This window comes from Neofelis nebulosa, chromosome 3 (genome assembly GCF_028018385.1).
Source record: "Neofelis nebulosa isolate mNeoNeb1 chromosome 3, mNeoNeb1.pri, whole genome shotgun sequence".
In the NCBI taxonomy this organism is placed as follows: domain Eukaryota; kingdom Metazoa; phylum Chordata; class Mammalia; order Carnivora; family Felidae; genus Neofelis; species Neofelis nebulosa.
Genome location: NC_080784.1, coordinates 195,416,286 through 195,473,011, shown reverse-complemented (window position 1 = coordinate 195,473,011; position 56,726 = coordinate 195,416,286). Strand labels below are relative to the sequence as shown.

General features: G+C 42.8%; 1 long non-coding RNA gene and 1 pseudogene across 2 annotated transcripts; both read right to left on the bottom strand.

Annotated features, from left to right (window-relative positions):
* Positions 1 to 2,153: 2,153 nt before the first annotated feature.
* On the bottom strand, positions 2,154 to 7,626 carry LOC131508098 (hypoxanthine-guanine phosphoribosyltransferase-like; annotated as a pseudogene).
* Positions 7,627 to 33,794: 26,168 nt separating this feature from the next.
* On the bottom strand, positions 33,795 to 50,237 carry LOC131507793 (uncharacterized). Of its 2 annotated transcripts, XR_009259709.1 has the most exons (4): positions 49,518 to 50,237; positions 42,232 to 42,343; positions 35,021 to 35,087; positions 33,795 to 34,914 (listed from the first exon to the last, which is right to left on the bottom strand). It is a non-coding gene; the product is annotated as an uncharacterized LOC131507793 (long non-coding RNA). The 2 variants fall into 2 exon arrangements; XR_009259708.1 differs by lacking the exon at positions 35,021 to 35,087.
* Positions 50,238 to 56,726: the final 6,489 nt, after the last annotated feature.

Here is a 56,726-nt window from a genome sequence, read left to right as displayed (position 1 = left end):
CACCCTCCCCTGCCTCCCACCTCCCATCAACCCTCAGTTTGTTCTCAGTTTTTTATTTATTTATTTATTATTTTTTTTAATGAAATTTATAGTCAAATTGGTTTCCATACAACACCCAGTGCTCATCCCCCAAAATGCCCTCTTCCATACACATCACCCACCCTCCCTTCCCTCCCACCCCCCATCAACCTTCAGTTCTCAGTTTTTAAGAGTCTCTTATGCTTTGGCTCTCTCCCACTCTAACCTCTTTTTTTTTTTTCTTCCTTCCCCTCCCCCATGGGTTTCTGTTAAGTTTCTCAGGATCCACATAAGAGTGAAAACATATGGTAGCTTTCTCTGTATCACACTGTCTCTTGAGTAAGTTTTCAGAAAACTGCCATAAGGCACTTCTGATAACACCCCATTGGCCAGAACTTACTCATGTGACTTCACCCAGCAGGAGAGAAGGCCAGAAAATGAAGGCTTTATTCTGTCCAGTCATAAAAATGCTATTCCTTTAGAGGACGGTTGAAAGTGGGTTTTGGAGAGACAGCTGGTTGGCTCTGGCCCATTGCACCATTTACTCCTTAGCACATAGTAAATGTGCAACAGATGCCTGTTATCATGACTCTTATTGTCCATTTATGTACACTTTGCTCATCTGAGAACTCAGGAGAAAGACTCTCAGCTCAGTTCTAAGGTTTCTGGCACTCCACTATTCTGATCCCTGAAAGCCAGGCGCAGCCCTTGGGACTGTGAAGCCAGAAGTATTCTTCTGTGTGTCCCTCCAAAGGCTTCACCCACGGGTTTGAAACTATCAGAAGGAAATCAATATAACTGTGTTTTTTCTAGAAATTGGGAGATACATTCTTCAAACGTATTGAGGTAGACAGGCCTTCGGTCTTCATGGTTTAAAATAGAGTCTAATCTTAGAATTGTATTGAAATGTCAATATGTTTTTTTTTTTTAATTAAAAAAAATTTTTTTTTTTAACGTTTATTTTTGAGACAGAGAGAGACACAGCATGAACGGGGGAGGGGCAGAGAGAGAAGGAGACACAGAATTGGAAGCAAGCTCCAGGCTCTGAGCCATCAGACCAGAGCCTGACGTGGGGCTCAAACTTGCTGACCGCGAGATCGTGACCTGAGCTGAAGTCGGACGCTTAACCGACTGAGCCATCCGGGCGCCCCAAATGTCAATATGTTTTAAAAAATAGCTGATAGAGAGGAGCCTGGGTGGCTCACTTGGTTGAGCGGCTGACTTCAGCTCAGGTCACGATCTCGCAGTCCGTGGGTTCGAGCCCCGCGTCGGGCTCTGTGCTGTCAGCTCAGGGCCTGGAGCCTGCTTCGGATTCTGTGTCTCCCTCTCTGTCTGCCCCTCTCCCACTCATGCTCTGTTTCTCTTGTTATCAAAAATAAATAAACATAAAAAAATATTAAAAATAGCTGATAGAGATAGATTTTATCCAAGTCAATTATGTATGGAAGAAGACAAGTTGGTAGAATTAGATGGAAATGATAAAGTGTTTGAAAATGTAGATATCAAGATGGGGTGTTCCTCTTCAGTTGACACAAGTAAGACATTAAATTCATGCAATGTTACCAAATTGGGCATGCATACATATGTTTTCAGTCAGAAACTTAAAAATGAATAGGACACTTCAGAGCCAGGTCAAGCGTGTTATCCATGTCTGTTCTATTTGGCAGAGTCGGGACGAGGGTGAATTAAAATTAAAGTTAAAAAGAGCTACTCAGGGCACAAATTTTAGGGAGGTGTCACTCTTAGGGCCTTACAATTCCCTGGGTGTCATATTTATCTCACCTAGTTTTGTCCTTGCCATTCAACGTGTAGTTTTTCAATGGACAATGTTTAAAAAAAAAAAAAAAAAAAAGAGGCAGTCTTTAAAGATTCTGCACTGAAAATTTCAAAATATGTGAAGGTTTTTGGAATATACTAATTAATATGTAAAGGAACCATAGAAGAAGACTCACCGGAAATAATCTGAGCAAATGAGAAAATTTCAGTTAATATCACTGAAATGCTACTAAAATATTTTTGGGAAACATGATTTAGTTTCTAATAATACCTCTCAGACACTGTCAGATAAGAAAACTCAGGGCATCTTACTTTTTAAAGTATATAGTAATTAACAATGTTCAGTCACTTATGAATTCATGACTATAAAATTAACAGGGCAGTTAATAAAATAATATATCTTCTCTTTAAATGTCTCTTACAGAAGTATTTTGTTTTGTTGGTAAAAGTTTTCTTTCATAAGTGAAACAACAATTCATCCAAAGGGAACTGATAATAGCCTATCTGCTCAGAGCAAAAGAGTGAGTTCAGGATAGCAGCCACTTGTATTTCTGCCATACAAAACAGATAAAATTCTCAGAAGGTACATTCAAAAAGCTCTACTACGCAGATGGCCACAGAATATGACCATTTAACCATATTACTGGTGATGACAATGTGACTCCAGACGTTCCCAAACTCTACCACTCAACTTGAGCTCTCATTTTAGGCTTGATATTTTCCTTTCCCAGTTTTACTAAGGATACAAACATGATTTAAATCCGTGATGTATTAATTATAGTCAAAGTCACATCCTACAACACATGAATCCAGAATTTCATATCCATCCAACACAGTCTGATTTAAGGGAGCGCTTTCACCAGCAAACTTGCAACGCTGACCACCTTTGGATTAAGCTGCTTGACTAAGGAAAGCAAGATTTGTATTGTTTGGCCAATGCCAATTCTATCTATAGCGACCAAGACATTCTTTCCAGTTAAAGTTGCAAAATCATCTCCATAAATTTATTTTACAGCTCCAATTGAATGGTCATTACAATAGCTCTTCAGTCTCATAAAATCTGGAGTCAGGGGAAGGATCTATTACAATTTCTGTTCAGTGCTTTGTTATAATCCAGGAAGTCAGTAGAGAATTTACAGTCCCCGCCCCTCCCCTCCCCGCCCCCGGGGCCTGCAGCTACCCCAGCTGGGCTGCCCTGTGATAGCCTCTTATCTTCACAGATTTTTTTTTTTTTTAAGATTTCTTTCTTTCTTTCTTTCTTTCTTTCTTTCTTTCTTTCTTTCTTTTTTGTTTACTTATTTATTTTTGAGAGAAAGAGAGAGAGAGAGAAAACAGGGGAAAGGCAGAGAGAGAGGGAGACACAGAATCCAAAGCAGCCTCCAGGCCCTGAGCTGTCAGCACAGAGTTGGATGTGGGGCTTGAACCCACGAACTATGAGATCATGACCTGAGCCGAAGTTGGAGGCTTACCCGACTGAGCCACCCCAAGTGCCCTCACAGATTTTCAAGCGTAAGCCGTTTTGTTCTGTACATGATTAGTTCTTTAGGAATAGGTACCTTTTCTAAATCCTCAGTGTAATGATTAGATATACAAAATAAATCTAGGTCATAACCTGGTTTAGGATCACCAATCGTGATGCAGGGCTGTGGGCCACCTAACGGAACTAGCTGAGCATGGGGAGCACCCAAGACTGTTTTTAACTAGCCTTTTGAAATTGTTAACACAGGTTGGATGACCAGGCCACCTCAACAGCAGCCTCTTTTAGTAGAAAGAACACTGGACTTGGATAGAGGGTGACCAGTTTGTCTTGGTTTGCCCAGGACTGTCCCAATGCTGACACTGAAAGTCCCTCATCTTGGGAACCTCCTCAGTCCCGGGCAAATGGGACCCCTGGTCATCCTCACTTGGAGTCAGAGTCCCAACTCTGCTATTAACTAGTCATATGACTTCGAGCTCGCTGCTTCATTCCCTGAGTTTGTTTCCTCATGGATACAACAGAGGGAGAGGCACCTCTCCTTCAGGTCTATTGTGCAGTTCTTGGGTGAAAACAGTGCCTGAGCCTTGGATTCCAGTATCCAGGCACTGCTCATTCCCAGGGACTCAGCTGATTGTCTGCCACTCAGTGAGAAGGGGTCCTCTGAACCCATATAGACGTGGCTGACTTGTATATATAAGGTGTTTTTGACTCAGGTATTTGTAACCCAAGGACTCCTTTTCTGTATTTACTAGAAGAAAATTCTAAGCCTTGGTGGTTTGAGATATTACCCTATTGGAGGCCCAACATCTCATTATGCTGATAAATGTGTCTCGTGTTTGGTTACGGGGCCGTAGTTTATCTTTGGGTTTTTAATGTATTCAGTGTCACATCAGGGGGATTTATAAGAAACACTATTGATGTTTAAATGCATTTGTAGAAAACCATTTTTAGTTTTTGAATTACAACAAGGATGTCACCTGATTTTCAAGAAAGTCAGGAAAAGCAAGGCTGAGTTTCAAACTGGAGAAAGGGATCTGGGCTTTTCCATTTTCCTGAGTCCTTAAAGGCACCATCCTGGGGCTGGATACTGCATCTACCGCAACTATTGGGGCTGATTTGAAAGGCAGTGGTCAGGTTTTCTGAGTACGTTGTTTCTTAAATGTCTTTTCTTTGCTAAAGACTAACATATTTTTCAGCAAAGGCAGGAAAAGAAGAGGATAAGTGTTGGCTGAGTGTGTGACCCAAGTGGATTGAAGTTGGATATAAAAATATTCTGGAGGGGTGCCTGGTTGGCTCAGTTGGTTGAGTGTCTGACTCTTGATTTCAGCTCAGGTCAGGATTGATTTCAATCCCAGGGTCATGGGATTGAGCTCCACATTGGACTCTGTGCTGAACGTGGAACCTGCTTAAGATTCTCTCTCTCTGTCTCTCTGTCTCTCTCTCTCTCTTTCTCTCTCTCTCCCTTTACCCCTCTTCCTTGCATGCTCTTTCTCTCTTTCTAAAATTAAATTAGATTAAATTAAATTAAATTAAATTTAAAAAAGAATATTCTGGAAAGTTAAAAATGCCAAACAAAGGCAAGCTCTTACCGATTTCTTCAAATTCAAGAAGCTTATTCATTTCACATTTCAAAAGTTCAGAGTATCTTAAATTTGGTATCTTTTCTGAAAAGCTGTTATTTATTGATGACATATTTCACAATTATTGGCCACTTATAGTAGAGAAAATATGTTATTCCAAATTCTGATATCCTACTATTTCCCACTGTTATCCAAATCCAGAAAAGTTCAGTGGTGGTTAAAGTCCATCATTTCCATAAAAAAGAAAAAATAGAACTGAACAAAACAACTTAATGTAGCTTAGTAAACAACAATAACAACAAATACATATGTTTGTTGTTGTTGATGTATATTATATGTATATATACACATGCATATGCTGTTATATATAATATTATATGTATATATATGTTAGATATAATATTATATGTATGTATATGTGTATACATCAGGTAGTAGACAGATTTAGGAAAGATGAATATTGAAGCCAGAAATTGGTACCAGGCTTAGAGCTCACAAGAACAATTTTTCACTGGTCCTGCTCTGTCTCCTGGGCCCTTCTGTGTGGCACAGATCAAATCTGGTCACTTATCTGGAGCATAAATTCCCCCATTCAAAGGTGACTCTCCCAGATCTGGCAGCTCTTTGAGCAAGACTCTTGCTGACAGCACACTCCCCCAAAAGGCTTCTCTGGATGGCTTAGAAACCTCCTTAATGGCAAATGGAAATGTTAACTTTGAAAACTTAGCAGTTAACATAAGATTGCCTGTTCCTATATCCTGATGAATAATACAGTTAAGAGCACGGAGTAAAGAAATGACAGTGCATTCTCAGGAATCAGCTCCCTTCTCTTCTCCGTCCCTGTCCAGCCACCTCTCGAGGGATTGTGTCTTTTCATATCGTCCAACACAGTGCCTTGAAGCATAACCAAATCACGATGATTACAACCACAGCAGCAAGAACAGCCCAGTGCTGACTGCTCTCGATAGTCTTATCACCTCCCTTCATCTTTGCCACGATTCTGTGCAGTGGCTGCTATTATGATTCCTTCTAAAAAGGAAACAAGGGAGGAACAAGGCTGAGAAAGATTTAATAAAGTGCTCAAGGACACCAGTGTGAACTGGTGGAGCTTGGATGTGAATCCAGAAAGCAAGATTCCAGAGCCTAATACTTAATCATATTTGAGTCGATAAGGAAGGTCTCAATAAATGCTCATGGAAAAGGTCAACATGTAGTGTTTTACAATTGTCAATAGCTTTTCCATGCATTTGGTCCTCAGAAGCACTCTGTGACTCGAATGAGTATTCCTCTTTTATGGATGACAAACTAGAGGCCCAGAGAGGTAGAAAGACCTGTCCAAGGTCACACAGAGAGTCTAGATCTTAAACATGAGTCTTCTGATGCTTAGTCAAGGGAGATTTCCCAGCCAGAAATTCTTTGAGCTTCAGATTCCTTACCTGTAAAGTGAGGACAGAACCTACCCACATACCTGCTTACCTGACCGCTATGACACGTCTCAGAACACAAGGTAGGCACCAAAATTAAATCGTCCTATGAGTCAGCGCAAGGTCACATGTAATTAACATTTGAAGTTTTCTGAATTGAAGGCGAAATGGAAGGAGAAAGTGCAACACTCTCCTGAGAGGGGAAAAGACAGAGAAATGCCCTGAGTCATGCTCTACGTAGGACAAGATGGCTGTAGGCTTGGATGTCCAGACAGGAAGAGAAAGCCAGGGCAAGGGTGGGGTGTGGGAAGAAAACAGTGTGGACTCTGGAACTGGGTTCAAATCCCAGCTCTGGAATTTCGTGAATCACTCAGGCACCGTGGGCAAGTCAATTCCCGTCTACTCTTCAGAGAGTGGACATGCAAAATGGGGTTAGTAATGGAAGCCACTTCACAGAGAGGTGGAGGGTATTAAATGGCCTGGTGTACTTGTTACAGTTGATGCTCTGCCTGGTGTGGCTTTAGAAGGCAATAAATAGTCCCTATCACAAGGGAGATTAGGGAAACATTACATAAGACTGAAAGCACTGTTATGGTGGGTGTCTGTCTATGGTTTTCAAATTATCCAAGGTTTCCTGTCATATGAGGCACATTTTCCAGTGACAAGAAGACCGGATTCATGGAAAAACATTCTACCTCAATCCCAGAGAAGAAAGTCCCACCTTTTTGAGCCTCAGTATCTTCTTGTGTAAAATGGACATCTTACCTACCTCATGGAGAGGATATGAGATCTCGTGAGATAATGCAGGAGAAAATGTGGGGAAAAGCCGGACACGAAAGCGGATTGCTGGTGTGGCGGTGATAATGACGATGGTGACATTATGGTTTTCCAATTATCTTGAAGTTTAAGGCAACAATAGAGTCTTTATAAACCCGACTCTAAGATGCCCTTAGATGCAGGGGCACCCGACTCTTGATTTTGGCTCAGGTCATGATCGCACGCTGGTCATGAGTTAGAACCCCTTATCCGTTTCCGTGCTGACAGTGAGGAGCCTGCCTGGGGCTCTCTCTCTCTCTCTCTCTCTCTCTCTCTCTCTCTCTCAAAATAAATAAATAAATAAAGCTTAAAAAAAAAAAAAACCAAACCCAAATATATAAATGAAAGCTATGGCAACTGTTCAAGGTAAATGTGTATCAGAATATCCACCCAACAGCCAGTGTGTAAACCGAAATACAAGGATGGCCAGCAGAGGGAGGCAGACATGCACGCTGGGGTAGCAGCCCATCTTCCCAGTACTCAGGGTGAACTTGACAGTGGCCCTGTGTGCGGACTGAACTGGACCGTAGGGCATCCGCGTGCTTGCTCTGGCTCCTGTTCCGTATGCTCTGGGATTCAAGGGATTAAACGTTTGGACAAGAACTATGGCTCGAGGGGGCTGATGTTTAAATGGGACGGTCCTCTCCGAGGCCACATTTCCACAGCTCTTCTTTACTAATTCCTGCCCTGGGGCCTTCCTCACCGTCTGCTTCTCCAGTCCTCTCCCAGAACTCCCTCATGCTTTCGTAGTGCCCGGTACTCCCCCTGTATTACCCTCCCTCACTCTTCTCTCGGCCCCACATCCAGCCTACAGAGGATCCCATTAGCTCGACCTCCAAAATATACCCGGAACCTGACCACATCTCACCATCCTGCTCAAGCTCCTAGCTTCCTGGGGTTCTTGCAAAGGCCTCTTTGGTTTCCTGAGTCTGCTCCTTGGCAGTTATTCTCCCCAGAGCAGCCAGAATCATGCTTTTGAAACACAAAACAGATAGCATCACTCCCCAGGCTAACACTCCCCAAAGGCTTCTCGGTGCACTAGAGCAAAAGCCAAGATGGACGGAGTTTCAGGGGCTCCTCCGCTTCCCCCATCCATGCCTCTCTGTCCTCATCTTCTCCTTTCTCTCCCTTGTTCGTCTGCTCTTGCCACACTGGCCTCCTTGCTGCTTGCCATTCCCCATTTGGGGCCTTGTGCTGGCTACTTCCTCAGCCTGCAACACTTGCTAGCTATCTGCACGGCGAGTTCCCTTTGCTCTCCGTGTCTTGGCTTAAATGTCCTCCTGTGAAGTCTTCCTTGATCACACTGTACTCCTTCATGCAGCTTATAGCCCTCTGCCCCTTCTCTGTGCGCTGTTTTTTAAAAAGTTTATTTTGAGAGAGAGAGAGAGAGAGAGAGAGAGAGAGAGAGAGAGAGAATCCCAAGCAAACTCCTCACTGTCAGCACAGGGCGCGATGTGGGGCTTGAACCCACTACCCGTGAGATCATGACCTGAGCTGAAATCAAGAGTTGGATACTTAACTGGCTGAGCCACCCAGGTGCCCCTGCACACTTATTTAAAATTTCATAGTTCTTCCAGTGTGCTGGAGATTATCATTAGCACTTCCAAAATATCTTGCTTTCTTCTCAAAACATCCCCTACGATGTGAGCCTTATTACTACACGCACTTTATAGATGAGGAAAGTGAGGTACAAAGAAGTTATGTAGCTTGACCAAAGTCCCAGAGCTAGCGTAGGGTGGATCCAGGCTATACACTGTGCCCGGGCTCCCTTCCAGGTCACTTAGCACCATGTGACCTGGTATTTACATATGTACTCATTTATTTTCTCTCTCCTTTCACCAGGCTGTAAGTTCTAAAAGGGCAGGGACTTTTGTCAGTTTTATTCATTGCTGTATTCCTAGAAAAGGGCTAGCACATAGTAGGTGCTCAGTAGGCATTTGTTGAATGAATCACTAAACTTATCATAAGTAAAATACATAAAGAATAGTGCCCAAGGTCTTGTTTGTTTCTAACCCTCAGCGCCTGGAGAGCACTTGGCCTGGAGGAGGCACTTAATAGGTATTCTCAGATGGAACAGTGAAGAGGTTCCCGCTTCCTTATCAGTAAATGAGGTAGATGACCTTTAGGGTCCCTCCAGCTGGCAAACTGGCCTTGCCTTTCATTCAAGTTTTCTTTCCTTTAACATTGAGGAGGAGAATCACTGATGATTTACTATAGAAAAGTCACGTGATCTCCAAAGGACAGCGCCTGGCACGGCCGTTCTCCATAAACCATTACTGACTCAATCAATGATCAAAGGAATGTTTTTGGAAGAGCTTCCTGTGTGGTTATGTGGATTGTGCTGTGCATTGAAAGGAACACAAGCAGGGCAGGGAGGGGACCGATGACGGTGTTGCCACAAGATCCAAGTGAGAGGCGGTAAGGGCAGAAGGATGTGAGGCACAGGGCAGAAGCCACCAGCCAGCTGTGGGCACAGCTAGTGGGAGGTGCCACGTTCCATCCTGGGGTGGCCGAGGGAAGAGAGCTACCCCCTGGGAGGAGACAAAGGAGAGAGTGGTTTGGGGAGTGATGGGTGTGGACAACGTGAAACATGCATTCGGAGAGGTCCACTCAGGACCAGAGCTGGGGTGAGGAGTTTTACAGAAACCAGCAGAGATGAGATCATCAGAGAACAGAGCAAAGAGAGAAAAGGGCCAGAAACAGATTCTGGAGGGACTTCCCAGGTCCAGGAAATGGGGGTGAAGAAGGGCAGAAGAGGGACAGTCAGGGAGATAGGAGAACCAGAGAGCACAGTGCAGTGCAAATCAATGTGGAGATACGTCCACAAAGAGAAGGGGAGCAGCCCCAACACCTGCCCAGAGATCAGAACGAGCTGGGAAATTGCAAACCACTGAGCCTCTCAGCTGGGGAGGGCACTGGGGGTGCCCAGTGGTGAGGGGGTGGAGGGTGCATGCAGTGGCCAGCCCTGTCCTTTGCTGTCTGCTGGCTGTGGCTTTGGGCAGGTTACACATGTACCCTGGGCTTCAGCTTTTTCATCTATGAAACACCTCTAGCATCATGTACCTCCATCAGAGGGCTGTGAAAGTTAGACAAGACGAAGCAAATAAGGTTCTTAACGCCCAGTAAGTTTTCATCACATGTAAACTGCAATTAGTGGGAAGTACAATAAAAATCAATGGGGATAAGTTTGGAACTGAAGGGAATGGTTACCTTGGACTCTGAAGCATAGGTGGGTCAAGGAAAGTCTTCTGTGAAAGGTCACTGGGCTTTGCCCTTGGTCACTCCTGGCAGAGATTCTGCATAAGAAAGAATCAAAGAGGCCAGAGGTGGGTGGTTAGCCCAAAGTGTCCGAAGGGAGGCTGGGAGACTGGGAGGCTGGGAGGGTGTGTCCCAGGGAGGAGGAGGGATGCCCTAGACTGGAGCAAAGGGCAAGAACAGAATGCAGGGAAGCAAGTCATGAGTTTGAAAAATGCAGAAAAGGACAGCTACTCCAGCAATTGAAAAGTTTAGCATTCTTGGAGTTAATTTAGACCCAGCGTTCCACGCAGTATCCTTGGATGTTTGCTTTCCATTCTAAAAAGCATAGATGGGGTCCAGCTCTGGCCAAACCTGGGATACAAAGACGAATCAGGCTGAGTCTTCACCTTAAAGAGCTTACAATCTAGAGGGGACAAACACAACGACAAATTCATTCATTCATTCATTCACTTATTCATTCACTCATTCAGCAAGTTTTATTAAGCCCATTTTCTATGGCTCATGGCACTAAGACCCACCTCAACTCTCCATGCACACCTCCAAAACATGGCTTATAATAATGGTCTATTTACATGTCTGTTTCTCTGCGCTGGCTAAGCTTTTAGAAGGCATCTGTCTTTTTCATTACTCTATTTCTAATAACACAGTGCTATACAATAACATAGCTCAGCATATTGATTGAAACTGAAGTATAACATATTAAAAACCAAAATGAAATCATCAAGGGTGAAATAAAGCAGACCCTAAAATCAATACAGACAAGCAGCAAATTAACTCAACTGTATATCACATTGATAACCATCCAGACAATAAGAATTAATTCAAGACTTGTTTTATTTATTTATTTATTTATTTATTTATTTATTTATTTAGAGAGCTAGAGAGTGAGAGAGGGAGGGGCAGAGAGAGAGGGAGAGACAGAATCCCAAGCAGGCTCCTCACTGTCAGCACAGAGCCCAGTGTGGGGTTTGATCCCATGAAATGTGAGATCATGACCTGAGCTGAAATTAAGAGTTGGACGCTTAACTGACCGAGCCTCCCAGGCTCCCAGATTCAACACTTGTTTTGTTGGAACATCATACCTCGGTTGTGCATTATTAGTGTGGTCTATTCTAAGGGCAAAAAAAACCACAAATAAATCTTGAACTTTAATTAATAGGTTTGTATTGACATCATGTTTTGCAGGTTAGACCAAAAGAGTACTTGAATGGAGATGTAAAATGGGGGAAGTTGAAGATTTGAATTTGTGGGGTCATTGTGAATGCTTACATATTTGCAGATGCAAAATCATTTGGCTACATTGCTAATTTTGCCATATTTATTTTAATTCCTCTGAGGTCTTAATTCAACAACACTTGTAGAACATTTACTATATTCTGGACACCATACTGAGCACTTTACATGAATTATTTCATTTAATCCTCACCCACTACTCTGTGTGATATATATAACTCTTATTAGAAAGGTGAGAAACTTGCTCAAGTTGATGGCAAAGCTAAGTTTGGTCTGACCCCAGAACTGTGCTTATAATCCAGAGATAAATAAGACTATTTGTATTTTAGCTGCATTTTAAAGCACTGCATTCCTTTGTGACACTCAACTTGATGTTACTGCTGAAATAAGCAAGCCTTATGGGGGAATACGGGACTCTTTGGAATCACCTAATTTGTCAATGAAAGCATTTGTGCTCATTTTAAGGGGCCTGGGAGGCAAGAAGGTGGGGTTTTAGACCTGGCTCTGCCAACCTGGAGCAAGTACATTAGACCTCCTGAGTCTCTGCTTTCTCTTTTCTGAACTGAAGGAGCTGGAAGACACAAGGAGTCGCTGACTCAAATGTCCACAAGGTTTGACGCAAATGAATAAGATGGCCTGACGACCTGTGTCCTGTCTATGGTGTCAGTGACCTCTCACCTCCAGACGTGCACACCTGAGGTCACCAGATCTTCTTCCTCATGAAGAGGAGCCAGGAATGCAGACTTTTATGTGACATTTTTCAAATCTTAAGTTAAAAAAAAAATGCTTGCGTGGATAAAAAATAGACGCAAAAAAACACAACAACCCCAAAACAAAACCAACACTACCAGTATGTGGTCCTTAGGCCAACGCCGTGTGGTTTCTAGATCAGATGATCTCTGAAGTCCTTTCAAGGACACTTTGTAGAAAATGAAATGGTCCCTTCAGGCATGGAGCAGATGTTTTGGGCCTTAACTTGTGATGCTCGGAGCTGATTATCTCGTTCATCTTCTCAAACTCTTCAAGGTTACATTGGGAGAGTGGACATGTCTATGTACCTCTTTGGACTTCCATCTGCTTACCTGTGGAATGAAGACACTGAAGGTCTTTGGGAAAGGGGAATAAAACTAATATCCATTGAGAACATGCTGTATGTCAGCGACTGTTCAGGAATCATACCATTTGTATTAGTTGGGATTCTTCAGAGTCACAGAATCAAAATGATGTGTGTGTGTATACGTATATATATACACACACATATCTGTATGTGCATGTGCACACACACACACACACACACAGAGATTTATTTTAATCTTTTTTTTTTTTCAATAGGCTCCACACCCAACATGGGCTCAAACTCATGACCTTGAGATCAAGAGCCACTATTCCGCCAACTAAGCAAACAGAGTGCCCGGAGAGATTTATTTTAAGTAATTGGCTTTTGTGATTGTGAAGTCTGCACAGTGGGTTAGCAAGGTGGAGACTCAGGAGAGCTAATGGTGCAGTTCAAGATTGAAGGTTGTCTGCTGGCAGAATTTCTTCTTGTTCAGGGAAGGTCAGTTTTTGTTTTATGGCCTTCAACTGACTGGATGAGGCCCACCCACTGAAAAAATTATATCCTTTACTTAAAGTCCACTGATTTAAATGTTAATCTCATCTACAAAAAACACAAGCTCGGAAACATCCAGGGTAACATTTGACCAAATATCTAGGAACTGTAGCCCAGCCAGACTGACATAAAATTAACCATCATACTGTTTGATCATCACAATGATCCAACTAAGTAGATTACTGTTCCCATTTTACAGATGAGGAAAGTGAAGATCTGAGAAATGAAATGACTTATCAAAAAGACAATTAGGGGTGGAGCTGGCATTCAAACTTAAGTCTGTCTGACGCCAAAATTCATTTCTTTACCCACTTCTAACATGATACTAGTTATTAATACTACTATTTGACATTAATACTACATTAATATTAGACATTAATACTACTATTTGATAACATTTGATTTGGTTAGCTCCACGTTAGCGATAGATTCCAGGAGAGAACTGCAGGACCCAGATCTCCAATCTAGACATCCAGAGAGACCTCCACAAGAGGATATTGTCAGCCAAGTTGCCTTACATGGACTATATCATGGATGCTCCTTCCTTGGATCAGGCAATGAACCAGGGAATCATTTTCTTACACCTGGGCCTTTTTCAAGATCTGCTTTCCAACAAATATTTGCTGGGCATTTCCTGCATGCCAGGCATGCTTCTTGGAGGCTGTTGATACAGAGGTGCATGAGACACATCCTTGGCATCAAGTTGCTGTGGGTCTAGTTAGGGAGCAAGGCAAATACAGGCTTGTAAATGGAGCCCTGAAGGGAACCAGAGAAAGGAGATCTAGTCCTTTGTCCCTATGACTCTGGAGTCCAGGTCTGCCTGGATTTTGTATCCTTGGAGCCTAGCACTCTGTCTAGCACATAGTAGGTGTTCAATAAATGCCTGCTGAACATCTGCATGAGTGAAGGAGTCAAGGAAAATTATTTATTCACATGTCTATACCCTTTACTACATGGTTATCTCTTTGAGGGCAGGGGAAGGAGCTAAAACTGTGGGCTCATGACTTGGATCATCTGACTCTAAAGTCCAGCCACCCCTTACTGGCTGTGGAATATGATCACTCCATGGCTCAGTGTCTTTGTGAAATAGTGCTAATAGTAACACTTGTCATAGAGCCATCGTGAGGATCACAGGAGTCAATGAAGTGAAGAAGGTGCTCAGTGGAGCACCCAGCACAGAGCAAATGCTCTGTGACAAGAACTGTTTCATTGGCATGGTCACCATTAATTTCTATCTTTGGGCTATATCCAAACTCAGTAAATAATTGAGGGTCATCAACGGGTGACTGAACTAATTCATCTCGGGCTACTGGGGAAGGCAGGCAGGCAGACCCTTCCTTTCTTTTCCTCTCTGGTTTCTTCACTTCATCTCACTGCTCCATCTCCCTCAAAGCCCCACTAGCCCTATGACCTTGGGGATTGGGGCAGTCTAGTCCCTAAATTATTCACATCTCAAGTTGAGTTGCCTGTTCTCAAGTGGATGAAGAATTTGGGCCTTCTTCAAAGCGTGTAGGAAAGAAGAGCAGGGGGCCTTCCTCTCTCCTACATACACCTCACTAGATGTTCATTGGAAACACATTCCATTTGGACATCAGCCACATTAGCCCTCTTTGGAAAAGAGTAACTCTCTGCAACTGTTTCCCAGCCCTCCTGGTGAAGCCGTGAGGACTTTTCTGGGTCTCTGGCTTCCCTCACTTTTCCACATACTATCTCTTCAGTGGTAGGAATATTTTCAACCCTTAAGGAGCATGTGTCTGATGCTCTGGGCATCTCTGCATAGAGGCAGATAAGTGGAGATAGGCTTGAGGATTGAGTTAGCATGGAAACAACTTGCTTTGTGGCCTTGGGTGAGTCACTTCACTTCTTCAGGCTTCAATTTTCTCATGCATATAGTGAGAGAGAGAACTGGACGAGGTGATTGATAACATCATTCTTGCTCTAAAATTCTATGATCCTCAAACCATGGAGTCAATAAATTGCCTTCAGCACACATGTGTGAAAAAAAAAATGCTGTCTTAGGAAGATTTGTCTAACTGTAGCTTGTAGAATAGATTGGGGAACTAGTAGACCCTGCAAAAGAGGGGACCATGTAGATGCCCATTAGAATCCGGGAAGGTGACCACTCCTCGTGTTCACAATCAGAGCAACCAACGTACTCAGTGCCTCCCCTTTCCTACCACATGCCATCTGACACCCAACCAGATTCCAGTGATTCATAGCAATGACTGCCACCCTCCCTAATGAGGGCAGCCTAACATACGCAATTCTTTTAATGAATACTCTGCGATTTCCTTGAAAAGGATGAACATGACTAATTCCCAGAAATCCCTGCTATACTTTGGTTGTTCCAGACCAGAGTAGGGAACACTGTTTAAGGGGATCAACTCTCTTGGCTTCTCATTTCCCATCTCCTTAGTTACACCATGTTGTACTAGATCAGACAGTGCCACTATGGATGTGACTTGGCATCATGGCCAGAATTAAAATTTGGAGCACGTCAACTTATCTTACATCTCACCCTTTATCTTGGCTTGGCAGAAATTATTAGCAATGGGAAAAGATTACATAAAAATGTCCACATTTCAATTAACCTTCAGGTACCCTTGTTTGAATTCAGTCAAAAGTTTTTGCCACAGAGATGCAATAAAATATACTTATTTGAGCCAAGACAGGGGGTGTGGGGGTAGCAAAACAAATATATTTTGGAAGATGGAATAATATTCAAAAATATTTGCCTATGTTTTGTCCTTTTAGCTTTAGAGTGACAATATGTCCAATTCTCTCTCTGAATTGAAGACCAGTTGTAGTCATTTAAGAATATATTCTTGTTGTAAAAAGTTTATTTATTTTGAGAAAGAGAGAGAGAGAGAGAGAAGGAGAGGGAGAGGGGCAGATAGAGAAGGAGAGAGAGTGTATCACAAGCAGGCTCTGTGCTGTCAGCCCAAAGCCCAGTGTGGGGTTCCATCCCATGAATCATGAGATCATGAACTAAGTCAAAATGAAGAGTCAGACACTTAACCAACTGAACCACCCAGGTGTCCAAAAATATATTCTAGGGGCGCTTGGCTGGCTCAGTTGGTTGAGTGTCCGACTTTGGCTCAGGTCATGATCTCATGGTTCATGGGTTCAAGCCCTGTATCTGCCTCTGTGCTGACAGCTCAGAGCCTGGAGGCTGCTTCAGATTCTGTGTCTCCCGCTCTCTCTGCCCTTCCCCTGCTTGTGCTCTATCTCTCTCTGTCTCTCAAAAATAAAGTAAGTTAAAAATAAATAAATAAATAAATAAATAAATAAATAAATAAATAAGAATATATTCCAAATAGAAATGTGAGAAAGAAAAATTAATGGATATAATCTTTGGATGACAGATTCCAGATTGAACTGATAAATATCAGAGCATTTAGGGTTTGGCCCCAAACTTTCAAGTGTGGGTTCTGCCTTCCTTGTTGCCTATGATGTCTTTGTCAAAGACTCAATGCTGGGAAAACTTTATGATCCCTTTGTCATATAATATGTCTGAGGTCAATGGTAGTCTCTCTCTCTCTCTCTTTTTTCAACTTCAAAATACAAATGATTCAGAAAACACTCAGGCTATTTATTTCTGGACTAAAGAACTAATGACAACTCTACATATCCCAAATATTGATATTCAAAACTTGATCTTCAACTTCTGTTGAGTTGACACATCTTATTTTTTCTTATTTAAAATTTTTTTTAATGTTTATTTATTTTTATGTGAGAGAGACAGAACACGAGTGGGGGGAGAGGAAGAGACAGAGAAGGAGACACAGAATCTGAAACAGGCTTGACTTCACGAACCCCTCTTTCCTCCTCTCCAGAAGTAAACTTGTTCAGCTTTTTTTTGATGTATATTACAATGGGTGGTATCTTAGATATGATGAATTGAGGTATATATCAAGAAAGACTTAGAGTCAATACTCTTTACTCAGATGTTTACTGTAGTGTTATTTCTACCCCAAATTTGGAAACATAGCCATAGATCAAATACATAAACAGGGTATGATTCCCTCCAGTTGGAAAATTCATTGTGTGGCCATAAAAACAAGCTTCAGGAAGACTTCCAATGACTTAGAAAATTCCTATGTGGCCATGTTAAGAGGTATAAAGTGGGCTAGAGATATCTCATGAGAGATGATGGATGACACACAAGCATTTACTTTTTCTGACTTCCAAAATCACACCAAATGAGAATAAGTGAGACATATAAAGAAAAACAAATCTTTCAGGATAAAGACTTTAAAAGAGAAGTTAATGCTAACTAAAATTTGGAAAGTAGACAGCAGCTGCACTTGAGTGGACTTAACAAATCCAAAAGAGCTAAATCTAGCTGGCACGGGGGAAGCCAAAGTTATTCAATTTTATACTGCTTGTTATGGGTTGACTTATGTACCCCCCCCATCATACTTTGAACCCCTAATGTCTGGTACCTCCGAATGTGATTGTATTTGAGATAGGACCCTAAAGAGGTGATTATGTTAAAATAAGGTCATTAGGGTGCGCCTTAATCCAATTTGATTGGTGTCCTTATAAGAAAAAGAAATTAGGACACACACTTGCAGGAATGCAAACTGGTGCATCCACTCTGGAAAACAGTGTGGAGGTTCCTCAAAAAATTAAAAATAGACCTACCCTATGACCCAGCAGTAGCACTGCTAGGAATTTACCCAAGGGATACAGGAGTACTGATGCACAGGGGCACTTGTACCCCAATGTTTATAGCAGCACTCTCAACAATAGCCAAATTGTGGAAAGAGCCTAAATGTCCATCAACTGATGAATGGATAAAGAAATTGTGGTTTATATACACAATGGAGTACTAGGTGGCAATGAGAAAGAATGAAATATGGCCCTTTGTAGCAACGTGGATGGAACTGGAGAGTGTGATGCTAAGTGAAATAAGCCATACAGAGAAAGACAGATACCATATGGTTTCACTCTTATGTGGATCCTGAGAAACCCATGGGGGAGGGGAAGGAAAAAAAAAAAGAGGTTAGAATGGGAGAGAGCCAAACCATAAGAGACTCTTAAAAACTGAGAACAGGGGCGTCTGGGTGGCTCAGTCGGTTGAGCGTCCGACTTCGGCTCAGGTCACGATCTTGTGGTCCGTGAGTTGGAGCCCCGCGTCAGGCTCTGGGCTGATGGCCCAGAGCCTAGAGCCTGCTTCCGATTCTGTGTCTCCCTCTCTCTCTGCCCCTCCCCCGTTCATGCTCTGTCTCTCTCTGTCTCAAAAATAAATAAATGTTAAAAAAAAAAAATTAAAAAAAAAAAACCTGAGAACAAACTGAGGGTTGATTGGGGGTGGGAGGGAGGGGAGGGAAGGTGATGGGTATTGAAGAGGGCATCTTTTGGGATGAGCACTGGGTGTTGTATGGAAACCAATTTGACAATAAATTTCATATATTAAAAAAAAAAGAGAAATACACAAAATTTCGTAAAAAAAAAAAAAGGACACACACCTGCACAGAGAGACGACCTTGTGAAGATACAGGGAGAAGACACCATCTATAAGCCAAGGAAAGAGGCTTTGGAAGACACCAACCCTACTGACACCTTGATCTCAGCTTCTTATTCTCCAGAATTGTGAGAAGATGAATTTCTGTTGTTTAAGCCACTCGGACTGTGGCACTTTGTTGTGGGGGCCCGAGAAAACTATATACTGCTGATCCCTAAAAAGGAATTAGTAAAAACAGATACCTCTGGAAGGGAAGGGAGAGTGGTATGTCTGACCGGAGTATTCCTTAATGGTCTGTATGAGAAGTATTTGAAGTCCCTATATCACCCCCCCACCCCGAATTTATTCGTCTCCACCCTGGCTGATGATTGGAGGTTTATTTTCCAAAAAGGATAAAATAGATAGGATCTTAGACAGGTGGTCATGGTCACATGTGAGAGCAGGGGTAAATACAAAAACAAAATGAAGTATCAGGTAAAATTCTCAGTGCAGAGACTTTGCTCCTACTCTTCTTTTCCCACTCAGTCTTTACAAAATTGAAGGGTAGCTTTCCATTCAAAAGAGATTTGAATGGAAGAATCTGGCCCCTAGGTTCTGATGACACATCAGAATCTCCTCTAGTAAATTTGACCAGCCTATGACATTAGAGGTTTCCTTGATGAAACAGCCCAGTCAAAACACCCTATAGTAAAACCCACACTCTAAAAGCATCCCTGCTCCTGTCCCTTGTGCTCAGGATTTCCAATGACCTAAGTCATTATCTTCCCTGGGCACCCATGATGCCCTTCCTCCTGAATTCCCAATTCAGTTCTCTCAAAGGGAGTCCCCTTCACACATCCTCTCTTTAATCTCAACTCCTGATCTTTCTGTGCCCTGTACAAATCACCTTGTTGGCAGAAAACAGCTGGCACACTCATAGGGCAATGAAAGAGAGTTGGAAGAGGGCTCATCTTCCAAAGGTCTGGGCAGCGTTAATGGAACCGACAAAGAATGGGAAGCAGCCAGTGGGTAGTAACAGGGCAGAGTTGTTATCACTTCTAGGTATGAGTGTTACACAGAACCTGGGAAAAGCTGTAATCATTGGAGAGGGACCACCTGCCAAGAAGAGTAGCCACACCTGAGGAAAGAAGCTACTGCTACAATCTCAGACCAGAAAAGAGGAGTAGGAGTGACAGTCATCTGATTCTGGCTGGTGTGGGCCCTCGACTGGAGCCGTTACCTGACTCCACCATGTTGGCACCATGAATATGCCTCAGGAAACTTGTCTAAGCAATCTCTCTTTTTTCCTATTGCACCCCCATCTCCAGCCAGTGTCTTCCATTGTCTGAACCTAACCAGAAGCCAGAGGGCATGGGAGCCTGGGGCGAGCACACCATAGAGATCAATCCTCAATGTCTGTGAGGGGTTTACGACACTTCTTAGTCACCTGCCCTTTTGCAGATGCTCAGGACTGTGACATCTGACTCGCAACTCCTTTGGTATCTGAGATCTATTTTATCTGTATATCTCAATTGAAAGGTCCAATTTACCCTTTCGTGACAATTGCCAAATCAGTTATATCATTAAGTTCTAATCAGAAAAAAAAAAGAAAGAATTCTAGGTATTTACAACAAAAGAGACTTAATGCAAGGAATTTATTACATTGGTAATGAAAGAGGCCAAGAGCCAGATTGGGACTAGAGATGAGTAACTCCAAGAAGCCATCACCACCCCCTGGCTGGAAAACCAAATGGAGGAAAATGTGTCATCAGAACCTAGGGGCCAGGTGACTTGACTGGAGATGGGACCGTGACGGGTCTGAAGGGCAGAAGTGCTGGTGACAGACTTGCTGCTGGAAAGGCTGACTGAGGCCGAAAGAGTTCGAGAGTAGCACCCACTTTTCCCTTCCCCTTGTCTTCCAGGCTCCCATGAACTCTACCACTGACTGAACTCAGCAAGAAGCCAGAGGGCACAGGAGCCCCGAGTCAGCCTCCCTGGATTCAGAGTAGTGCAGGGCAGAATGATAAACCTGAGGGTGATAAGGCCCAATGTAGTCCCTCAAGAGCAGGAAGAAGGACTCTTATGGTGTCGACCTTCTCCTCTTCAATCCTCTGAGAACCTCAGCAGTCTTATCAGTGCAAGGGAAACAGTTTAGCTTTCAAATGTCCTAAGCACAGAGTCTGTTTCCCGGTCACGCTGTGCCACTGCAGAACATGGGTCTGACATCACCAGTAAAAATGGAGTAACTCTTCAAGGAGGTCTGACTCTTTGTCACACTTGGACAATGGGGCCCATGCTTGGGGCTCCCATGGTAGGAAACTTTGTGGAAATTCAAATGCTTAACAAGTCCCCAGAAGCATGATCATCAAGCCAGCATGGTGGGGTCAGGTGGGGATTCCATACAAGCCAGAATCACCCTTTCTATCATGGAAACTTGGTCTGGAGCCTGACTTTCCACTTCCTCATATGGAAATGCGCCCTGGAGGCATAACCTCAGGCAAGATCACTCCAACCACCAAAAACATTCTGCTAGCACTGAGCTGCAAAGAGAAAGTTTTCAAGTTTTTATCCCTGTTCTCTCAGGAAGCTCTCTGACCCCTAAGAAAATTTCCCACCTCTAATCCAGTAACCAAATGTATATCAAAGGAGGATTGGGAGAATCAATTTTGTCAAGCCAGAGGCATTCTACCAGCATTCCCCCAGGGCAATATATGTCCATCCAAGTTAGCTGAAGACCTTGTTAAAAAACAGATTGTTGGGGGCGCCTGGGTGGCTCCGTCCGTTAAGTGTCCGACTTCAGCTCAGGTCACGGTCTCTCAGTCCATGAGTTCGAGCCCCGCGTCGGGCTCTGTGCTGATGGCTCAGAGCCTGGAGCATTTTTGAGATTCTGTGTCTCCCTCTCTCTCTGCCCCTCCCCCGTTCATGCTCTGTCTCTGTGTCTCAAAAATAAATAAACGTTAAAAAAAAAAAAAAACCACCAGATTGTTGGGTTTCTGCTTCAGGAGGTCTGGGATGGGGCCTGGGAACCTGCTTTACTAACAAATTCCCAGGTGATGCTGATGCAGCTGGTTTGGGACCACACTTTCAAGGCACTCTTTTAGAATGTGTATGCTTAATATTAAAGAAACAATATCAAGCTGATGAACCCTTCTCTGTAAGACACAACATCACAAGCATGTTCCCCTGAAACACTGCAAACTCAGAATGTGGAACTCTTGCAGATTCTCTCTAAACTTTGGAGCTTAAGCTTGGGGGTTGATGCAGTCGGCTGACCTGAGCAGAGACTTTCATGTTTGGGTAGAAAGTGCCAAGGAGCTTTAATGGTTGAAGACAGTTGTACGTTTGTATTGTTTGTACATTTGTATGTCGGGAGAGTAAGTTGTGTTGCTTTCTGCCATCATCTGGTGTTCAATTATTTGTGTTGCTTACAAGGCTAGCATGAGCTGTTCAAAACCACTTGTTGCATCAGAGACAGGGAGCTGTATATAAATGCTTAGAGAAGAAGAAATCCATCCAGAACCCCGTCTTAAAATCTCATAGTTATAACAGGCTTTTTTTTCTTCCCCATCCTCACTTGATTCCCAAGTTCTAACTTAATACCTATGTTGATAGTATTTTTCTTCTCTCTTGTTTCCATCCCTCTCTGATTTTCTTATCCTTACATATTACCTCTGGCCTGAACTACGGCAATTGCTTCTTCCATCAGTTAAGAATGTGACCAGTTGTAACAGAAAATCCAACCTGTCATGGCTTAAATAAATGTGGGTTTATTTTTCTCGTGTAACTCAAGTCCAGAGATTGATGTTGGTTAGAGTTGATTCAGTGGCTCTGCGTTGTCAGTGGTTTTGCACTATGATTTTCTTGGTCTTTCTCTCATGCTTGCTACCTATTTGTTGCAAAATGACTGCTCTACTCCAAGATACCACATACGACTTGAAGGGGAAATAACAAGTAAGACTGGCCTCTCATGTCTTTATCTTTTGTCAAACAAAACAATGGATATTTTATTGGCTGGAAGTGTTTCATTGGCACATAAATAGTTCTAGCTGTAGTGGAGCTTCAGATAGTAATTTTCTGAGCTTCAGAAAGTAAAGCTGAGCTTTAGAAAGTAAGTTTTTTCTAGCCTCTAGAGTAAAAGTGGGACGGGAGACAGAGGTTGGGAATATCTATCGATTTGGTTAAAAAATAGTTTTCTTTTTGGTTTCCTCATATATCTTCCTCCCTCTAATATTTCCTTCTGAATCAGAGAAAATTATGTACATGGGGGCACCTGGGTGGCTCAGTCGGTTGAGTGTCTGACTTCGGCTCAGGTCATGATCTTGCAGTTCGTGAGTTTGAGTCCCACATTGGACTCTGTGCTGACAGCGCAGAGCCTGGAGCCTGCTTTGGATTCTGTGTCTCCTTCTTTCTCCGCCCCTCCCAGCTCATGCTCTGTCTCTCTATCAAAAATAAATAGGGGCGCCTGGGTGGCGCAGTCGGTTACGCGTCCGACTTCAGCCAGGTCACGATCTCGCGGTCCGTGAGTTCGAGCCCCGCGTCAGGCTCTGGGCTGATGGCTCGGAGCCTGGAGCCTGTTTCCGATTCTGTGTCTCCCTCTCTCTCTGCCCCTCCCCCGTTCATGCTCTGTCTCTCTCTGTCCCCAAAAAAAAAAAAAAATAAATAAATAAATAAATAAATAAACATTAAAAAAAAATTAAAAAAAGAAAAAAATGAGGTACATGGCATTAGGTCTCTTAAAGCCACCATGAAAAATTGCCATAAAACAATGAAAACAACAGAAATCTGTTCTCTTACAATTCTGGAGGCTAGAAGTCCAAAACAAAGGTATCACTGAGCATGGCCATGCTTCCTCTGAGACTCTGGGTAGAAACTTTCCTGGTCTCCTCCTAGCTTCTGGTGACAGCTGGTGATAGCTGGTGACAGCTGTTGATTATTGGCGTTCCCTGGTTACAGCTTCAGCTTTCCAATCTCTGCCTCTGTCATCACATGGCATTTCCCTCTTCCTATAAGGCCATTAGTCCTATTGGTTTGGGGCTCACGCTAATAATCTCATCTTAATTTGATTATATCTGCAAAGACTCTATTTCTAAATAAGGTCACATTCACAGGTTCTGAGGGTTATGACTTTAACATTTTGGGGGAGACACAACTCAACCAGAACATGCATCTAAGTGTTACCAGTTTTTCCTAGTACTTACTATCCTTATGCACTGCAAAGATCTCAGCTTTTAAAGCTATATCTCAATTTAAGAAAATCTAACCCGCTTCTAGGACAGAAAATGACCCTAAGTGATTCATTACCTTAAAAATGTTTCAAAATCTCTTTTAAAAAGTCCACTGCTGATTTTCTTTAAATGGAAACTTCTATTTCATTAAAATGTAATTTAACTTACAGCAGTTTTATTTATATAAAACTTTTTTTTTTTTACTTACATAAAACTTTTAAAAGATTGGTTTTATTGTGAGAAGTAAGGCCTACCTATAATAAATCTAATGAATATTCTTCAAAATGCTGTCAAGTAGCACATTCCTTTTGCTGACTTCTGAGAAATTATAAATTAAAATATGTCTGATTGAGTAATTAGAGAGTAGAGTAAGTCAGTATGTAATTCAGAGCCGAATCGTGTGGTACCAACTAAACATGCTTGTTCTCTGAAGCCTATCATTCTGTAATTAAAATCTTGAAATTCAAGCTCTTTATACAGCTAGAATGGAATGTGAAGAGGAAGAATAAGAATTTCATCATCAATCTGGGAAAGCCTGGACTAGTGTTCTAATCTCAGTTCTGCTGTGTATTCTTTTCGTGACTTTGGGTAAGGTAATTACTCATCTGAGCCTCGGCTTTCTCAAAATTTAGTGGCTCAGAAAAAAAACCACCTTACTATGCACAAATCTATGGGCTGGGAATCTATCCGAGTCGGGGTCCAGCTGGAACAACTCAAATGTCCCCCCATGTGGTCTCAGCTGGCATGGCGTGTGAGGGACTGGAGGATTCAAGATGGCCTCACTCATGCATCTGCTGCCTTAGCTGGAATGGTTTGAATGGCTGGGGACTGACTAGGATGACTGGGTGTTACTCTTTTGGTGTTGGCTGGAATCACTCATATGTCTGGAACCTAGATTTGCCTCCATGTGTTCTTTTCCATCCACATGGATACCCTGGACTTCTTTCTATGGTTGGCTGGATTCTGTGTAAAGGAATCTATGAGGGCTTCTTAGGGTCTGGGCCTGGAAATCCCGAAATATCACATGGGCTGCATTCTATTGGTCACAGCAAACCACAAAGCCAGCCCTGATTTTGAGGTTGGGGACACTGACACCTCTCCTGATGTGAGGAGGGGCATAGTGATCATCTTTGCAGACAATCTATCACAAAGACCAATGAGGAAAGTCAGCCTTTGCCACACTTCTCCATGAACTTGACTTCTCTCGGTGTTACTCAAAGTTGAAAACTGAAGAGTACTCAAAGCCTATCTGTGGCGAGGACACAGTCTTGAAGGGAGAGGAAGGAATAAAAAAATCATTCTGACAAACTTGTACACACGTAAACCTAGGGTTGCAAATGCAGAGCAACAGCTATGTCTCAGCAATCCTGTGTCCACTGCAGACAGCATGCATCAACAACAAAATCCATTTGTGTCCTTACCATCCTTTACAAGACAAGGCTCTAGGCCACCGTTACAAATATAGCAGCTTGAAAAAGAGCAAGTGCCTATCCACCACACTGGCTCAAACTTCTGAGGGGCAGGGGAGATGTGACTATTTTGAATACGCTCCACAGGTTGATCCTGGCATACACTGCCCTCTCCAGGCTGAGGCCACCACTTTAGCCCCTTAGTTTAGAATGGCAGAGTGCCCCTAATAAAGTGGTATTTGAACAGGATTGTATTCGGTTCTCACACCTCAGATGAAAGAGGAGAAAACTAAGACTTGGAGAAATTGAACAATCTGCCCAAACTCCACCGTGGGATACTGGTGGCTCCAGGCAATCTCTTCTACTGTCCATAAAGCCTCACATAATCTCAAACTCTCAGAATCCTAGACCATGGGAGATGAAGTAATGGCATCAGGACTAAGCCCTTTGTTTTACTGGTTAGGAAACAGAGGTGTAGAAAGTGAAAGATCTTTCCAGTGTTCAAATCCCACAGGGCAACTTAACCTCAAGGTTAGAGCCCAGGGTTTCCTGATTCCTAGGGAATTGCCCTTAACCTCAACTTCAGCAGTTAATCAGTGCAACTTAGCTGACTTCAAACTTTTGGCTCATCCATTTGGCTGATCCGTGCTATGAAATCAAGTAGGGAGGGAGGTAGTTTCTCACAGAGTCTGACCTACAGCCTGAAGCAGCTCTCATATCTTAATTTTGTCATAAAGGCTATAGAACATTTAAATAAATCTTTGGGTTTAAAATCAGCCTATGTAAACAGGATACCAAAGATATGAAATATTCTGCTCTTCCAATGTTGTTTTTGCCTTTGATTTAATATTTTAATAGGGAGGCATTTTATTAAGAATGAAATGTTTAAAAAATTTGATGAGTTATTTATGGATAAACTTAATCTCGTTAGCTTCTTATATTTATTTACTAGACATACAACCTCTCAGTACAGAGATTCCCACACCTGAAAATTGTGATTTAGGGACAATAAGACAAGTCAGTGTCATTGTCATTTTTTGAGTACTATTGGGAATGAGGCACTCACCTATATTAAGTCATTTTGCCTTTATAAAATCTAGGTGAGATAAGCATTATATGTGCCAGTTATGGATAAGGCAACTGAGAATATTTCCCCCCAAATTTTCCACTGGTTTCTATTAATTGTTAGCTTTTTGCTAAACATTATTAAAAAAAATTTTTTTAAATGTTTTTATTTATTTTTGAGACAGAAGGGGACAGAGCATGGGCAGGGGAGGGGCAGAGATGGAAGGAGACACAGAATCCAAAGCAGGCTCCAGGCTCCAAGCTGTCTGCACAGAGCCCGACGCGGGGCTCGAACTCACAAACCAAAAGGTCATGACCCGAGCCGAAGTCGGATACTTAACCAACTGAGCCACCCAAGCACCCCTGCTAAACATTCTTATCCGCACACAAACATGCAGCTAATTTTCCCATTTAACAAAATGCAGACACGCAAACAGAAAGATGCTTTTCTGGACCCCTGGATTCGTGATCTTCTTAGCTCCCTTTTGCAGCAAAATTCAATGAAAGAGTTAACTAAAAAACTCATTGATTCCTATTCTTTTCCTCCTAGGCTTTCTTGAAGTCACCATCAAGAGATGGTGATGCCTTTTGGCCCATCACACTACCAAATGAGCTCTGGCCATGGTCATAACGACCTCCATGTTGCTAAATGTGTTGGCCATTCATCAATGTTCACTCTCCTTGACATCTGACCCAGTTGACCACTGAATCCTCAGAAACATCCCTACTTCCTTTGCCTCCCAGGATATCATACTCTCTTGCTTATGTCCTACCTTATTGACAGTTCCTCTTTTGTCTCCTTTGCTGCTTCCTATTTTCCACACAGACCTCTTCATGTTGGAGGCCCAGGTCTCAGTCCTAGGACTCCACATATTCCCTTGCTTGCCTCTAATCTCATGGCTTGAAATACCACCATGCACTGATGGTTCCCTCAAATTATGTCTTCTTTTCAGACCTCTTTCCTGAACTCCAGACTCAACTATTCAAGTATCTCTTGAAACCTGCACTTGGCTTTTTAAGAGCTATTTCAGGGGTTCCTGGGGGGAGCTCACTTGATTAAGTGTCCAACTCTTGATTTCAGCTGAGGTCATGGTCTCACAGTTCGCGAGTTTGAGCCCCGCATTGGGCTCTGTGCCGACTGCAAGGAGACTGCTTGGGATTCTCTCTTCCTCTCTCTCTGTCCCTCCTCTGTGTGTGCTCTTTCTCTTTCTTAAAATAAATAAATAAACTTAAAAAAAAAAAAGCTATCTCAAATTTAACATATCCCAAATAGACTACTCCCCATCCATGATGTCCCTTAAACTCCTACTCAATTCTCAGGCTGCCCCTGTCTCAGTTGTTGACAACTTTCTCATTCCAGCTGGTCAGGCCAACACTTTTAGAGTTGTCCTTGGCTTTCTCTTTATCTACTACACCCCATGCAAGGCAGTCCAATCAATTACGCTTTCAGAATATATCTAGAATTTGCACATGTACTGGCATTTTTCCTGTTACCTCCGTGATCCAAGATACTCTCACCCCTTATCTGGATTCTGGGAACAGCCTCATACCTGGTCCTCAGTTTTGCTTTTGCTGTTCCTAGTATCTTTTCCACAAAACAGCTGAAGATTTTCTTTTAAAATGTAAATCAGAGCAAGTGCCCTATATTGTTCTTAGATCTTTATTGTTTTTTAGAAAAGCAAACAGTGAAGGGCATTTAGGTTTTTATGTGAAATTTTCAGCATTTTAGAGACTGTAGTTGATCCTTGAACAACCTGGGATTTAGCAACAGTAACCTCCTTGCACAGTTGAAAATCCATGTATAACTTTGACTCCCCTAAAACTCAACTACTGGGGCTCCTGGGGAGCTCGCTTGGTTGAGCGTCTGACTTCAGCTCAGGCCATGATCTCATGGTTTGTGAGTTTCAGCCCTTCATCTGGCTTGCTGGCTGCTGTCAGTGAAGAGCCCACTTCAGTTCCTCTCTCCTCCTCTCTCTGCCCCTTCCCTGTTAGGTTTTTTTCTCTTTCTCTCTCTCTCTCTCAAAAATAAATAAATGTCAAAAAAACCCACTCAACTACTAATGACCTACTATTGACCAGACTTACCAATAACATTAACAGTTGGTCAACACATATTTTGTATATAATATGTATTATATGCTCTACTTTTACAATAAAGTAACCTAGAAACAAGGAAATGATTAAAAAAAATCATAAGAAAGAGAACATACATTTATAGTGCTGTGCTGTATTTATACATAAAAAAAGATATCTACATGTGAGTGGATCCACACAGTTCAAACCCCTGTTGTTCAAGGGTGAACTATAATTACAAATGTTAAAAATACTGTCTAGGACACCAAAACCCACATGTCAGCAGGTCACCTTTTCTTCCTTTTGTGCTAAGATCAGCTCCTAGCTGAAAATTCTGTTCTGGTCTCTCACTAGACTCAAGTCCCACTGCAGTGTGTTAGTAGCTTTGGTATTCTTTTTCTCTTCCTATTGGTGTGTGTGTGTGTGTGTGTGTGTGTGTGTGTGTGTTTTGGGAAGGGTAGAGCCTTTTTACTTTTACTGTGTTTAACATACACACATAAAGGTACACAAATTGTAAAAAAGCTCATGAGTTTTTCACAAGATGAACACCCATATAACAAGCCCTCAGGTCAAGAAACCACATTTTTGCCACCCCAGAATCTTCTCTCATGCCCATTCCAATAACTACTTGTCACGGATAACCACATCTTATCATCCTACAACAGGGAGTATTTTTGCCTCTTTTAAACTTTATATAAATGGAGCCATAGAATATATACTCTTCTGTGTTTGGTGTTTTCAGCTAAGCATTGTGCTTGTGAAATTCATTCCTGCCATATGTTGTTATAATTTTCTCATTCTTATCACCATACAGTATTTTGTTGTGGGAATATATAATAATTCATTTACCCATTCTCTCGTGATGAGCATTTGGGGAATTTCCAGTTTTGGGGTATTAGAAACAATGCTGCAACCATCTCATACATGCCTCTTGGCAGACCTATGTACACATTTCTAGTGGGGACATATTTGAGGAGTGGATTGCTGAGTCATAGGTTATGCATCAGTGGTTGCTACCAACAAAGTTTTCCAAAGCGATTGTCACAATATACACTATCCCAGTGAATGAAGGTTCACATCCTTGCCAACACTTGGCATTGTTTATCGTTTCCATTTTAGACATTGTGGTAGGTGTCAGGAGAGACTGCATTGTGGTTTTAGATCTGCTTTTTTCTTTTGTTCTTTCTTTCTTTTTTTCTTTCTTTCTTTCTTTCTTTCTTTCTTTCTTTCTTTCTTTCTTTCTTTCTTCTTTCTTTCTTTTCTCTTTTTTTAAAATATGAAATGTTTTGTCCAGTTGGTTTCCATACAACACCCAGTGCTCCTCCCACCAGGTGTCCACCTCAATGCCCATCACCCACTTTCCCTTCCCTCCTACTCCCCATCTACCCTCAGTTTATTCTCAGTTTTTAAGAGTCTCTTATGACTTGCCTCCCTCCCTCTTTTTTTTCCTTCCCCTCCCCCATGGTCTTCTGTTAAGTTTCTCAGGATCCACATAAGAGTGAAAACATATGGTATCTGTCTTTCTCTGTATGACTTATTTCACTTAGCATAACACTCTCCAGTTCCATCCACGTTGCTACAAAAAGTCATATTTCATTCTTTCTCATTGCCAAGTAGTATTCCATTGTGTATACAAACCACAATTTCTTTATCCATTCATCAGTTGATGGACATTTAGGCTCTTTCCATAATTTGGCTATTGTTGAAAGTGCTGCTATAAACATTGGGGGTATAAGTGCCCCTATGCATCCACACTCCTGTATCCCTTGGGTAACTTCCTAGCAGTGCTATTGCTGGGTCATAGGGTAGATATATTTTTAATTTTTTGAGGAACTTCCACACTGTTTTCTAGAGTGGCCACACCAGTTTGCATTGCTACCAACAGTGTAAGAGGGTTCCCATTTCTCCACATCCCCTCCGGCATCTATAGTCTCCTGATTTGTTTATTTTAGCCACTCTGACTGGCATGAGGTGGTATCCCAGTGTGGTTTTGATTTGTATTTCCCTGATGAGGAGTGATGAACATCTTTTCATGTGGCTGTTGGCCATCTGGACGTCTTCTTTAGAGAAGTGTCTATTCATGTTTTCTGCCCATTTCTTCACTGGGTTATTTGTTTTTTGGGTGCGGATTTTGGTGAGTTCTTTATAGATTTTGGATACTAGCTCTTTATCCAATATGTCATTTGCAAATTATCTTTTCCCATTCTGTCTGTTGCCTTTTAGTTTTGTTGATTGTTTCCTTTGCAGTGCAGAAGCTTTTTTATCTTCATGAGGTCCCAATAGTTCATTTTTGCTTTTAATTCCCTTGCCTTTGGAGATGTGTCAAGTAAGAAATTGCTGCAGCTGAGGTCAGAGAGATTTTTGCTTCCTTTCTCCTCTAGGGTTTTGATGCTTTCCTGTCTCACATTCAGGTCCTTTATCCATTTTGAGTTGATTTTTGTGAATGGTGTAAGAAAGTGGTCTAGTTTCATTCTTCTGCATGTTGCTGTCCAGTTCTTCCAGCACCATTTGTTAAAAAGACTGTCTTTTTTCCACTGGATGTTCTTTCCTGCTTTGTCAAAGATTAGTTGGCCATATGTTTGTGGGTTTAGTTCTGGGGTTTCTATTCTATTCCATTGGTCTATGTGTCTGTTTTTGTGCCAAAACCAGTCTGTCTTGATGATGACAGCTTTGTAGTAGAGGCTAAAGTCTGGGATTGTGATGCCTCCTGCTTTGGTCTTCTTCAAAATTACTTTGGCTATTCAGGGCCTTTTGTGGTTCCATATGAATTTTAGGATTGCTTGTTCTAGTTTCGAGAAGAATGCTGGTACAATTTTGATTGGGATGGCATTGAATGTGTAGACAGCTTTGGGTAGTATTGACATTTTGACAATATTTATTCTTCCAATCCATGAGCAGGGAATGTCTTTCCATTTCTTTATATCTTCTTCAATTTCCTTCATAAGGTTTCTATAGTTTTCAGAATACAGATCTTTTACATCTTTGGTTAGGTTTATTCCTAGGTATTTTATACTTCTTGGTGCAGTTGTGAATGGGATCAGTTTCTTTGTCTTTCTGTTGCTTCATTATTAGTGTATAAGAATGCAACTGATTTCTGTACATTGATTTTGTATCCTGCGACTTTGCTGAATTCATGTATCAGTTGTAGTAGACTTTTGGTGGAGTCTATCGGTTTTTCCATGTATAATATCGTGTCATCTGCAAAAAGTGAAAGCTTGACTTCATCTTTGCCGATCTTGATGCCTTTGATTTCATTTTGTTGTCTGATTGCTGATGCTAGAACTTCCAAAACTATGTTAAACAACAGCGGTGAGAGTGGACCTCCCTGTCGTGTTCCTGATTTCAGGGAAAAAGCTCTCAGTTTTTCCCCATTGAGGATGATATTAGCTGGGGGCTTTTCATAAATGGCTTTTATGATGTTTAAGTATGTTCATTCTATCCTGCCTTTCTTGAGGGTTTTTATTAAGCAAGGATGCTGAATTTTGTCAAATGCTTTTTCTGCATCCATTGACCGGATCCCATGGTTCTTTTCTTTTCTTTTGTTAATGTGATGTATCACATTGATTGATTTGCAAATGTTGAACCAGCCCTGCAGCCCAGGGATGAAGCTCACTTGATCACGGTGAATAATTCTTTTATCAAAAATCTCCCAACAAATAAGAGTCCAGCACCAGATGGCTTCCCAGGGGAATTCTACCAGACATTTAAAGCAGAGATAATACCTATCCTTCTCAAGCTGTTCCAAAAATTAGAAAGGGAAGGAAAACTTCCAGACTCATTCTATGAAGCCAGCATTACTTGGATTCCTAAACCAGACAGAGACCCAGCAAAAAAAGAGAACTACAGGCCAATATCCCTGATGAATATAGATGCAAAAATTCTCAATAAGATACTAGCAAATCGAATTCAACACATAAAAATAATTTTTCATCTGCTTTTCGTTTAAATTTGTGTGAGATGGCTCTTCCTGATGGCAGCACTACTATTTAACCTATACAATGCTTGAGGAGCTAATTTAATTTAAATTCCTTAATGGCCCTCCACTGCTTTTGGGAGAGAGCTAAAACTCTAAGAAAGGTCCCCCCTGCTATTTCCCTCAAGTGCCTTCACTCAAGTCACATGGAGCATTTGCTCTTCATGCCCCCCCCCCCTTTTTTCCTCTTTCATGCTGTTTCCCAGATTTCGTCTATGTGTATAGTTTTCTCTGCCTGGAACCCATTCTCTGACATCAGTACCTGACTGGCACATATTCAGTTCTTATGACCAAGCCAAAACATTGTTTCTTCCAGGAAGCCTGTGCCAATCACCATGACTTAGCTGCTTATACTGGGCCAAAATGCACACTCTGCTTGTTCACGTCCATCAGTTCTTCAAGGGCAAAGGTAACTTATGCTTGTCACAGTGTATAAGCGGCAAATGTTTGCTGAGTGAATGAACAAACAAATGAATGCATTAATATGGGGGATTTGGAAATGGGAGCAGAGATTTGACTGTGTTATTTATCTAAGAGGATTAACAATAATGTTGGTAATAATAATAATAATACCCTGTGCTTCCTTTTGCTCAACTGGCTTCAGCAGAGGGTTGGTTCTGGAAAGCACAACAACACATTCTTCATTCAGTTCAATTCCAGTGTTGAAAGGACATTGAGAGACACTCCAAGTTTATGCGAAAATGAATTCCTTTAATAGCAGTTAGTCAATAGGCCATAGGAAAAGTGATTGAAATAGATGATTCACTGCTGGGTTCAGTGAGAAGTAGTTTCAACCCTCCCCCGAGTACCTGGCAGGTAGGGAAGCTTGATGTCCTTTCGGCTGTCTTCAGACTCCAACATAGTCAACACAGGTTTGATCACTTAATATTTCTTTCCAGATTTCTGAAATAGGGAAGCTCTTATAATCCAAGAATTATGTATGGAACAACGGGCCACCAGTGGGTCACTGGATTTAGCTTTAAATATCAAAGTGCTATGATTCTTAATGAACAATAACATATTGATTGGTTCCAGACTTAAAAGTAGTGATGGAAAAAAAAAAAAGTAGTGATGGATAAATCTATCAGTCTAGTTTAAGAAACACTGCTCTGAAGCAGTTACCAATGTATGCCAGTGATACTGGGCTAAAATAGAAAGAAAAGGGGTGTCTAGCTGGCTGAGTCAGTGGTGTGTGTGACTCTTGATCTCAGGTTTGTAGGTTTGAGGCCCACACTGGGTGTAGAGATTACTTAAAAATCTTTTTTAATTTTATTTTTAATTTTTTAAAATTTACATCCAAATTAGTTAGCATCTAGTGCAACAATGTTTTCAGGAGTAGATTCCTGAATGCCTCTCACCCATTTAGCCCCTCCCCCCTCCCACAGCCCCTCCAGTAACCCTCAGTTTGTTCTCCATATTTATGAGTCTCTTCTGTTTTGTCTCCCTCCTTGTTTTTATATTATTTTTGTTTCCCTTCCCTTATGTTCATCTGTTTTGTCTCTTAAAGTCCTCATATGAGTGAAGTCATCTGATATTTGTCTTTCTCTGACTGATTTCGCTTAGCATAATACCCTCCAGTTCCATCCACGTAGTTGCAAATGGCAAGATTTCATTCTTTTTGATTACCGAGTAATACTCCATTGTATATATATACCACATCTTCTTTATCCATTCATCCATCGATGGATATTTGGGCACTTTCCATACTTTGGCTATTGTTGATAGCACTACTATAAACATTGGAGTGTATGTGTCCCTTCAAAACACACACCTGTATCCCTTGGATAAATGCCTAGTAGTGCAATTGCTGGGTCGTAGGGTAGTTCTATTTTTAGTTTTTTGAGGAAACTCCATACTGTTTTCCAGAGTGGCTGCACCAGCTTGCATTCCCACCAACAATGCAAAAGAGATCCTCTTTCTCCGCATCCTCGCCAACATCTCTTTTTGCCAGAGTTGTTAATGTTAGCCATTCTGACAGGTGTAAGGTGGTATCTCATTGTGGTTTTGATTTGTATATCCCTGATGATGAGCGGTGTTGAGCATTTTTTCATGTGTCAGTTGCCCATCTGGATGTCTCCTTTGGAAAAGTGTCTATTCATGTCTTTTTCCCATTTCTTCACTGGATTATTTGTTTTTTGGGTGTTGAGTTCTTTATAGATTTTGGATACTAACCCTTTATCTGATATGTCGTTGCAACATATATGTGCAAATATATGTTGTAAATATCTTCTCCCATTCTGTCAGTTGCCTTTTAGTTTTGTTGATTGTTTCCTTCACTGTGCAGAAGCTTTTTATTTTGATGAGGTCCCAGTAGCTCATTTTTGCTTTTGTTTCCCCTGTCTCCGGAGACGTGTTGAGTAAGAAGTTGCTGCGGCCAGGATCAAAGAGGTTTTTGCCTGCTTTCTCCTCAAGGATTTTGATGGCTTCCTGTCTTACATTGAGGTCTTTCATCCATTTTGAGTTTATTTTTGTGTATGGTGTAAGACAGTGGTCCAGGTTCATTCTTTTGCATGTCGCTTACTTAAAAATCTTTAAAAAATAAAATAGAAGAAAACATTAAATCCATAACCCAGATGGAACTGCCAGCTTTATTTTTTCAAATTCAAATAATCAGGATTTGTTGAAAGAAAATTACCTGCTAGTGAAAGTCATTCATTAGAGTTGCTTTAAGGATACAATGTTATTTTAAAATTGTTTTCTTTCTGTAAAAAGTAACAGAATGGGATCAAAACTACAATGAGATGTCACCTCACACCCGTCAGAATGGCTAAAGTCAAAACCAAAAGAAACAACAAATGTTGGTGAGGATGTGGAGAAAAAGGATCCCTCGTGCACCGTTTGTGGGACTGCAAACTGGTGCAGGCACTATGGAAGACAGTGGTGTATAAGAGGCAAATGTTTGTTGAGGAGTTGAGTGGATGTTCCTCCAAAAGTAGAAATAGATCTACCACACGATTGAGTAATCGGACTACTGGGTATTTACCCCCAAAATACAAAAACACTAATTCAAAGGGATACACGCACCCCATGTTTATTGCAGCATTATTTGCAGCAGCCAAATTATGGAAGCAGCCCAAGTGTCCACTGGTAGATGAATAGATAAAGGGGAGGTGGCGTATATACACAATGGACTATTATTCAGCCATAAAAAGAGTGAAATCTTGCCACCTGCGGCAACATGGGTGGAGTTAGGAGTATATTACTAAGTGAAATAAGTGTCAGGGAAAGGAAAATACCATATGATTTCACTCATAGATGAAATTTAAGAAAGAAAACAAATGAACAAAGAGGAAAAAAGAGAGAGAGAGAGAGACAAACCAAGAAACATATTCTTAGCTATAGACAATAAATTAATGGCTATCAGAAGTGAGGGGGCTGGGGGATGGGGGGAATAGGTGGTGGGGAGTAAGGAGCATACTTGTGATGAGCACTAATTCTGAGTATAGAATTGTTAAATCACTCTATTGTACACCGGAAACAAATGCAACACTGTAGGTTGACTATACTGGATTAAAATTAAAAACTTGATAAAAGAGAAGAAGAAGAAAAAAAAAAAACCACCCCCAAACGCCAAAACCAAAGCAAAGCAAAACAAAACAAGACAAACAACCAGTTCCTCACCGTGCATGTCCAGGATGTGGCCTTCATTCCCAAGCTCCAAGATGCCAGCTAGTGTTGCAGGATGCTTCGAGCAGCAGGATGGAGGAAGGGACCAAAAAAGGGGAGCAGAGTACCTTTTTTTAAAAGCAGATTTCTACGGGTGCCCAGGTGGCTCAGTCGGTTGAACGTCCGACTTCGGCTTAGGTCACGATCTCACAACTCGTGGGTTCGAGCCTCGTGTCGGGCTCTGTGCTGACAGCTCGGAGCCTGGAGCCCGCTTCGGATTCTGTGTCTCCCTCTCTCTCTGTCTTAAAAATAAATAAAACATTTAACAAAATAAATAAATAAAACCAGATTTCTGTTTACATTCCATTGGCCAGAGAGTAATCCCATAGCCACAGTTATGGGAGTACAGGGAGGGCAGGGGCATATACTTTTTATATACTTTTACATAAAAGTAAAGTTCAATAACAAATCTTTTGTCTGTAAGACAGACATAGTATTAAGCCTTTGTCCTAAGAAAATTTGAAGCAGAGGAAGGTTACCCAGGTACTGGATGGCCAACTTAAAATTTAGGAATTCTAGTCTGTGTCATTATACCATGTCATCTCTCAATCTCTTATTTAACAAAGTAAATACATGATTTCTACACCAGTACATTTAAAATTATAAATTTTTAATGTACTAGTGGAACTGGAAACATACTATTGACCCAAGGGAGAAGGAAACTAGTATGTTCCAAGAGGGGGGAAAAAAAAGGAGTAGCAGAATGGGGAATTCTATGTATCACCCTTGGAAAATGCTTGTGTTCTTTGGGGGACCACCCAGTACGCCACACCCCTCCCACAAGCACGAGCTCCACAGAGGTAGGGACCATGTTCTTTGTCTCTACCTTCCCAAGGCTTGGTGCAGAGCCTGGGTCTGATAGATGCCCAATAATCCTTTGAATGAGATGGCATTTATCACCCACACATCGGCCGTCTCTGTGGATTTTGTTTTCGCTGTGCAGCCACTTTTGAAGCGCAGCTCAGCACTTTCTTACATCTATAACGAATGAATTGCATTAGCTTCCAACGTCCATTTGACTGAGAGGTTTTTAGGGAAACTAGAGAAAAAAGCTTACCTTAACAGAGCGTGACACATTTTGTCCTCCCTCAAACATGCACTTCTCGTCTCTCACTCTGTCTTAGTTTTCAGCACTGATTCCTTCTCCCTTAGAAGTCTATGTTTCCCAAGGAGTAAGATACATATCCATAAGAGACGCTTTTTGTTGTACATGGAACAATTTTACATCATTCCTAGAAATGATGTAATATCAAATCTTGTGGGCTGAAAAAACTATTCTTAACAAATTTTTTTCTTAATCCTTCTGAATACGCCAACGAGAATGATTTCAGTTTGCTATTATGTCTCCTTTATTTTTGCATTTGTTCTATGCCTATCTTTTTGTTGTTTTTTTCCCCCCCCTTTTTTTTCTTTTTCCTCTTAACAAAAACTAAGTAGTACTCAGGCCAGAACCTAGATGAGATGGTGGTTTCTTTTCCATTTTAAAAAATGTTTATTTATTTATTTTGAGAGACAGAAAGAGAGGGAGAGTGTGAGTACAGAGGGGCAGAGAGAGAGGAGAGAGAGTCACAAGCAGGCTCCACACTATCAGTGCGGAATCTGATGTGGGGCTTGAACCCATGAACCGTGAGCTCACGACCTGAGCCCAAAATCAAGAGTTGGACACACAACTGACCCAGTCACCCAGGCACCCCGAGATAGTGATTTCTAGCTAGACTTTAGTACCTTAAATTTCTTCAAATTGTATTCATTTTTATAATTACTTCTGTATATATAAAATTATACTAGCTTTTATTTCTTTTATTTTTAAGTTTATTTATTTATTTTGAGAGTGAGAGAGGCAGAGAGAGAAGAGAGACAGAGATTACCAAGCAGGATCTGTGCTGTTAGTGCAGAACCTGATGAAGGGCTTGAACTCATTAACTGCAAGATCATGACCTGAGCTGAAATCAAGAATTGGAGACTTAACTGACTGAGCCACCCAGGTGCCCCTAGCTTTTATTTCAATGTAGTGCAATAGATCTTTCTTCTAGAATAAATTTAAATTTAAAATTCAGTCAATTCAAAGAAAAATAGTAATTGATGATTGAGAACTTTAGAAAAGTAGAAAATGGTAATATTTGGGGCTTCGAGAAATGGCGTTAGATTGAGTTGGATTTTTCGTTATTATTGTTGTTAAGAACAGAGACTCTGGGATGGCATAATGGCTAAATTTATGTGTCAACTTGGCTAGGCCCCTGTACCTAGATAGTTGGTCAAACATTATTGTAGTTTTTAAAGATATGACTAACATTTAAATCAGTAGACTTTGAGTAAAACAGACTATCCTCCATAATGTGAGTGGGCCTCATCCAATTGGTTGAAGGCCTTGAAAGAAAAACACTGACCTCCCTCATGTAAGAGGGAATTCTGTCAGCAGACTATCTTTGGACTCAAACTGCTACTCCTCCCTGGGTCTCCAGCCTGCTGGTCTACCCTGAAGATTCTGGACCTGCCAAGCCTCCACAATCATGTGAGTCAATTTCTTAAAATAAATCTTGCTCACTCTGTCTCCGTGTCTTTCTTCTTCTTTCTGTCTTCATACACACACCCACATACACACACCCACACGCACACACCCTATTGATTTTGGTTCTCTCTGGAGAACTTTGACTAATACACAGTGTTACCTGCATTTTAAATGAGGCTCAAAAGTTAACTGACATCCCTTAAACGTGGCAGGGCCAGGACTCAGCCATGGTTCCGAGTCTGTCCATGATCCCATGTGGCCTTTGCAATTACAGAACCTGTTATAGAAGAAAAAGAAGACAAAAGTGTTTTCAAACTTTAGTCATGGCCCAAGAGATCCAAAGGGTTCACAGGTCAGGAGAAGCAGGTAAAATGGATGTGAAATCCCTGTGGCCAAAGAAAGATTCCTCTTGGATGTCATCCTTCAGAAAGTCCCTAACAGTGCCCGTGCATGCCTGTGCGCACACACACACACACACCAAACTAATACAGAGCTCAGGTCTAGGATCAGTTACTTGTATTTATTCTTCAATGCTTCTTTATGAAAATATTGCTGGAACAATCATCAGCCAATCTGAGTTTATTGCCACCTTGACGGTATAACAGAATATCAGAATTGGGTGGGGGGCAAAGTCAGGATATTTGGATATTTTGAGGTGTGAGGGTCTGGTTTAAGACAGGTCTTTCAATGCAGGGGCTTGATTAGGATCTGTGGACACAACGAGGCAGGGGCTACCAGGGGGAAGGTTTAGAAGCGTCTAAAGGTATAAACAGTCATTTGATATTCTCTATTGAAATATTGAGCAGTCTGATGTTCACTTACATCTGTTTGATTTCAGAAAGTTCCTAACAGGAATAATAAAGTCATTTGCAACTTTTTATCTTCCTGGGCAAGAGTTTCCAAATAATAAAGTCATGTTGTCAAAGACAGTAATGGTGCAATTTGTTTTTGCCATTTAACAACTTTGCAGCACGACTTAGTTGTTTTTTTTTTTTTAATTTTTAATTTAATTTATTTTTAAATTTACATCCAAATTAGTTAGCATCTAGTGCAACAATGTTTTCAGGAGTAGATTCCTGAATGCCCCTCACCCATTTAGCCCCTCCCCCCTCCCACAGCCCCTCCAGTAACCCTCAGTTTGTTCTCCATATTTATGAGTCTCTTCTGTTTTGTCTCCCTCCTTGTTTTTATATTATTTTTATTTCCCTTCCCTTATGTTCATTTGTATTGTCTCTTAAAGTCTTCATATGAGTGAAGTCATATGATTTTTGTCTTTCTCTGACTGACTGATTTCACTTAGCATAATAACCTCCAGTGCCATCCACGTAGTTGCAAATAGCAAGATTTCATTCTTTTTGATTGCCAAGTAACACTCCATTGTATATATATACCACATCTTCTTTATCCATTCATCTATTGATGGACATTTGGGCTCTTTCCATACTTTGGCTATTGTTGATAGTGCTGCTATAAACATTGGGGAGAGCACAACTTAGTTTTTGCATTCACAAAAAAACTTGTATTGCTGTACAATGTTGATTTCACTAAGAGATTTTTTAAGGGGCAGTAGAAAAAATAGGTTTGCCTTGCAGAGTAAAGTCATGTTGATAAAGACAGTAGAATACTAATGTCATGTCAAGGTAGACAGCATGTGGGTGTTCATGGGTTTGTTCTTAGGATCAAGATTTTTGGTTACAAGTGGCAGAAAACACAACCCAAACAGGAATTTCAGACAAAGAGATTCTGTTGGCTCATGATCCTGCAAAGAATCCAAGTGCAGGCATGCCTAGAACCAGGGACTCTCACTGTTACATCATCTGTTATGCATATATGATTATTGAAAGATATATCACTACTGTGTTCCTCTCTATTTCCCAACTCTGCTGTCTTCTATTTCAGCCATATTCTCAACCAACCCCCTCTACTTGTGGGGAGTAGTACCATGGAAAATGATGGAGGGGTGCTATTTTAGAGAGACAGACCAAGACTGTCTCTAGGAAGAAGGGATTTAAATCAGCCATGTGAATGCCTAGGGCAGGCCTTCTGGGCAGAGGAAAAGGCAAGGGGCAAGGACCTCAAGTCAGGAATAAGTTTGGGGTGTACAAAACTGGGAGCAGGCCAGTGTGATTGGAAAGGGTAAGCAAAGCAGAGAAATGAGTTGGAGATGCTGCAGATTAGAAATGAGACCAGAGAGAGAAGCAAGGGTCGGATTATACAGAGATTTACAAGCGGTCAGACTTTATTCCATATGTGACAGGAAGACTTTGGAGGGTTTGGGCAAGGAAGTGACAGGTCTGTCTTATGTTTTAAACCATTCTAGGTGGAGAATTCACTATAGGGGAATGGAAGCAGGAAGACAGATTAGGATACAAGGTGAGAGATGAGGGGGGTTTGATGACAGATCAGCAGGACTTGCTCATGGACCAGACGTAAGGCATAAAGGAAACAAGGGAGTCAAGGATGGGTACTAGGTTTATAGCCTGGATGCAGGGATAATTGTGCCATTTATAGAGGTGGGGGCACCTGGGGAAGGAGCAGGCTGGGAGTCAGAGTTCTGGACATGCTTCCTTTGAAATGCCTGCTGGACGTCCACGCAGTGTGTCAAGCACTTGGACAAAAGGGTCTGAACCCAGAGGACAGATTGGTCTTGGGACACTTTGGGAGGCAGAAATGTAAATGACAAAAGCATGGTTCCGAGAACCCATCCTTGGGGCACTCCAACATAGAGAGGTTGGGAAGACACGAAACTGCCAAAGGCAACTGAGAAGTGATGACCCGTAAGGTGAGGCAAACCAGGAGTATGATGTCTGGCATCCAGGTAGAGTGAGTATTCCCGGAAAGACTGAGTGATCGATATGTCAGAGGTCCTCAGACTTTGAGTAAGGCAAGCTCTCAGAGCCCACAAGCAGAACTGAGTGCATTACAATTCAGATCTACAAAACACACATTTTCTGTGGATCACTGGTTCTGTGCTTTGAAATCCTCATTCCTGCTAATGACGGTGGAAGAGGGGGTTGGGTGATTCAAGATTCCTTCCCTTTTTTTTGGATTTTAATTATTCTCTCTGGGAGTAACTCAATGTCTTTGGGGTCAGTACTAAGTTCAAAGGTAGAACTGCTCATCAGCGTTATTTTTCCCTCTCTCAAGGGATTTCTCCTCCACCACCTTATTCTCAAAAAGGCTCTGGTAGCAGGAGGGAATATATGGGGCAGGGGTGGGGCCACTGGGTTCTGGTCTTTTCTGGTGTGTGTGGCTCCTGACGGATGGTTCTTTAGTCTTGGCACTGTTCCTGCTCTTGGCCTTTGTCAGCCTCCCAGGCCTCTTTTGCTGCATGTTTGAGGCCTCCCTTCTCAGGATGGGGAGCACAGCGCTCTGGGGGTCTTTCACTGCCCTTTCAAAATCCCTCAGCCATGGCCACCTTAATGTGGGAGCCTTGCTAAATGAAGGCATTCTCTCAGGGTCTTGCCATTTACCTTAGTGATGAGAGGAGAGCAAGAATGAAGTTCCTCCCTTATATTGATTCCAACCTCATGTAGATATTTCTATTGTCCTTCACTCCCTTCTACATTTAGGGGCTTTTATCTTGAGTGGGCATAGCCAGGACACTTCCTTCTGACCCCTTTGCCCTATTCTTCTTGAATTTCCTTTTCTTGCAGAGGCACATCACTTACGTCATATCCAGGGGTCTTCCCTCTGGCCTGTGGTGTGATTCTGTGATCCTTGGCAGCCAGATTTGGTTCTAGATAAGTAAAGGAGAACTTTTCCAATATAGAGAAGACTTTCCTGAAAAAAAAAAAACAAAAAAAAAAACAAAAAAACCCCTTGGTATTTAACCCTACTGTGTCCCTAGGAAGTCAACTTTGAGAGTCAAGGCTAAGAAAAAAAAATTTTTTTAAAGGAATGAGTGTTGAAATTTGTCAGAAGTTAGTCAGCACTTATGGAAATAGTAACATAATTTTCTTCTTGAATCCATTGATGTGATGCACTCTATTCATGAATGTTCTTATATTGCTATATCATATATTCTCTTTTTCAACTGAAGTATACATGACATACAACATTGTATCAGTTTCAAGGGTAGAACACAATGATTCACTATTCGTATATATGGTGAAATGATCAGCACACTAAGTCTCGTTAACTTCTTTCACCACACACAGTTACAAAGTTTTCTTTTTTTAATGAGAACTTTTACGATCTATTCTCTTAGCAATTTTTAAATACGCAATATAATACTATTAATGCTAATCACCCTGCCGTACATTACATCCCCATGACTTACTTATTTCATAACTGGAAATTTGTTCTTCTTGTGTATGAAGTTAATCAGAAATACCTTCTAATTAGCTCTTCTTCCAAAGCAGGATCCATCCATCCATCCATTCAGTGTGATATGGAGCCACAGGGCAATATTCTCTAAAAGGAATGAGAAATACAACTATTTATTCAGGCGCACTATTTTAATAACATTATCTCCTTTTTGTCTGGCCTCTTACAACACTGCCTGGGGTAGTATCATGAAATAATTGCTCTTACTTCTCGTGGGCTTTCCGGCCACATCAGAGCAGTTGTCTCTCATTCCATACACTCGAACCACTCAAACAGTCCGTGTGCAGCGGTGGGGGCGGGGGGGGGGGGGGGGGGGCGGAGCTCCGCTTCAGTCTGCTCCTGCCTTTGCCAGACAGACATTGTCAGACGGTCCTGAATTCAAATTGTGTTTCTTGCATCCCCATATGTGTGACCACGTGTAAGTTACCTCTGCTTTCTGAGCCTAACTTCTAACATAATTATAAAATGTGCATAATAACATTGATCTCAAAGGATCATTGCAAATATTGAAGGGAATTCATAAATGTAAGAAGCTGGCTATGGAGTTGGTATTCCAAAAAAAATACAATATAAGAGTACTTAAAAGGGAATTCAGATTTCTGATCATAGCCTCCAGGTCTGGTGGCTGGGCACTCTCTATGTCCAATGATTTAAGAAAAAAATTTAATGTTTTTATTTTTGAGACAGAGAGAGAGCGCGGGAGCATGAGCAGGGGAGGGGCAGAGAGAGGGGGAGACACAGAATCTGAAATGGGCTCCAGGCTCCGAGCTATCAGCAAGAGCCCGACACGGGGCTCAAACTCTTGGAGTGTGAGATCATGACCTGAGCTGAAGTCGGACGCTCAGCCGACTGAGCCACCCAGGCGCCCCTCTACATCTAATGATTTTTCTGTCTAACCAGCCAGTCCCGCAACCCCAATGGGGTGTCAGACAATTCAGTTTGGTTCTGTTATGCCCAGAATTCATAATCCCCAAAGACCACCAGGGAGCCGAGTCCGATGCAAAAGCAAAGAGCCTTTATTCGAGCTAGCTCGAGCTCAATTCCCTACCTGCACAGACGCAGCGGTGAGATGCTGGAGAGAGAGCGGGTTTCAAAAGCACAAGCTTTTATAGGGATCTAGGGGCAGTTGGTGGGGTAATGGTCGTGGCCTTAGCCAATTGGCTGGGGAAGGGTCAGAGTCCCCAAGCTTCCTACACTTTGGTCAAAGTTTGGCTACAAAGTCAAGGGTTCCTACCCCTCTCCCTCCCCCTGGTTCCATAATTTGCTTCTATGATTCACAGAACTCAGGGAAATGCTCTGCTTACTATCACATTGTGTTATAAGGGATGAAAATGAACAGCCACATGAAGCAGCATATAAGGCCAAGGCCAAAGGCACCTGAGCACAGGAGCTTCTGTTCCGTGGAGTTGGACTGCATCACCCTGCCGGCACACGTGACTGCCAGTGTGTAAGCTCTCTGAGCCCATTGTTTAAAGCGTTTTACGTGGGTTTCATTATGTAGGCGTGATTGATTAGATACTTGGCCATTAGTGATTGAACTCCACCTCCAGCTTCTGTCCCCTCCCTAGAGTTTGGGGCATTGGGCTGAAGGTTGTAACCCTCAAATCCTGGGGCTATTTCTTCTGACAGCTAGCCCTTACCCTGAGGCTCTCAAGAGTTACCTCATTAGCGTAAACTCAGGTAAGGTTCACAAGGGCTCCTTATGAATAACAAAAGTTGCCCCAATCATCCCTGTCACTCAGGGAATTCCAAAGGTTTTAGGAGCTCTGTGCCAGGAACTGGGGACGATGACCAAATTTATTTTTATTATTATTATTTCACCAGCTTACCGACAGATCCCTCACAGCAAAATGATCATACCTGTCAGAGCATTCACATCTGATTTAGTATTTTAAAAACAGATACAGCAATAGTACCAATATGAATACACCTAACAGATTTGGAGAAGCCAATGTAAGCTAAAGATAGGTTTAAAGAAATAACTAATTTGTCTCATGAAGCCATTACATACACTTTCGTATTCTTGACAATTACATGCATTTTCTCCACTCTGCTTAAAAGTTTTCCACGCACCAAAACCAGGGTGATATGTATTTCTGCATAGCACACTGTGGCACATGGGGCTGCCCTTTGGTTATTTTAAGATTTGATTGCTAATTGCATTGCTCTTTTCCCCTATGATCTACCGCCTTTTGTGCTTCTCAGGAGCCTGGGCAGAACTACTTAGCATGGAAATCAGCTGATGGTTACCTAGATCCAGTTCCTCCGCAGGCCAGTCAATTTCTGTAGGTGTTCTGTCCTGAAGAGCTTTTGACTCAATCCCCCAATACATTTGATAACCAATATCAGTGTTATCACAAGACTACACGAAGTACTAGCCTTACCGACAACATCAGTATTACTCCATATGGCAGTAGGGTCACGGTACAACTTGGTACCATGAAAAATCTGAAAAATAGAAGCCCAAAGATACAGTTGTGTTACCAGAGCTCCTTTTGTTGGAGAAGTGGATAAAGGGCACCGAAGATGGCTGATTGGACTGAAACAAACTCTGGTCTCTAGCTTCGAGACCCCTCCTCCGGTTTCTTCTTCCTTTGTTTGCCAGGCGCGCGAAAACCCCCCCAGATATGGAGGCTGTCAGCTATAAATTACGCTCCTCACTTGCATTCCGGGCTCAGACCTTTGGAAAAACAGCCGCCTCTGAGTTTGCCGGTGTAAAATAAATCTCCAATCCACCAAGATGTCCGAGTGCCGCTTGGTTTTTCCGCCAGCGTTCCAGCCTGGTTCCGTAACACATTTAGTCATTAAGGGATGGTCCAGTTCATTCTCATATCACATCATATGGCCAGAATGCCTTCCAGGGCGATCTCACTCAGATTTGCAGACTGCCATTTGACCTTGTCAGATTCCAGAAGCAGGAGTGGTCTTGGCAAACACTAGCTTCACACTTCTGGGTCTCCAGTATAACTGTGCTAAGAGATAATACTATTCCTTTGCTCTGAGTCTCTTTAGAGGTATTAATATAATTAATTAATATAATTAATATAATTAATGTGAAATCCAATTATTATATAATAATTGGATTTCACTTGTTGCATAGCTCACTTATCATTTCTTTACTCTCAGCTATTATTTCTCCTTCTCTCCATTTTTTTAAGTTTATTTATTTATTTGGGGGGGGGAGGGGCAGAAAGGGAGGGAGAGAGAGAATCCCAAGCAGACTCCATGCTGTCAGTGCAGAGCCCGACATGGGGCTCGGTCCCACAACCATAAGATCATGGCCTGAGCCTAGATTAAAAGTTGAATGCTTAACCAACTAAGCCACCCAGGCAACCTTGTTTTTTTTGTTTTGTTTTGTTTTGTTTTTACACAAACTTTTTCACCTTTGGAAGGGACATTGGTCCAGATATCTGGCAGTAATACTAGCCTAGCAACTGCCTACCCTTCAGTCCACTCCCATTCATGTAGGGTAGGGTGACACATGGACAGAACTAGTGGGCCATCTCAACCACAGGCAGCACAATAGCATTTACTCTCAACTCCAACTTTCCCAGACGGGGTGCAGACACAATCTACCCATCGGGCCTTGAGGAGTTCTGACATAAAGGTTTAAAAGCGTTGTTATGGTTTCCTACTGAGGAATCATCTCTGCTTCCAGTAACTGCCGTGGGACCCCTGGCTCTGGAAGCACTGCATCATGTAGGAAAAAAGAAAGTCATGGGAGAGAACTGTACGACTGGGCCAGCATTCCCCCTCACCCCTGTTCCCAGATATCCCAGAAAATTAGAGGGATCCATCCAGTGGGGACCCTTAGCCCCACTCGTGTTGAGTGTGAACACTCAGTCATGAGGTTGTGTAAGCCAGCCACTCACACATTTATCTCTCCCCTCCCCATTTTATTAACAAGTTTCTTTAAGATTTTCTTTTGAAGGAATCTTCACACTCAATGTGGGGCTCGAATTCACAATCCTGAGAGTCGCGCGCTCTACCAACTGAACCGGCCAGGCGCCCCTCTCCACTCCCCATTTAGACAGCAAATGTTCAACTGTCCATTTGAATTCGCTATTAAACCTCTCCTCGGAGAAATGATGTGCAGCTCATATGCCCATTTGATGTGATACCTCTTGCCTGCTGTTGGACACTATGGGCTGTAAAGTGCATCCTTCGGTCTGAAGACATGTAACTCAGCCACCTCAATTGATCCAGTATATTCTGTTCTGATCCTTTAATAGTGGTGTCAGCATTTGCACGCACTTGGGCACACACGGCCCAGTCTGGAGTAAGAGTGTTCCGCTCAGGGCCCACGTATAGCCTCCTGGGGCCACCAGCATTTTTCCGATGCATCCACTCACCACCTGTGGGTGGGACTTTTCCCCCGGGGAATTTTCCCCATTACCACTTGCAGCCTCTCTTGTTGGCAGACAGAACAGTTCTTGGCATTTTGGGACTCGAGAGGGTGCACGAGGAATGAGTTTAGCCACAGCTCATCTCCACGTTGCTGCAGCACTGCCCTGCCCTCTCATTTCATGGACTCAGGCAGTCGCTTCCCGGGAGAACACCAGAAAGGCCCCTTGGTGGTTCCAATCACCTTCTGAACCTGGAAAAGAGTTCTTCTGATGGGCATCAACATGTCTAACTTTAATACAATTCTTAAATTCCCAGAGTGATTTCCATAGGGCTGCACACTATATAGGCACCCTTGAACAGGCCAGTTTTCTGCTGCTCGTTTACCTGACCACGTGGCCAGGCCATTGGCTCCTGCCCATGAGTTGGTGAAAACTCAAACACAGGGACCTTTATCATTGTTCAATTCTGCCATCGCCACTACGAAAAGGGCATGAAGTTCAGCCAGTTGAGCTTATTTATTCTTCCCTCCTTCAGAGTCTTTCCATCCGCTGGTCTTAGACTTGCAGCCTTGCAAACAGGATACTCTCCATTCGCCTTGGAACTGCCCCATGAACCAAGTGGCTTGGTTGGTCAGTTGAGTGCTGTTCATGCGATAGGTTTCAGCAATTTCTGAGGTGATCCCAGTCAGTCGTAGGAGAAAAGCGGCTACTTGCCTAGGTGTAGGGGCAGGTGCCTCCTCGGTTCCCCTGGTAGCATGCTCCTGTAGGAACTGTTTCCATTTTCTTCTGGAACTCCTCTGGACCCTGCCTTCCTTATTAGAGTGCCTCTCTGATGTCACCCAAGGCATTATGGGTATCTCAGGGATCGTGGTTATTGCACATCTTTCAGTCATACAGGCAGTCTCAAATGCCCAAGAGCAAGCTAGTAATTGTCTCCCAAATGCTGAGTACTGGGCAGTGGCATGTGGAATTTTCTGGTCCAAAATTCAATGCTTGTCCCTGGGAGACACACACAGGTTTTTGTCGTAGGCTTCAGTCTGCATGTACAATAGCAGATACTTCTAAAATTATATCTGAGCAGGGATCACAGGGCTTAAAAGCACTGAGAGAGTTATCCTTTTATATAATTGAGACGTGGCCTACTTTTGGTCAGCTCCCGGCTCAAACATGGCCTTCTCTAGGGAAGTCTTGTGAAGCTAGCAATATTTCCAGATGTGAAATATGTGTTCTCCAAAATCCAGATAAACCAACCAAATGCAGGGCTCTTTGTTTGGTCCTAGAGGTGGGTAATAAATAACAGCGGTTTGTTTTCAGTCACTTGTGGAATGTGCTGGATGGTTCCTGCCCAGATTAGTTTTTGAATATCGCTGGTTGAGTAGGTCCTTGGATCTTTGTTGGATTTATTAATCTACCTTGCACGTTCATGTGAGTCACTGCAGTGTTCAAGTCAGCCCTAGCTTGCTCTTAGGTTTCCAATATTATCATAAAGTCATCATCAATATAGTATATATTACACTTGGGACTTGCACCAAATCCAATCCCTTCTGACCAAATTATGACAGTGAACTGGTGGATTCAAGATCACCCTGTGGCCGTAAAGTAGATGTATATTTGGATCCTTTACACATGAGGGCGAACTTCTGTTGGTTGTCTTTTGAGACTGGAAAGTGTTTGCAAGATCAATCACAGAGTATTTTATGATCTGTTTTTACTCATAATACTTCCGACAGTAAATGTGTGTGTTTTTTCCCCCTCCACACCAACCAATTCCACTTTCTGGATACCAAATAGCTGTTCTACGATTCAGTTTGGATCTGAGGCCAACCTCTTGCAGTTAGTCTCAGACTCTACAGCTTAAAAACTTTTTTTAGTGTTTATTTTTTAGAGAGAGAGACAGCACATGAGCAGGGGAGGGGCAGAGAGAGAGAGAGAGACAGAATCCGAAGCAAGCTCCAGGCTCTGAGCTGTCAGCACAGATCCCGATGCAGGGCTCGAACTCATGAACTGTGAGATCATGACCTGGGCTGAAGTCGGACGCTTAACCAACTGAACCACCCAGGCACCCCCAGAAACTGCTATATTCCTAGTTTGTCTAGTGTTTCCTCCCGGTGTCATTTAAGTTGTTCCTTAAGCCCCTGTATTTCCTGCACTCCTGATGATATACAGATACTTGACTAGATTCACATTAAATACTTTTTCCCAGAATACTTAGCTTTCCTATAGCTGCTGTAACAAATTATTACAAATAATTTGTGTGGCTTAAAACCACACAAATGCATTACCTTGCAGTTCTGGAGGTTAGAAGTCCTACTCAGGTCTCACTGGCTAAAATTAAGGTGTCGGCTGGGCTGTGTTCCTTTCCAGAAGTTCTCGGGGAGAATCAGTTTCTTGGTCTTTTTCATCTCCTAGAGGCTGCTCACGTTCTTTGGCCATGGCCCCCTCGTCCACCTTCAAAGCCACATTGTATCCCTTTGGCCATTCTTCTGCAGTCACCTCTCCCTCTGAAAGTTCTCTTTTAAGGGCTCCCATGATTAGATTAGGCCCACCTGGATATTCAGGGTAAGCACTTACCTGCAAAAGTCCTTCTGCCAGGGAAGATAACACATGCACAGATTCCAGGAACTAGAACACGGGCGTTTTGGTGGGGATCCGTGTCATGCCTACCACAAGTTCACAGGTGATACTTCGTGGGTCATCAGAACAAAAGCCCCATTAGGAAACTGTCCTTCTACTAGTAAAGCCAAGTTTCAGGGGGTTCAATAACGGAGAGGAGAGCAGTTAGCAAAGCCATGTGGGCACAGAGCTACCTGGGTGTGCGAGGGAGGGGATAAAAAAATGTAGCTGCCAGAACCCTACCCCAAAGATTCTGATTCCTTAGGTCAGGGCTGGTAGCTGCCATACGACGTCCTCTTTCCTCCTACAGAAGTGGGTGAATCACCCTTGCCCAAGCCTGGGGCCCAGTTTTGGAGGAAACAGGCAGGAGATTACAGGTAGAAGCTTGTTTTCTTGATCTCCTTCTGAGGTCTGGCCTCTCAAGGGCACCTAGTTGGTGGAGTCATTTCCCCATTTGCCAATAGTCGCCAGCAAGAACGAACATGCAGGTGACAGTCAAAATCGGTGAGCTTCCTCAGGGAAATGGTCACTGACAGATTTACTTCCGTGGGAGACAGCAAACTTCTTCATCCAGGTCATTTGCCAGAAAAAAAAAAAAAAACAAAAACAGGGGCTGACAAAATTTTTTTGCAATATTTAGCATTTAAATTATATGACTTTAAAAATGTGAATTTTAACTGATTATATTAATTTAAAAAAGGCAGTAGAAAAGTTGAAAAAAATCAAATGTGTAGAAGATAAGCCTCCTTCCCTAGTTCTCCTTGTTAGAAACAGGAGATTGATTGTCTTGTCAGTTCATCTCCTTGTTATCAATTTGTTATGTATCCTTCCAGAAAAATATTCTGTTTCCACAACATATTTATGTAGACATGCCTATATCTTATACAAATGAGACCATCCTATACAAACACCATTCCATATTTTGCCTGGACCTGACTTCATATCAGCATGTAAAATCTCCCACATTCCTTTTACAATTGCACACCTTGCATGGGTGACAAGGATTTATTGTGCTATCTCCCTATTTATGTTCTTTTAGGTTCTTTCCAGATTTTGCTACTACAATCCTGAAGTAATTACTAATCTTGCATAAATGGCATTTCCCACACATCTGAGTCTGTTTTAGGGCAAATATCTAGAAAGGGATTTCCTGAGTTAAAGGGTTTGTTTATTTATAAGTTTGATTAGATACTACCAAAAAGGTTGTGGCAGTTATAGTCCCAACCAACAGAGTGTGAGAGTGTCTATTTCAAAACACCTTCTTTCGGGGTGCCTGGGTGGCTCAGTCGGTTGAGCGTCCGACTTCAGCCCAGGTCGTGATCTCGCGGTCCGTGAGTTCGAGCCCCGCGTCGGGCTCTGTGCTGACGGCTCAGAGCCTGGAGCCTGTTTCCGATTCTGTGTCTCCCTCTCTCTCTCCCCCTCCCCTGCTCATGCTCTGTCTCTCTCTGTCTCAAAAACAGATAAAACATTAAAAAAAAAAAAAAAAGAAAAAAACACCTTCTTTTACCCACTTTAGGCAACTGGAATCTCGAACTAGAGTCTATTTTAGGAGATAGGCCAGGTTTCTGAGCGTGAGGGAAAGAGCACCAGTCTAAAAATCAGAGCAAATAGGCCCTAGTTCTGGCTCTCTCATTCCTTAAAAGACCTTGGACCACTTATTCTTGGGACCCAGGTTTCTCTGGGACCCAGGTTTCTCATCTGATAACAAGACGTTTGAACTAGAGACATGTTGACTCCACGAACCCATGTGACTCCTATCCAATATGGTGATGGTCATTCACCACAATGTGTAAAGTAGCTCAATCCATACACTCTGATCAAGTCCCCTTATGAGCCATCGTCATGTGTTCGGTGGTAAAAAAATAAAGCGTGAGCCTTGACCTTTTAAGAACCATAGCTAGCAAACCTCAGGGAAGTAGCAAACTACAAATGACAGCATATAATCCAGGGTCGTACTGGGTGGCGTGGACTATAGGGCTGAGATGGTTCAGAGAAGGGAGGCCGGACACCAGGCACTTGGTTTCAGCAGAGGATTCATAGAAAGGTGCTGTTTCCTTAAGATTTTCAAGAGAAGTAGAAATTTACCAGGCAAGGCTGGCAGGAAGGAACCTGGGGGCATATGGTGTTGTGAAAGCCCAAGTCACGTAATGGAACATCACACTGGGGCACGGGGAAAGCCCCCACACCCAATGTGGTTGTGCCTTATCACTTGTTGGCATGATCACTGAGAAAAGTGAAGTCCTAACCTGACATTCCTTCCATAGCATTTCCTGACTCAGGTGATGGTGGCTCTCTTCTTTGTTTGGTTAAACCTTCAAATCACCGTGGACTCCTCTTGTTCGTGTCCGGGCAATCGCCAAATCCTAATGACTCTATCATCAAAAGAGATCCAAAATTCAAGTCCTTGTCTCTACCTTCACGGCTCCCACATCTCTCAGCTCGAGTGCTGGGTATTCTGTTTCTACGCGTGACTGCTTGCCTGCTATTCTCCACATAGAGGTCAAGGGATCCTGTTAAAATGAAAGTCAGATCATGTCACTCTGATGGGCTCCCATGGAACCCAGAGTGAAAATCAGTCCTTGTAATGAAAAGATGCTACAGGATGTGAGCTGTCCCTCCTGTCTCTCCCCAGATCTCATCTCTGTCATTCTCTCGTCTTCATTCACTCCTTCCCTTCTATCCGGCCCTACTAGCTTCCTAGTTAACTCCTGGCACACTCCAGCATCAGGACTATTGCACTGGATGCTCCCTCTGCCTAGAAAATTCTTCCCTAAGACAGTAGCAAGCTCATACCCTTGCTGCCCTCTCAATGAGTCCTACCCTACGATCCCAACCCTCTGTATCATGTTCTTTTTCTCCCAGCACTTACTTTACTATATAATAAAATCATGATTTTCTTACATTTATTGCTTACTGCCTAGCTCCTCCAAACCCCTGCCCCACTAGAATATCAGGTCCATGAGGGCAGGAATTTAGGTCTGATCACTGCACTGCCTTAATATGGTGCCTGGCTCATAGAAGGACTCAACATATATTCATTCGAGGAATGAATAAGTAAATCATGGCATTTTCCGATGAGCTACTAATGAAGACAGAATGGGCTGGACAGTCACCATCAAAATGGGTATTTTCTCTTGCCCTGTTTGTGTGTCTGATAAGAAAATTGGTATCTCTATTCTGATTCTCAACTGGATGCCAACCTATCCATTATGGAGTCAGAGAGGGAAAAGCAGAGTGATTGTACCAATAACTTCGCTTCTGGTTCTGTCACTCTCCCTGGACCTCATTTTCCTGTTTGATTCAGTGCAAACTGGGGGCAATGATACAAACCTCCTAGGTTAAATAAGAAAACATAAAAAGCATTTTAGTAGGACGCCTACTTTGTAAGTACTTAAGAGATTTTAATCAATTACTGATATGTAACAGAGACATTATGTCTTCTCCTAGAACCATCTTCAAGAAGGGCCTCAAAACTCAGGGGAAGCTCCTGGCTCTACGGAAATTCATGGCAGAAGTGGGTGGGTGTGGCCTGCCAATCACGCCTCGGGGCTCTCACCCAGGACACCCTCTTTTCACTGCACACTCATTGCACCTGCAGATTTCCCCCAGGTTTGCATTTCCTCTTCTGCGAAGTCACCTTCCCTCCCGTGACAATCTTTTGCCAGCAAAGCGGAAAAAGCCAGTTTGGGTCTTAAAAAAATAAATAAATAAAATAAAAGCTAGCTCAAGGCCAACCTGGTAAGAACTGCCCTACCTGCCAGTGACTCCTTGTCTCTCCTTCCCCTCCCCTCCCCTCCACCCCTCCCGCAGGAATTAAGGAAAAGAGGCCGTCAGAAGGCACGGGGCGGGCAAGAACAAGGTGGGCACGTCGAGGCTCCGGCGGCCGGCCCGGCGAGCGAGCTCAGGTAGAGGAGGTGCGGCCGGAAGGGCGCTCGCACCCTGCCCGCCCCGCCCTGCAGGCTCAGGTGCCAGCCAGGTAGCAGGAGAGAGCGGCGGGAGCGCTGATTGGCCGGCGCGCGTGGGGCGACATCAGGCGGTGGGGCGGGGGACGGGCGCGGCCGGCCTGGGGCGCCCGCTTTGCCGGGGGCGCGGCCCCTGCCCTGCTTCTTTTCTTCCCCGGGTGCGAACAGAGGCCCCCCCCCCCCCCCCCCCCCCCCCCCCCCCCCCCCGCTGCCAAGTGGGTGACTGAGTCAGCTTGGTGGGAAAGGAGAGCGAATTTAGAAAGAATGATAAAGGTTTCCGGACCGACAGGTGGCCGCCTCCAGAGGGAACCCGCCCTATAAAAGAGGCATTTCATTGGCCGCTGTGATGAGTATCTTACGTGCTCACCCAGTGGATTCTCACAACAATCCTAAAACGCAGGCAGTGTTTTAAATTCCCACTTTATAGATGAGGAAACTGAGCCCCAGAGAGGCTAAGAATTACCCAGACCTCTAGAGTCCGCAAGGGGCAGAATCAGGCTTCCAACCCACGGCTCTTTGCCTCCGAAGGGACTGAATTGCTAGCCTGCGTTTTTTGTTTTTTAAAGACTGTTAAGTTTCCGTTAATAAAGCATCTTCTTTTTACAACTGAAATATAATTGACATGTAATACTATATTAGTTTCAGATGCACAACATAGCCATTCGATATGTGTATATATTACAATGTATATCTGATACATATTCGATACATGTATCGGTGTATCTATTATGATGATATACCATGAATAATGGTCACAAGTCTAGTTAACATCTATCATCATACACAGTGACATTTTTTTCTTATGATGAGAAACAGCCATCATTAGAATGTTTGGCTTTGTTTTGCTTTGTTGTTTGTTTGTTTAAGTTTTAATTTTAATTCTGGTTAGTTAACATACAGTGTGATATTAGTTTCGGGTGCACAATTAGTGATTCAACAATTCTATACATCATCCGGTGCTCCTCACGAGTCCTCCTTAATCCCCATCACCTATTTCTTCCCTCCCCCTACCCACCTCCCTTCTGACAACTATTGGTTTGTTCTCCATAATTAAGAGTCTGTTTTTGCGTTTGGCTTTCTTTCTGTGTCTCTTTTCCCCCTTTGCTTGTTTGTTTCTTAAATTCCACATCTGAGTGAAATCATATGGTATTTGTCTTTCCCTGACTGACTGATTTCACTTAGCCTTGTACTCTCCAGCCCCATCCATGTTGTTGCAAATGGCAAGATTTCATTCTGTTTTTTTATGGCTGAGTAACGTTCCTTTGTGTATCTCTCTATACCATATCTTCTTTATCTGTTCATCAACTGATGGCAACTTGGGCTGCTTCCGTATCTTGGCTATTGTGAATAATGCTGCAGTAAACACAGGGGTGCATGTACCCCTTTGAATTAGTGCTTTTGCGTTTTGGGGGTAAATACCCAGTAGTGAGATTGCTGGATCCCAGGGCAGATAGAAGTTCCTCTACCACTGGGCCACCTGTCACCCCTCACCTATTTCTCTGCAACTCTAGCTCTCTCCCTTCCCTCTCTCCATTTCCCTCCTTCTCCTTCTCCCTCACCTCTTTCTCTTTTTCCTTCTTTCCTCCAACTTCCCTTTTCACCTTCCCCCAGTCTCTATCCCCACCTTTCTCACCTGCCTCTCTGCTTTCCCCTACCCCCTTTCTTATCTCTTCTCCATCCCTGCCCCCCTCCTTCCCTTTCTCCCTCCCTCTTCCTCTCTGACTCTCTCATGGGACAGAGAGGTCAGCTGTGGAAACAAGCAGAGTTAGCTCATCATGATTGACTTGGTTTCCTGGGAACGTGTTCCATTCCAGAATCCTCTCCTTGAATTCCTGACCCACGTCAGGTGCTATGCTCAGGCCTAGGGAAACACAGGGAAAAACCACCCTCCCCAGCCTAGGTTCACAGGGCTATAAGGAGTCAGCTATTCAAACAACTAATGAGCACCTACTGGGATCCAGGCACTGGGTGCTTGCAGGGGTGAAACTGGCTTTACTCTGCCCTTAGGGAACTGGGAACTTGCCAGCACCTGCCTTTGGTGGCAGCATAACAAAGATGGAGGGGCACTGGGGGGTGTAAGGGGACTACCGCTCCACTGGCCTGAAGGGGTCAGGGGTTAGCAGAGGACTGACAAAGAGCCTGGAACTATGCTTTCAAGCTGAGTTAACACCTGTCGAGTGGGTTCCCCCATCCACTCCTGATGGGAACATAAATTGGGATGCTATTCAAAGGTGGAGAGTTGGCACAAGCCATGAAGTGAAACTGCAAATATCCCCTGGCCGAGGTCTCTACCCCGTGGGATTTTAGTCTATGATTTCCTCCCAAAAGCTTGCCCGGAGACGGGTGCGGCGGTGTTCACGGTAGCTTTGTCTGTCATCGAGAAAGCACAGGAAACAATCCCCAGGGCTGGGTTCAAGAAAGGAATGTGCTGGAATGAGTGCAGCCCAGAAAGAGGCAGGTTTGTATATGTTGCTACAAAAAAATAGCCAAGATATAGTAAGTGGAGAAAACAAGATGCAAAACCATGTAACTCATCATCCCTTTCTCTAAATGGGTTTAATGGGGGAGGAGGTGGATATGCTGGTCTGTGCTTTATAGATCGGGTGGGTGGGAAGCTCAAGAAACTGTCTGTAGTGGTTCCTTTTGGGAAAGCCATAGGAAAGAGGAAAAAAAAAACCAACAACCCACATTCTGTTTTTATTTTGCATCTTCTGTTCTGCTGGAGTCTGTCTGACCTTGTGTGATGGGCTGAATTGTGTCCTCCCCAAATTTCCTGTGTTGAAGGTCTAACCCCTCAGTACCTGAAAATGTGACTACGTTTAGACAGGGTCTTTAAAGAGGTGATTAAATGTAAATGAGATAATATAGGTGGTTGTGACCCAACATGACTATTCTCTTTATGAGAAGAGGAGACTG